The sequence below is a fragment of the Bos indicus x Bos taurus genome, chromosome 11 (assembly GCF_003369695.1).
Source record: "Bos indicus x Bos taurus breed Angus x Brahman F1 hybrid chromosome 11, Bos_hybrid_MaternalHap_v2.0, whole genome shotgun sequence".
In the NCBI taxonomy this organism is placed as follows: Eukaryota; Metazoa; Chordata; class Mammalia; order Artiodactyla; family Bovidae; genus Bos; species Bos indicus x Bos taurus.
Window position 1 is genome coordinate 13,260,630 of NC_040086.1, and position 71,699 is coordinate 13,332,328.

Genomic DNA, 71,699 nt, shown 5'->3' on the forward strand with positions numbered 1-71,699 from the left:
AATATAAAGACAGTTCCTAGAAAAAGCATAAATGGCCTAAAAACATTTATATATATGTATGTATTTTATAACCTCATTAGTGATTAAGGATATATACATTTAAATATTGTTAATATTTAATATTGTTGATATATTAATATATTAAATATTAATTAACAATATCAATGTTGTTAATATTTAATATCACAAATATTAAATTTATATTAGTAAAATATTAGTAAAGATAATAGTGACTATCAAATGGGAAATTTTTTAAAGATTAAAAATACATCATGTTATTATGATAGGGTAAATCTCAAACTGTATGTGGTAGCTACTGTCCATAGATGACCTCCAGCAACAGCAAAATTCCTCCTTTCTGCATAGTGTTCCTCACATCAAGAGGTGAAGTTAATTTTCTCTCCTATTGAATCTAGGCTGGACTGTGACTGCTTTTGTCAACAGAATGAGATGGAGATGATGTTCTAAACAAAAGCCTGAAAGAATGAGTAACTTCTGCTTCCTTTTGGGGAAATACTTCTTAGAACTCAGTTACTATGCTGAAAGAAACCCAGGCCACCTGGAGAAGGCTTGTGGAATAGAGCCAAGACACTTCAGCTGCCAGCCCCACCTGAGGCTTCATCAGTTACCAGCTATGTGACTAAGCATCTTCCAGCCTGTGATGATTTTGATCAGTAATGAACAGGACCCAATTACCATTCTACAATATGATTAACCAGATCAGTAATTTCTCTTTCTTAGGGAGGACAGTTGGGAAGGCCAGAAACTATTAGTAACCCTAGTCCATCAGTTGTTGAGGTGGGAAATTTATTTTGCTCATAGGCTTGGTCTCTGATAAACCCCCGAGTTAAACCCATGTGCTCAACAAATTACATCCTTGATGGGCCCAGTCTGTGACTGGGCTTTCAGATGGGCACCATGCCCTATGGCTCCATGTAGACTGAGGCCTGCTACCTGTTTCATACTCTCACCTCATTCTTTACTCTGGGGTGACCCGGCTATGTGGGACTTTGACCCACTTATAAAATAAACCACAACTTCCCATAAGTTGGCAAAAGGAGTACAACCTATCTGAAGGCCACTTAACTCATCTGGGCTTCCCTCTTGGCTCAGCTGGTAAAGAATCTGCCTGCAATGCTGGAGACCTGGGTTCGATCCCTGGGTTAGGAAGATGCCCTGGAGAAGGGAAAGGCTCCCCACTCCAGTATTCTGGCCTGGAGAATTCCATGAACTGTACAATCCATAGGGTTGCAAAGAGTCGGACATGACTGAGTGACTTTCACTTTACTTACTTCATCTACTGTGCATACGAGAGGACAACTAGTAAAGAACAAGTTGGAGCAGTTAGCTCACTTTCTACCCGTTAGATGCCACTAGTGTTTAAAAGGAAATCAAGATGCAGTACTCCTCCAAAGGATAAATAATGGTCCCTCAGTACATTCTACTGCCCTAATGCACTTGAATTCTCCCAGCTTCTAGATTAGGTAAATATTATCAAGAAGCTTGTGGATATCTGGTTTTTGTCCACCCAATATCCCTTTTTCTATTGGAGAACTTTCCCTTCCCCATCCTTAGTGGTTCTAGTAACATTACCCCAGTGCAAGGGTGGGAAGGTGACCTAGGCCTAGACGATTCTGCTGCTTCCTCCTACTGTCTTCAGTAGTCAGTCAAATGAGGGGGCATGGGACACAACTATAGCCAGTTGGAGTCCCTACATGAAATGTGCTAGGATCGTGGTTGGGGAGTAAGGCTCTGTCCTTTTCTGGAATTGATGTTATGAGAATTGTAAAGCCAAAAGCTGCATGGGTCCATCTTTCCTACGAGAGTTGGAGAACCTGCTTAACAATAGAGCTACCACAGAGAAGAACAGAGTGAAGACAGAGGAAAAGAAAAACAGGGCCTGATGACATTGTCTGAATAACTGGATCCAATGATACTTGATTCTAATAATAATCCTGAGGCTTTAATAAACCAACAAATTCCTTTTTTGCTTAAGGGAATTCCAAGTTGGGTTTCTGTCAGTTGTGTCTAAAGAATCTTAACTAGCAAAGGGCACTACCTTGATCCTTCCCTGATGTCTATATCCTGAATTCCATGAAATGGAGAATGCTAATTATTCACCGTTATCCAGACAAAATATATTCATCCTTCAGAAGTCTTGATCATCAGTGTTAGAAGGTAAGGAGGGTTGGGCAATTCTCTTAATATTTCATATTGTATATCTGAGAAAGTGGAGAAGGAAATGGCAACCCACTCTGATATTCTTGCCTGGAAAACCCCATGGACAGAGGAGTCTGACGGGTTCCAGTCCATAGGGTCAAGAAGAGTCGGACACAACTGAGCGACTAACACTAACTATCTGAGAAAGAGAGATGAAGGGCCTTCTGATAATTCGGTAACTATTAAATTCAAAATACATATTGAGTAGCTATTATATAATTAGCACTGTGCTTGCCATTATGTAAGAGTACAAGATAATCACTGCCATCAAATCTTGGTGACAAGATTTATGTATATGTGATACCTAAATAGCCATCCCAGGCTTAACACCATTTACAGGTCAAAATAAAATACACAGATAGCACGTACCACAAAAAATTGAGGAGTTTCAAGAGTTCCTGTTCAGGTGATGGAAAACCTCAAAGAGGAATCTTAGAAAGTATTAGCATACTGAAACAGTTAGGAAATGTGGGTCCTCTGGACAAAGGGGCAGGTAGAAACCGTGGAGACCCACAGTTTATTCTGGTCCTATTTGTATATCTTCTCTATGCCCCATAAAGTCTGAAACCTGTTGTTGCTCTTATTTATATTTCGGTCATTTCCACTCACTGTGTGTTCTTCAAAGACAAGAACCAGGTCACATTCACCAGTGAGTCCCCAGCACCAAGCTTGCAGAATAGAATAAATGGTCAGTAGGTGGGTGTTGAATGGAGGAATGAATGGATGAGGCAGCATCACCTAGATCTGAGCTCTTGGAGACCTACAGATCATGTTCTTACCTTCTTGCTATACTTCCTTCCTAACTTTCCTCTCTACCATATAAGAATGCTTAATACACATGTCGTTTGCCAGGATACAAGATGCATATAAGTGCTGGGGAAGTAACAAATTAGAGTCACTGTCCTACCTATTTCCCTAGCCCTGAAGTCCTGTCTCTGCCAAGGGCTCCCTGCCCAGGGCCAGAAGCTGCTTGCTGTCTTGCCAGCTTGCTATGCTGACAGCTCTAATTGCTAAATGAACAGTCTGTGTTTCTAGTGAGGGGAGGGATTCTCAAAAGAGTATTTGGGCTCCTGCAACACCAGGAAGGGAACACGATACTGTGCAATCAGAAACTACCACCTCAGCAGGAGAGGTCAACCCTGGATTTTCCATTACAGGAGGGGTAAATTTGGAACCTGGAAGCATTCTTGGAATTTTTGTTTTAAAGTATAGTGAAACCCTTCAATCATTGGGAATGTGGATGAGATTTGCGTTTAGAATGCCAGCTTCTATACAAACATAATGGTTTGCAAAAGATAAATTGGGTAGTAGTGGTGTTTGTGCGCTCTGCAAATGTATTCACAACATGAATCTTTAAAGTTCACCCATAAATAGATACTTGTTGAACATGTGCATGGGAGGTAGAGAAATCAAGAATTCTAAAACATGATCATTAAAAAGGTGGCAATATTATTGAGGAATAAATCAGGCAGTCACAACACATAATTAAAAACGCTAGACAAAAATGACAAGGTTCATTAAATAGATGCAAGCACTCAAGAGAAAAAAAAAGTAATCACTCTCAATGTCCTTAAAATAGATGAATTTGTAAATGAATATTTAGATCATTGAAATCAAGATAGACCTAAGAAACTGCTGTAGAAATTCAGAAATTATCTTATCATCCATCTCTAACTTCGTTTAGTCTGCAGTCTCTATGCTAAAGACCTTTTGCCAAATGGATGTCAACACTAATAATTGATAACATATTTTCATGCACATAGTCTTGATTTCTCATTAGGATAATCACTTATTACATAGTTGTATTTTAGTTTCTGATTGACCCATTCATAAAAGCTAATGTTTTAGCCTATTTTTAACTTTTATTAAGAAAAATATTTAAACAGAACAGTATAAAGACTAGTACACGGAACAGTCATATTCTCATCATTTAAGTCCAAAAATAGTCAACATTTTGTTGTATTGACTATATCAATGAGTACATGTGCCTGTATTGCTAAACTATTTCAGTTATTATTATCATGATAGCTTATCCTAAAATATTTCATCTTGCAGCTCTAAAAAATTAAGAATATTCTTCCTATTAACCACCATACCACCATTATGCCAACAGAATGAACAATCATTTCCTAATGCTAGCATCTAGTACAGCGTTGTATTTTCCCAACTATCCCAAATATATTCCACAGCTGTTTTAGCTTGTTTTTTAAATGATCGCTGAAATCATCATTACCATTAAATCACTACTACTAGTATCACTTGGATTCTTAATTACATTATATCCTCTCCTATCTTGTGTTAGGTTGACACCTAACACAAAAGAATTTAGAGTGTCTCAGCCCTCTTTACAAGTCCTGGCTACACTCTTTCCCCCATTTTTGGCTTTTGTTCCTCATTTTCCTTTCACCTGGCTTCCATCTTTTAAATTTTGTCTAATTTTTTTCACCTCTCAGCCCTGGCACCACTGCCCTCTTTGGTCTTGACTTTGGCTCTCTTCTGGGATGTTTTTGGACCCTGCTTCTGGATCTCTTTCTCTCAGCTCTTTAATTTTTTTGGCCAAATCAGTGCCAACATCAGCCAACTATGCCTTTGAGGTCTACTGGAGTCCCTATTGAGCGGGCTGGAACCCTTTTACATTTAGCTCACCTGAGTGGTGTGGATTTCAGGCTCCATGGAGGATCTGATGATCATAGTTCAGCCCATGCCAGTTGAACTATGGGCATTTGTTGAACTATACCCTGTCTTTGCCTTGTCTTCCATGGCCTCATTCCTGCTCCCATCTCTCCATCTGGCATCTTCAGATTGATGCTTCATTGATCCTTATGTTTGGTGCTGTGCTCCAGGTTCAACTATAAAAAGGGTTTTTCTGTATTCCAGTTGTACTTGGGCAGAGTCTTCCTTCTTAGGGTGGGTAGAGAAGGGCCAGATCAGGACCCACAGGTGTCCGGGGAAGTTAATGATTTGATGCTTCATTAAGTCGATGCTTAAGGAATATTTGTTCAGTGTTTCCTTAGAGAAGGAGTTACATGCGGTGTGGAGAGGCATGGAGAAGGACAATAGGTGTAGTATATGGCTACAGGTATCATATACCACTTTCACATTTGACCCAACAAAATAAAAGTTTGCAGTTAACTGGCCCCACTCTTCTTAAAAAATAACTGGAGAGATGAGAGGAGGCATATTGCTGAACTTGAAATGGAGGGAGGGCCAGAGAGAGAGGACAGTAACCTAGATCACTTCATTCCAGCTGCTCTTGGAAGCAGTGTATCCAAAGCCAGCACTTGGTCCCATGCTGCCCACACTATTTGAGTTCTTTGGCCCCTCTGGACAAGACCAACAACCAGAGCTTCTCCTGAAGGAAGCATGCCTGCTGTCCACCAGCATTGCTTGGGCCCATGGAACCCCAGCTCCCCCTGCCATTCAGTGTCAGAGATTCCAGATGTACACAGTCAACAGGAAAGCTGAGGAGCTGCCCCATTATCACCACCCTCCCTGGTACAAGTGCCCAGTTGAACATGTGCCCAGCCTGACTTTTTGCCAAGCAGCTGCATTCCCTCTGAAGCTGAAGCTCTGCTCACATGCCATGACACTCATTTCCAGGCAAGACACCAGTGATCTTTGTACAGACCTCTCACCAAGACCACCAAGGCTTCAACATAATTTATTATCCTCTCTGGGGGTCATTGATATTACTAATACTCAGTCATTCCTTTCCTACTCTAAAAGTACCACAAGTGACTAATTCAGAAGACAAGGTGATTTGTTAGGTCCCAGAAAGTTGCTCTGTAATCCACAGGCTGCAGACTTCATCTCTGCCCTGACCTTATCTCAGCCAGTCTGGTATTTTATAGCCTCTTTATTACAAAGTTCTGAGGGCAACTGTAACTCAGGGGGCTGCCAGGTCTGTTAACCTCAACTCTGTACCCATTTCTTACGGAAGAGAACCCCAGTGAAGGCCAAATGTTACCCCAGGCAATGGAATTCTAGCCTAAAATCAGATTTTAGTCATGGTTTCCTAAGGGCCCTGCATCTGAGGCTAAAACATGCATCCCATCACAGCCAGTAGCAGCTGCCACATGCAGGGTGTTCTGTTCACACTTGGCAGGCCACCTCTTTTTAATGTTCTGCATTTTCAAACCCATACACTCTAGACAACCAAAACTGCCAGGGAGCATGTGTTCAGGTTGATGTTCTGTTGCCATGCTTCTTGACTAGATTTCGCTAGCCCTGAATATAGTCTATGAAGTACAGAATCAAAAATGACATCCTGTGCATTACTGCTACGTGAGACTTCCATCCTGAAGTCAAGGGATGCATGGGAAGCATGAGGAATTGTTGCCTTCTCTCTAACTCCCAGTGCTTCCTTGCATGTTTCTGACCCAACCTCCTAGCATGGACATTTTCTATATTAGCCCCTATCTTTGCCTCCAAGGCCAATCTGTTAATATTCCTTCAGAATCATTTGACTTCTGACCTAGCCCCCAGTTCACCTCTCAGTTTAGAGGGGTGTGTCTTTGTCCACCTGAACACTGCTCACCACACACAGTGATGACCAAAGAGAACATCTCATTGAAAAGCTCAAAGGAAACCTACCATCGCCATCACTGTGGCTCTGTAAAGCTCCTTGTCCCTGCAGGATTTATGTTCAGCTCTCTAGTTAGAATACCCCTACTATATTTTCCATGTTCCCCTCCACTACCAACCTGCATAGTCACAACGCTTCACCTACTCTCATGTCCACTTGACCCGGAGTCTTCAAACCCATCAGATGAGCCTGTGGGTCAGAAATGAGCGAATAATAAAGATAAGAATTTCTCACTTTAATTCAGCTCCTTCCCTAGAAATTAACTGGCATCCTCAATTTTACTTCCAACCTGTTTTCATCCCAGCTCTCCTCAGCTCTTGATTCTTGACTTTGCCATCACTTTTCCTACCTTCTGTATCCACTGAATGAATTTGGTTTTCTGGCTTGATCCATCGACTTTATGAAAACGCCACCTTGTGCTCACTGCTCCGGTACATCGGCCATGATAGGTAAGGTCAGACTGGTAACAAACAATTCCAATGTCTCAAAGCCTTAATACAGTGAAATCTGTCACTTATTCTCTATGTGTGGTGTGAGGAGGCAGGGGGCTGTGCTCATTGTAGGTACTCAAATGACCCAAGCTGCTGGAGGCTCCATCTTAGCGCCTCAGCTCTCTTCCTACATGGTTGTGGTAGGAAGAAGGTGCGGCATATAATGTGCTTGCTCTTAAGACATCTGACCAGAAATAACACATACAGCTTCCACTCACATTTCATTGGAGAAAGCAAATCAGATGTCTGTGTCTAACTTTAAAGGGAAGGCAAAGTCTAATCTACCATGAACCTAGAAAAAAAATTATTGGAGTATTTTTAAATGATCTTAATGAGAGGCCCATTGGGCTATGGCCCATTCATTAGTCACCCCTGGCCAAGGCCCACCCCAGTGCCCCGGTCCCCTCTGTCTCTCTTTGTTCTTGGAAGAAACTTCCATTTTTTCACCTCTATTCACTCCTCCCATATTGGCTGTACGACTTGGCTCCTGCTCTCTGCATTGCCCCTAAGATGAACTCCCAGGTGTAGGATCCCTACTTTTACCTCTGATTCTGGTCTCTGCCTTTTGGCTTCAGCCCATATAGAAATCGGAAAGAATTTCTGTACCCACATGTCATGGCTGGAACCTACCAAAGCTAGATTAGTCCTTGTCTTCCCCCCTTTCTGACAGTGGAGGTTTAGATACTCAGAGGCTCAGACTTGCAGCTGGAGGACAAATACCAAAGCTGTGTCCAAGGAAGAGTGCCAAGGCTGAGCAACTCAGCCAAATCTAGTCACCATGGAAGGAGCCAGAGGCAAGAAACAGGATCCCGAGACAAGGTCAGGGAGCCGGGGAACATGAGAGTGAAGACCAGCAGGGTAGACGCTGCAAATAGAAACTCCGTAAACAAGGTCCCATATTCACACTTAGGGTTTTCTAATTAAATCTCTTTAATCAAAGTAATACCTGCACACATTTTACAAAATCAGTTGGTTTTCCAAGGCTTTCAATGAAAATTGCCAGTTCCATTCTCTACCATGGAGGCAAACTTTCAACTTTTTAGCCTTTTCTTTTGATATATGTATCTTCATATGTTAATAATTTGGTTATATATTCTTGAATTTTTTGTTTTAGTTTTAAGCTATCTGTTTAGTCTAGCTAGTGCCTTTCTGCTGTGAAATAAGGGAAATTAGCTCTCATATGCCCATATCTACTTTCCCACTCCCTGCCTTCCAGTGTTAATCCATATTCAGTGTTAACACGAGGCTGACTATGTAAATATTGCCACAGAGGCAACAGCATAATAAGAGTAAGAACTCTGGAGGCAGATTATCTGAATTTGAATCCTGCCTCCACCGCTAGCTGTGTGTGTTAGACTAAATAATATCTTCTCAAAGATGCCAATGCCCTAATTTCCAGAACCTGTGGCTAGTTTACTCTGCATGGTAAAAGAGACTTTGTAGATTGTGATTAAGTCAAGGATTTTGACTAATTATCCTGGGTTACCAGGTGGACCCAGTGTAATCATATGTCTTATTAAGAGGAAGGCAGAAGAGTCAGAGAGAGAAGATGTAAGGATGGGAGTAGAAGTCAGAAGGAGAGAAGATGCCTCACTGCTTACTTTAAAGATGGAGGAAGAGGCCGTGGGCCAGGGAACGTAGGTGGCCTCCAGAAGATGGAAAAAGCAAGGAAACGAACTCTCCCTTAGAGCCTCCAAATAGAACGCAGGCCTGCAGACATCTTGATTTTTGCTCATTGAAACCTATTTTGGACCTCAAGGCTCCAGAACTTCAAGATAATAAATGTATATCGCTTTAAACAATTAAGTTTGTGGTACTTTGTTAGAGTAACAAGAGGAAATGAATACACTGTGTGACCTTCAACAAGGTCCTTTTGCCAAAGATTTCTTATCTGCAAAATTACTTCCCTGATGGACCAGTGGTTAGGAATCCACCTACCATTTCAGGTGGCAGAGGTTCATTCCTTTGTACAGGAAGCCTCCACGTGCCACTGGACAACTAAGCTCATCCTCCACAAGGGAAGCCATCGCAGTGAGAAGCCCGCACACTGCGACTAGAGAGTAGCTCTTGCTCCCCACAACTAGAGAAAGCCTGCACATAGCAATGAAGATGCAGTGCAGTGACAAATGAATCAAATAATTTTTTAAAGCCAAGAGGTAAATTTCAATTAAAAAAAAATGAGCTACTAAGAGGATCGTGCATGCATGCTAAGTCACTTCAGTGGCATCCGACTCTTTGCAACCCCATGGACTGCAGCCCTCCAGGCTTCCCTGTCCATGGGACTCTCCAGGCAAGAATACTGGAGTGGTTTGCCATGCCCTGCTCTAGGGGATCTTCCCGACCCAGTGATTGAACCTGAGTCTCATGTCTCCTGCATTGCAGGTGGGTTCTTTACCACTGAGACACCTGCGAAGCCACTGTGAGGATTAAAGTTAATAAATGTAAAACAGTTGAAACAGTGCCTAACACACAGTAAGTGCTGTATGTGTATTTGCTATTATTGTTTGTAGCTAAGCCACCAAAAGTAGTATGATTTTGTGCCTTTTCTTTTTCTTGCACTTATTAGTCTGCATATTCATAGAAGACCCTCTTAGTCTTCTATGAATTTATCACTAACTCATCTGAAGCTATAAAACTGCTTGTTAGTACAGCCATACATATAGCTGACATATCCATTCAATTATTTTCTTTTACTGAGATACAGTTGTGTCCAGTGGTTAAGATTTTGCCTTCCAATGCAGGAAGTTTGGATTCAATCACTGTTGGGAAGCTAAGAGTCCACGTGCCTTGTGGACAAAAAACCAAAACATAATACAGAAACAATATTGTAACAAATTCAGTAAAGACATAAAAAAATTTTAAATAAACTAAAAAAGAAATGTGTTTTTGACAAGACCTATTTATTTAATCAGATAAAGCTTTAAAAAAAAAAAAGTGCTTAAAACAAGAGTAGACAATCCTGAAAGGACATATACCTTATAACCCAGGTTGGAAATACATGAAGGATTATGACTAGTGATTCTAGTTGTGCCCATAATGACCCTGGGGATGGTACCCCCTTCCCACTGTTCACATTATTCATGTCTCTGTTCAATGCTCCTTCTTCAAACAGCTCTTAAACTGTTAAACCTAAAACATCCATTCCCTTAACCTTGCTTTATTTTTCTTTGTAGTGCTTAGTCAAAGCATAGCATTTTATTATTTTTTAAAAAAAATTTTCATATTGGAGTATAATTGACTTACAATGTTGTATTAGTTTCAGGTGTACAATAAAGTGATTCACGTATATCTATTCTCTCTCAAATTTTTTTCAAATTCTTCTTAAAATTTTTCAAATTCTTTTCCCATTTAGGTTATTACAGAATATTGAGTAGAATTTCCTGTACAATACCATGTCTGAAAGATTGCAGAGTAGAAGAATGTACACTTACCTTCCCCTGTGAGAACACCGCTAAACAACCATTGACAGGATGATGTTGGAACCCACGAAAAAAAGATACCCCGTCCAAGGACAAAGGAGAAGCCGCAGTAAGATGGTAGGAGGGGTGCAATCATGTTTAAATCAAGCCCCATACCCACCAGAGACTCTTGGAGGGCACAAAGAAAAACCTTGTGTGCACCAAGACACAGGGAAAGGAGCATTGCAGCCCACAAAAGACTGAGCCAGACCTGCCTGTGAGTGTTTGAGGGTCTTCTGCAGAGGCCTGGGTCAGCACTGCAGTACATGAACACTGGCAGCAGCAGTCCTGGGAGGTGCGGCGTGTGGCATGAGTCCTCTTGAAGGAGGTCACCATTAGCCCCACCATAAAGCTTCCAGTCATCTGAGTTAAATTCACCCATTCCAGTCATTTTAGTTCACTGGTTCCTAAAATGTTGATGTTTACTCTTGCCATCTCCTGTTTGACCACTTCTAATTTACCTTGATTCATGGACCTAACATTCCAGGTTTCTATGCAGTATTGTTCTTTACAGCATCAGCCTTTACTTCCATCATCAGTCATGTCCACAACTAGATATTGTTTTTCCTTTGGCTCCATCTCTTCATTCTTCTGGAGTTATTTCTCCACTCTTCTCCAGTAGCATATTGGGCACCTACCGACCTGGGGAGTTCATCTTTCAGTGTCATATCTTTTTGCCTTTTCATACTGTTCATGGGGTTCTCAAGGCAAGAATACTGAAGTGGTTTGCCATTCCATTCTCCAGTGGACCACATTTTGTCAGAACTCTCCACCATGACCCGTCCGTCTTTGTTACTTTGCCAACAAAGGTCCATCTAGTCAAAGCTGTTTTTTACAGTAGTCATGTATGATGTGAGAGTTGGACTATAAAGAAAGATGAGCACTGAAGAATTGATGCTTTTGAACTGTGGTGTTGGAGAGGACTCTTGAGAGTCCCTTGGACTTCAAGGAGATCAAAACAGTCAATCCTAAAGGAAATCAGTCCTGAATATTCACTGGAAGGACTGATGCTGAAGCTGAAACTGCAATACTTTGGCCACCTGATGCAAAGAGCTGACTCCTTAGAAAAGACCCTGATGCTGGGAAAGAGTGAAAGCAGGAGGAGAAGGCAATAACAGAGGATGAGATGGTTGAATGGCATCACCAACTCTATGAACAGGAATTTGAGCAAGCTTCAGGAGTTGGTGATGGACAGGGAAGCCTAGCATGCTACAGTCCATGGGGTCACAGAGAGTTGGACACAACTGAGCAACTGAACTGAACTGAACTGAGAGCTGCTGGTAGGTGATCTACAAACTGGAGAACAATTATAGCAAAGAAGTTCTCGCACTGTTGTGAAAGTTCTAGGCCCCAAAACAGCCTTCCCAATATGGGAATCTTTGGCAAAGGGCCTGGGAATCCTCAGGGGATCTGACTTTGAAGGTCAGTGAGATTTGATTACAGAACTTCCACAGGACTGGGAAACAGAGACTCTTGGAGGGCACAAACAAAACCTTGTGTTCAACAGGACCCAGGAGAAAGGAGCAGTGACCCCACAAGAGACTGAGCCAGACTTGCCTGTGAGTGTTTGGGAGTCTCCAGCAGAGGCATGGGTCAACTGTGACTACCACAGGGTCAGGGGCTCTGGCAGCAGCAGTCCTGGGAGGCTCAGGGTGCTGGCCTAAGTCCTCCTGAAGGAGGTGGCCATTATCCCTACCATAGAGCCTATAGTCTACCATAGAGACTGCAAACTCTAGGACGGGGCTGCCTCAGGCCAAACTACAGGGAGTGAGCACAGCCCCACCCATCAGCAGATTAAAGTAGGTCATTGTTCATTATCTGTTTTATATATAATATTGTGTACATATTAATCCCCAACTCCTAATTTATCCCTCCATCCACCTTTCCCCTTTGGTAACCATTAGTTTTTTTATTTAGTATGTGAGTCTGTTTCTGTGTTGTAATTAAGTTTATTTTTTATCCTTTTTTTAGATTCCACATATATGTGATATCATATGATATGTCTTTCTCTGACTTATTTCAGTATAATCTCTAGGTCCATCCATGTTGATGCAAATAGCATTCTTTCCACTCCTTTTAATGGCTGAATAATATTCCATTGTATACATGTACCATATTTTCTTTATCCTTTCATCTGTTGATGGATATTTTGGTTGCTTCCATGTCCTGGCTATTGCAAATAGTGCTGCAGTGAACATTCAGACGCATATATCTTTTTGAATTACTGTTTTCTCCAGATATATACACCAGAGTGGGATTGCTGGTTCACCTGGCAGCTCTAGTTTTAGTTTTTTAAGGAACTTCCATATTGTTCTTTAGAGTGGGTGTACCAATCTACATTCCCACCAACAGTGTAGGAGGGTTCCTTTTTCTTCACACCTTCTCCAGCAATTTGTTTGTAAACTTTTTGGTGATGGCCATTCTGACTGAGCTGTTTTCTTATTTATTGTTACTTGTTTATTGTCAGTTTCCTCAGCTACAGAATAAGCACCCCGGATGCAGCTTCACTGTCTTGTCCATATCATACACTCAGAGCTTGGATTGGAGCTTGGATCATTATCAATCACCTACTTAGCCTCTACTTTATGTTATGTATACAGCTAACATGAGAGGTAGGGAGGAACAAAGATGTATAAAAACTTCCATAAAGAAATCCCACTCCCTGAAAGGATAAACTTCTAAGTCTTGGCAAGTAAAGACTGGACATCGTAAATCCAAGGGGATAGTAAGGTTTTATTTATTTTTTAAATATTCAGGAAGCTAGATTTGTCTCTGGACATATGGAAGAGTCCCTCTGCTTCCCTCCAGCCCCTCCAAAAAGCCCAAGTTCCCAAACTTTTTTCAACGGAGGGCTACATCAGGGTCCAGCCAGCCTTGCTCAAAGAACCTCTCGGTAATTGACAGCTGGGGAAATCCCAGGGAAGCCCGCCTCCATGCCCCGTTCCCCACTCCCCACCCCCACCTCCCCACGCTAGGCTGAGTGGCACAACCCGGTAGAAGTGGCTGCTGTTTTAGCCAATGGAAGGAAACGGGAGCAGGAGCCTGTGTAAACAAACCCAGAGATGCTGGGCCTTGGGCTCCTCCCCCACGTGGGGCCGGACGGATCCTTGGCCCAATGCCTTATCCGGGAAAAGCATAGCGTCCATTCAACCTATCAGAGCTGGTGCCTCTCGCAAGGAGACGCTCCACCGGGAGGGAAAGAACGAAGGGAGCGAAAAGACAGACATTAACACCAATCAGAAGCTGAAATTTCTGAGGGAGTGGGCGGGCACTGCTTCACATTTAGGCCAATAACCAGCACACGTGCCCTTCTAGGTGACTGAGCGGCATCCTCTTTTGCCCAATAGACAAATGGGGCGGTGCCCAGCAACCAATGGCTTGGGTTCGGGGGCGGGGTGAGAAGCCAGTGTGCAGTAAGAGGTAACCTGACTAGGGGTAGAGGCGCTCCCCCGGTTCTGTGGCTCACGCTTTGGTACTAGGGACCGAGACTGTTCTGGCGACGGCGACCTCTGCGGCGACGGCTGAGATTCTCGAAAGAGTAGAGGAGGACGGTCCGGAGGAGGGGCTTCTAGTTAACGCAGGTGGGCTCGCGCGCCGGGTTGCCGGAGAGAGAACCCACGGGAAGCGCCACTCTCCCGGCTCTGGGGGCCCCTACGCCTCCCTTTGCGCTGCCATCGGGGCTGTGAGGGACGGTGCCCGCCTGCCCGAGCTCCTGTGGGGACGGTAAGCCGGCAGGTCCCACATCGCGGCTCTCGACGAGAAGGGGGACCGCGGGGGTCAGCCCCTGCCCCTCGGGGGCGCTGGGCGGTCTGTGGTCCCTTTCTCCCCGCACCCGCGCGCTATTCTAACCCCGCCCTCAACTCCCCTGACCCCTGCCCCACCCCCCAGTCCCCTTCTAATAGTCGAACTGAAGTCTCTGGCTTGCGTGTCCCTTCAGTGCCCGAGTGCGTGCCACACTGCTAGGCAAACTGACCAGTGCTGCCTCCTGCCGTCCTTCTCGCGGAGATGGGAAGGTGGAGGAGCTGCGCATCTCGCCCCTCCCCCATTCGCGGACACCCCCCCCCCCCAGGCAACCACCACCCCCCCACCCCTACCCCGGCAACCACCACCTCCCCACCCCTCGCCTTATTTGCATTTCTTAAACACTCTCCGCTTCCCGCGTTATTCTAGCCTTCATTGTTGATACCTCTAGTGAGTTAGGGACCTTGGCCACTTCTCTTCATCCTTCCCTTCAGCGAGTCTGCCCTTTGATCCCTCCCACCCCCTAAATTTCGTCCTCATCTCTCATAGAAACTAACATTTGCCCCTACCAAGCAGCTGGAAGGTGAACCCAAGAGACGCGGAATATACAGTACGGAGAGCTTTTGAAGGTTGGGGACTTTAATCAGTTTTGTTAATGGTAGCTGCTTTTTGCCTTCCTGAAAATGGCACTTGATCATTATATCCTTTTTGGAATCTGTCCCATTATAGTTGTTTGGTGATCATTTTTGAAAACGCAAATGAGAAGGGTTTACTGGCAGCAAGAAAGTTTTAAATGTATTATTTTTTTTTATTTAAATAGAATTGGGTTATACTTGAAACAGCTTAACTGGAGTGTCGGAGAATTTGCAGTATAAGTAATGGCTTGACCACCCTACTTTGTCATAAAATATAGGACATATTTTAGCTGTATGGCACTGTGATTTGGATAATATAGCATTAATCTCTTTAAAAACAGCATTTTGTAAGGTATCACTTTCATAACGTATCAGTTTGGGTTTCATTAGTGGTGGTTCTAGCCATATGTTTCTAGATAAAGTACAAACTATGTTGTGCCTAAATAAAATATGCCAAGAATTTTTATGGGGAAAAAGTAACCTATCATATTCAGTTTTGACTGAGACTTCAGGGTTTTGAAAATATTAATTTGAATGTTGGACAGTGAGGATTTTGTTTGAGGGGATGGATGAAATTGAAGTATGTGGATGAGCCGGATGGGTCTTTTATCCTGTGTGCGTGGGGGAAGGGAGGAAGAAAGAAAATACAGGTGTCCAAAGCCTTGTAGATTCAAACCATGCTTCATTGCATGACTTTACACAAATTGAAGTTATTTTTCCTAGCTCTTAGTGGGGAAATGTAAGCAGTGAGTTCAACATGGTGCCTGCTGTGTTTTAGCCAGAATTTTACAAGCCTTTGTGAGAAATTCGTGTTGTTTTCCTTATTTGTGACATATGTCACAAATACCTTGTATTTTACTATGGTAAAACTGTATCTTATATATAGAGAAGTAAGTCTAATAGAATTAAAAGGAGTCTTTAATCTGAAGAGGCAGCATTGTCTAATGCTCAAACCATATGTTTGAGCCCTGTTAATATGGAAAATCACACTGAAAAGAGGAAAATCTTAAAACTGCTGTAATAAATGCCTAGATGTCTAGAACAACAGCAACAAAATTATGACAGAATTATTAGCAATCATCAAATAAAAGTCCTAGACAAATTACAAATCTATGAATTGGTTATTACACTATTGTGAGTTGGTATAAGGCTGCAGTTGAAAACCAAACTTTTTGTACCATCTTTTCAGATGTATTTGTGCTTAGTAATTACTCCTTTGCAAATTTAGAGCCATAACTATGATTTTTTCAGAGACCCTTGCCTTTAAGGAGCTCATAGTTTGGTGGAAGAGAGACCTGGAAACCAAGAATTAAATGCAGAGGGAGAGGTTCCATAGTGGAAGATGTGTACAGGGCATAGAGAAGCACTGTGGTACGGTGTTCTGGCCTCATGTCCCACTGCTGTGGACTTTCTGAAGTGCCTTTTCCCAAACTACCTGCTTATTTCACATACCTGGGCTTTTCTCTGTAGGTACTGTTCTCTCTTAAAAGACTTTTCCGTACCTTCTGTGCCTGGTGAGGTCCTACTTGAAAATCTTACTGAAGCCTCACACTGCCTCCTCTCCATTCAAATAATTGTTATCTGTATTTTTTGTTATCTCATTATAAATAATTACAGTTGATTCTCACTATTCATGAGAATATATAAAATCACACAGAGCACTAAATTAGTGAATACTGAACGATTGCTCCTAGGAAGTATGTTCATATCTCACATAGATTTTAATCTTTTCCTAAATACAACTCATTCTGGTAGATTCTATTTCTTTATTTTACAGAAGAGAAAATGAGGTACAGAAGTGTTAAGTGACTTGCCTGAGGCCAACCCCTAACAGGTGCCAGAGTTCAGAAACCCTGCCCACCCCCCTACCACTGCACTGCACTGCCCCCTACTGACCTGCGTCCTGTATCATCCCCACAAAAGCTGAAACTAAAAAGCAGAGCACTGCCTAGTTTGACCTTATCTGGGAACGTGCTCAGGAGTGACTCAAAATTTTTGCCACTCTGTGCATGTCCGTGAATGACTGCCAAAGCACCATCAGTGTTGATTTAGGGGTTACAAGTAAATTTTAGCCAAGTAGGCAGATTCGCAAATAGAGAAGGCAATGGCACCCCACTCCAGTACTCTTGCCTGGAAAATCCCATGGGCGGAGGAGCCTGGTGGGCTGGAGTCCGTGGGGTTGCGAAGAGTCGGACACGACTGAGTGACTTCACTTTCACTTTTCACTTTCATGCATTGGAGAAGGAAATGGCAACCCACTCCAGTGTTCTTGCCTGGAGAATCCCTGGGACGGGGGAGCCTGGTGGGCTGCCATCTATGGGGTTGCACAGAGTCGGACACGACTGAAGTGACTTAGCAGCAGCAAATTCGCAAATACAGGATCTACAAATAATGAGGATCCAGTGTACTTGCAAATGAGCCCTGGAATCTATTTCAGAGTAACCCTCCCTGCAACTCACTGTAGAATGTGCCTTTAACTGCTTTGAGAATTCATTCTCTTATTCATTTATTCAACAAATATTTATTAAGCACTTACTGTAAGCCAAGCACTGTTTTAGACTGTGGTGTGGTGCTGCCCTTGTAGATGCTCTATTTGAATAACAAAGACAGACAGCTAACAGTCTGGAGCTCAGGAGAGAGGTCTAGTTTGGAATTAGAGATTAATTTGACCAGGATAAAGCCCTGTGGGGCCCCTCCCATTTCACATCCTCTTAACATACTGATTTCCACTACATTTCTGTTCTACCCCATGCATATACTCTTCCTTTTGAGCCTCTCTACTTGTCATTAGTTGATTTTGAGGCTGTTTACTCATATAGCTGGTAGGATATTATAGAAGAATCAGATTGATCTGGTCTTTAATTTCTGCATTTGCCACCTACCACCTGAGTGACTTTGGTCAAGCTGTTGAACTTTTAAAGCCTGTTTCCTGATTTCAGAAGTGGTGATCTGATGTGCTAGGCCCTTGTTGGTAGAGCGGAAGAGACACACACATATTACTTTTGATGCTGAGGGTTTAAAGTAAACTAGAATGGAATATCATCTTAACCACCATATTGTCTGTTGGCCCTAGTGCTCTCAGAACCTTAGGATAGGTTTAGGATTTAAGCTCTGAAGACCTACTTTCCTTTGTTTTGTTCACTCAACATTTGTGTTTCCTAAGAGAGAGTATCTGATTGGATTGTTTTGTCACCTTCCAAAATGGAGGACTCCTATCCAGCAAAATTTTGAACCAAGCCATGTCCTAAGTGATCTTCCTCACGTTCAGCCTGTAGATTGTCTTTAGAGTTCTGAGTTTGGTCCAGGAGTTTATAGCCAAAGAAGTGGATTGGTTTCATGTATTATCTATGACACAGACTGAAGCATATACAGAAAGAACCCCTTGGTGACAATTTCTTCAGAAAACAACTGAGTATAGAGTGGTCCTTAGAGCTTCATGGACTTCTGTCCTATTCAAATACTTGTCTATTCAAATACTGTCCTATTCAAATCCCATGATCATAGACAGTGTTTAATAAAGCACCTAACAAAGTAATTGTTACATGTCAAATATTGCATAGATCTTCCTTTTGATGTTGCATTTGACATTATTATAGTGTGGTTATTTGCTTATATGGCTGGCTTCTTATATGACTATTCTCCATGAGGGAGGGTTAACATCTTCATCCTCTATCTTTGGCACTTAGTTCTGTGCCTGAGGCATGGTAATAAATGCACAAATGTCTGACTTAAGGAATTCCTTAACTCTTCCTGAAAGGATGGAAGGATAGGAAAGCTTCCCAGAGAAAATATTGTTTAAGCTGGTTCTTAAAGAATGAGTAGGAAGGTTTTCTAGATGAATAAAACCTTGAGACAGCATTCCAAATAGGGACTAGCAGTTGCAAAGACACAGAGATATAAAAAGATAATGAAGTTTATTATATACTCCTAGCAGATTAAAACAACAAACAAAAATCAAAATCATTGGGCTTGGTCGGGAGGCATGTCACAACTGAATTAACTTATGATCATAGCTGCTCAGTAACAGATGCAAATTTTAGGGAGAAAGTATAATATCCTCAGGTTGTTGGCAGAGTATCAACAGTTTAGAAATACAAATATTGACTTTGGGGAACTTTTACACTGTAGTGAATTCATCATGAAGGTCATTATGTGTATGCACTGTTCAAGGTACTGAAAATGTAATCAAACTTACTCTCAAGAGGCTAAAAAGCTAGCAAGGAGACAGATAAATGATTTATTGTGTAAGTGAGGTAATAGAGATGGGAATAAAGTGCTATCTGAACCAGGAGAAAGGAGTATTTCATAATATGAAACGCTGGAGGAAGATTTCTCAAGTGAGGTGGCTTTTGAGCTGTGCCTTGGTGGAGTGCACTAGACCAAAAATAGGGACTTTGTGAAGACAATTAGTGGTAGGAAAGATTTAAGAATTATCCCTTTTTGCTATATCTGTTTTGGGCATTCAGTTAATAGTTACATTTGTTCAGGCAGTGTCTGTGAGCATAAGAAGTGAATAATTATGTCATAGTAGAATTTTGTGTCAAAATAAACTGGGTTAAAGTTTTCTGAAATGCAGGGCATCTCTAAAGTCTTTATTATATTAACATCCTTAATGGCTCTCCAAAGTATTGTATTCAACCCACCCCCCACAGCATACCTAAACATCTTTTGGAACAGAATTATATGAGACAGAATTTGAGGAATGATGAATTAAAATGTATTTTTAACAAACCAAGATTTATCGGTAGTCTCCATGTCCACTGTAAAATAATGTATATTTCTATAATCTCATAGATAAGAAGGAGAGGAAGGAGAGACATTTGGAGAGAAAGAATACATTCTAGCCAAGTTATTATCATCTTGGTCAATATGTCCCAAATTTAATAAATAATTATTATATGATCATCTCCTCCCTTGAAAAGTATGGCTTGTTCATATTTTGAAGTTTTGTAAGGTGATCAGACACACCCTGGGAAGATACAGAACCAGAGCAGGAGTCAGTGGTGGAGGCAGAGGCAGAGGCCACCTTAGAGTGGTACTCTTCCACCTTGAGAGAATGCTGCTTTTATTTTGCATTCATTTTAGGCCATATTAGACATACATTTTGCCAGTAGGGCATTTTAAGAGCATACTGAAAATCCACACCCTTTTCTGAGTCTGGAATTTCAGGAGTTGATTGCCAGTGTTTTCTTTTCAATAAGATTTGATTATATGAGAATTAATTAATGACCTTGCTGTATAATTTTAATTCATTTGTCAAATTTTGATTATGATTAACTCCCAAGGTATTGTTAAAACTAAGAAAGCAATGATCACGCTTTTGATATGAATTTGAAGTCAGATCTATGTTTGAGATTTGTCTCTGCCAACTTTCTATCTGAATGACCTTGGGAAACAGCTGCCTCACCATCTGTAGCCTCTTTTTACACTTTTTTTCCTTTCCCATTTTGACAAAGTGAAAATACATAGGGGTAATATAATAATTAAATGATGCATATAAACACTTTATGAACTCTGAAGTGGTATACAAATAAAAGACAGACTGAATAAATGCATCCAGTTTAATTTTCATTAACATTTTTAGTCTTTAATTTTATATTATAAAAATAGTACTTATTCGCCACAGTAAAATTGAAAAGTATTGAGAGGCAAAAGCAGGGAAAAGCTACAAAGCACTTCATGAATCTACCATATTGAGACAATGGTTAACATTTTGATGGTTGTATACTTTCTATGCATATTTGTGCATATGCATTATTTAATAGTAACAGGTTTATCTTGGGTGTTTTGTTGGGGTCACTTTATTTTTCTAGGTCCCCTAAGAGTACATTTGCTTGGTTCAAGGAATTGTTGTCTTTTGCTACATATTGCTATGTATAATGAGAACAGGAGCTGACTTCTCAGCCTGGTGAAATGTGCCACCTTGCAGTAATCTAATATCCTGCACCACTTCAGAAGCATCATGAAAGACACATTCAGAAATGAACTTAATGTATTTACATAGTTATGCTTGGTATTGTTTGTAGTAGCATGAAAAGGATAACTCCAGTGTATCAACAGGAGCTAGTTAAGTAAACTTTGATACATCCAAAACCATGGAATATTGTATAGCTGTAAAAAGAATGAGGAAGAGAAAAACAAGGGTAGAATAAGAATATACATTGCTTATAATTTGCAAAAAGAAATTCTGAAATGATATATAAGAAACCAATGAAAGAAACAGAAGTAGGGATCAGATTTCACTATATATGCCTTTATATATGCATGCATGCTGAGCTGCTTCAGTTCTGTCTCTTTGCGACCCTGTGGACTATAGCCCACCAGGCTCCTCTGTCAATGGGATTCTCCAGGCAAGACTACTGCAGTGGGTTGCCATGCCCTCCTCCAGGGCACCTTCCTGACCTAGGGATCAAACCCATGTCTCTTATGTCTCCTTCATTGGCAGGCAGGTTCTTTATCACTACCACCTGGGAAGCCCATATATGTATATTATAAAATTTTTCTGAATCATATATTTGTATTACCTTTTCCAAAAAATGAGTGAAGAAATGAATGAATGAATGAAATGGAGTGAGGAGAAAAAGGGATCTGAGCTGCTGCCCATCTCTTTAGTATCAGGTGAATACATAGTATTAGTATAGTGGGAAAGATTAGAAGAGAGGCCCCAGGAAGGATTTGGCAGCTTTATTTTTCTTGTTTACTCAGTTTTGTATATTTAAAAAAATATTGAAACTGCCAAATGGCAGTCCCCATTGCTTCAATTGCTTTTTTTTCATATTCACTTGTATTTTTACATATGCATATGTATTATTTTTAATTGTGTTTACATTTCTAACATTTTTAAACTTACCTAATTGTTTTTTTTTTTTTCTGTGTCACTATAGGAGGACCTTTAAAAAAAACGAAGATAGGGCAGTTTTGTATAGTGCACATTCCCAAAGTGGTCTGAGCTACCTCAAGAGGCAGGAAATTTAAGCCCTCTAGTTTATATGGCACATACATACATTAGAAAAAATAAGAAAAAGAAAATAACATTTGCCCCTGATTATAAAACCACACTTTTAAGTAATAATTCAGAATGCAAAATAAAAGGAAAAAATCTTTAATTTTGCCACCAAAAACATTCTATTTTTTGCTTTTTAGATCTTTTTATGCATATAAACCTTTCCAAAAGTAGAATTATAATATCTGTTTTTCTTCAGTTGTTGAAATGCTTAGGTAGAGGTTTGTGTTTTTTTTCAATTTTTTAAATTTTAGACCACCCTTGCATTTCTGGGCTGAACCCTATTTGATCATAACTTTTTTGACTTGCTTTATTTTTAAATAATTTGCTTAATTTTATTTGATCCTGTTTTATTTGAAATTATATGTTTGTAGCATGGAAAATATTTTAAAAATATTGTCTCTGAAAGTATATTTAAGACATTCTTAACTTATAGAACACAAAGAGCATTAAATTTTCCAAATAACATGAATAAGGCTGAGTTCATCAAAAGGTATGTGAATATTGCTAGGGCTCCAACCTCATAACACATTTAAATTAATTTTCAGTGAAGTCTGCTAGTTTGAAAATTAACAAGTTTTTCACATACTGACTCACTATTCCCTGGTTGTTCAATCTAGAGCCCATGATATTTGTTAGTTAAAATATTTCTGGCATGCTTATGGAATTAGTTTTTTTTTTTTTAATGGAGTACAATTGCTTTAGAATGTTGTTTAGTTTCTCCTGTACAACAAAGGGAATCAGCTATACATACACATATATCCCCTCTTATTTGGGTTTCCTTCCCATTTAGGTCACCACAAAGCATTGAGTAGAGTTCCCTGGACCATACAGTAGGTTCTCATTAGTTATCTATTTCATACATGTGTATGCATGCTAAGTTGCTTCAGCCGAGTCCGACTCTGCGACCCTATGGACTGTAGCCCACCAGGCTCCTCTGTCCCTGGGATCCTCCAGGCTTGCAGTGGGCTGCCATGCCCTCCTCCAGGGGATCTTCCCAATTCAGGGATCAAACCTGCATCTCTTGAGTCTCCTGCATTGGCAGGCGAGTTCTGTACCAATAGCGCCACCGGGGAAGTGCACTTTATATATAGTAGTGTATATATGTCAGTCCCAATCTATCATTTTATCCCGCTCTCCTTCCGTCCTTGGTATCCATAAGTGAAAGTTGCTCAGTCATGTCCGACTCTTTGCGACCCCATGGACTATACAGTCCGTGGAATTCTCCAGGCCAGAATACTGGAGTGGATTGCCTGGTGGGCTGCCGTCTATGGGGTCGCACAGAGTCGGACGCGACTGAACTGACTTAGCAGCAGCAACAGCAGGCTGGGGCCTGGTAATTTGCATTTCTAACAAGTTCCCAGGTGATACTGATGCTGGTGGGCCAGGGACTAAATTTTGAGAACCATTGCTGTATCAGTTCAGTTGCTCAGTCGTGTCTGACTCTTTGCAACCCCATGAATCGCAGCACGCCAGGCCTCCCTGTCCATCACCAGCTCCCGGAGTTCACTCAGACTCACATCCATCGAGTCAGTGATGCCATCCAGCCATCTCATCCTCTGTCGTCCCCTTCTCCTCCTGCCTCCAATCCCTCCCAACATCAGAGTCTTTTCCAATGAGTCAAGTCCTTGCATGAGGTGGCCAAAGTACTGGAGTTTCAGCTTTAGCATCATTCCTTCCAAAGAAATCCCAGGGCTGATCTCCTTCAGAATGGACTGGTTGGATCTCCTTGCAGTCCAAGGGACTCTCAAGAGTCTTCTCCAACACCACAGTTCAAAAGCATCAATTCTTCAGCACTCAGCCTTTTTCACAGTCCAACTCTCACATCCATACATGACCACTGGAAAAACCATAGCCTTGACTAGACAGACCTTTGTTGGCAAAGTAATGTCTCTGCTTTTCAATATGCTATCTAGGTTGGTCATAACTTTCCTTCCAAGGAGTAAGCATCTTTTAATTTCATGGCTGCAGTCACCATCTGCAGTGATTTTGGAGCCCCCAAAAATGAAGTCCACTGTTTCCACTGTTTTCCCATCTATTTCCCATGAAGTGATGGGACCGGATGCCATGATCTTCGTTTTCTGAATGTTGAGCTTTAAGCCAACTTTTTCACTCTCCACTTTCACTTTCATCAAGAGGCTTTTTAGTTCCTCTTCACTTTTTGCCATAAGGGTGGTGTCATCTGCATATCTGAGGTTATTGATATTTCTCCCTGCAATCTTGATTCCAGCTTATGTTTCTTCCAGTCCAGCATTTCTCATGATGTACTCTGCATATAAGTTAAATAAGCAGGGTGAAAATGTACAGCCTTGACATACTCCTTTTCCTATTTGGAACCAGTCTGTTGCTCCATGTCCAGTTCTAACTGTTGCTTCCTGACCTGCATACAGATTTCTCAAGAGGCAGGTCAGGTGGTCTGGTATTCCCATCTCTTTCAGAATTTCCCACAGTTCATTGTGATCCACACAGTCAAAGGCTTTGGCATAGTCAATAAAGCAGAAATAGATGTTTTTCTGGAACTCTCTTGCTTTTTCCATGATCTAGCAGATGTTGGCAATTTGATCTCTGGTTCCTCTGCCTTTTCTAAAACCAGCTTGAACATCAGCAAGTTCACGGTTCACATATTGCTGAAGCCTGGCTTGGAGAATTTTGAGCATTACTTTACTAGCATGTGAGATGAGTGCAATTGTGCAGTAGTTTGAGCATTCTTTGGCATTGCCTTTCTTTGGGATTGGAATGAAAACTGACCTTTTCCAGTCCTGTGGCCACTGCTGAGTTTTCCAAATTTGCTGGTACATTGCTGTATACTAATTGTAAATTCTAGAAATCTGGTTCTAGAAGAAAGCTGAATTTAGTCTGGGAGTGTAACAAGTGAGGAGGTTAGGGAGCAGATCATGAAAGACTCAACTGCTTCTGCTAAGCACAGTGTCTGAGTTCAGGAAATGAGCAGTATATAGGGATATGACACAATTCTTGTTTCATGATTGGAAATCCTAGCCAAATATCAAGTGAGAAATTTTATTTCATTTGCAAAGCTTAGAGACCAGGGGATTCTGGTCAAATAGGATTAAGTGATTAATCCATAAGAATGGGGGTTATTTTTATGTCTCTTCTATATTCCCCACTTAACATTTAGCCTTGCTTTAGAAGGGCTGATGTTTGTTTTAACTGGGAAAGTGCTTTGAGTGCTTATTAAAATGAAAGTTTTGTGTGTTTTTAAAGATATCAGCTATATTTATTCTTAAAAATTTTTAAACAGTCATTTAAGAGAATAAGAAAAACTACTTTTGAAAAAGAAAACTCACTGGAATTATTTTATATGTTGGAGAATATCATCTGCTTCATAAATCATCAAGCATTTTATGGATTTTTTTTTAAAGTGGTTCGGTAATTGTTTGAGGTAATACTAGTAATTTTCATAATCTTTCTGAAGATAAAAAATGAAGGCCAAAATCATAGACCTGGCATAGAAGCTGGGTGCAGGAGACAGCTATGAAGGAATAGATAGATATATGCACACATCTACACACACACATACATACATATATAAAATATATATATATTTTTTAAATTACGGTTATTATTTTAGCTAAAGAGAAAGATACTTGTTCTGAATTTAGGCATCAACTCTGGAAGCCACACCTTTTCCTCAAGGAGTTTTGCTTCAACAGGTTTTTCTCACTTGTCTGCTACCTCGTTTCTGTTGTTCCACTGCTGACACCCTTAGCTGTCAAGTTGACCAGCTGGTCCCTCATTGACTGCTGGAGGAACAACTGGTATTACAGACAGTGGGTGGGACAGACTCCCTACTCGGAAACGTTCTTGTTTTCCTCCCACCCCCACAGAGGAGAATTAGGAGGAGGAAAAGGAGAGTAGAACTAGATCCTACAGGTCAGGCCAGTGCTTCTGAAGCTTGCTGCGCATCAGAAACAACCCACTGACTCTCTAATGTGCAGTATATTTGTGGGCCCCACCCAGAGACCTTCTGAATCTCGAGCTGATAGAATGCAGCCTGGGGGCTGCATTTTTAACAAGTTCCTGAAGAAATCTTGTGTAGCCAGATGGACTCTATGCCTCAGGCTACACCAGTGCTGGTCCTGGGTGAATTTTCACCAGCAGTGCTAAAGTAAAGGGCTTCCCAGCTTGCGCTAGTGGTAAAGAACCCACCTCCCAATGCAGGAGACAGAAATGAGGGTCCTGTCCCTGAGTCGGGAAGATCCCCTGAAGGAGGGCATGGCAACCCGCTAGAGTATTCTTGCCTGGAAAATCCCACAGACAGAGGAGCCTGGCGGGCTACAGTTCATGGGGTCGCAAAGAGATAGACATGACTGATGCAACTTAGCAGTCGGGCAGGTGGTAAAATAAAGTTAGGACTACATAGTGTTTTTTATAAAATTACATTTATTCAATACAAAGAATTAGGAGTTTTTGCCTTAAATTAAGGCCTTTTTATATTTTGTGGTGTTTAAAATATCCTTTTATAAAATTATGTTGATAAGGATGTTTTCTGGTCTTCCCTCATAGCTCAGTTGGTAAAGAATCCACCTGCAATGCAGGAGACCCTGGGTCGGGAAGATCTGCTGGAGAAGGGATAGGCTACCCACCCCAGTATTCTGGCCTGGAGAATTCCATGGACTATACAGTCCATGCGGAGAAGGCGATGGCACCCCACTCCAGTACTCTTGCCTGGAAAATCCCATGGACGGAGGAGCCTGGTAGGCTGCAGTCCATGGGGTTGCGAAGAGTCAGACACTACTGAGCAACTTCACTTTCACTTTTCACTTTCATGCATTGGAGAAGGAAATGGCAACCCACTCCAGTGTTCTTGCCTGGAGAATCCCAGGGATGGGGAAGCCTGGTGGGCTGCCATCTATGGGGTCGCACAGAGTCGGACACGACTGAAGCAGTTTAGAAGCAGTAACAGCAGTAGCAGCAGCAGCAGCATACAGTCCGTGGGGTCGCAAAGAGTCAGACACAACTGAGAGACTTTCACTTTCACTTTTCAAGGATGTTTTCTATCACCCTTATTTAGATAAAACAAATTATAATCTTATGTTGTCCTCGAAATACTTGTAAAAATTGATTGGTCTGTGAAATCCTAAAGATTGAGTATCTCTTATCTACTCATTCTTTTTAAGTCGCTTTTTAAATACTTTGAAATACAGGTTCATAGAGAGTCCTAAATTTTTGGCTAGATAAATTTTGGAATTCAGGATTTTTCAGATTTTAGAGATGCTTTCTCTGTATGTTATATAATGCCTCAGGGGTTTGGCATAGAACCCGTAGTCACATGCATTAATATTTCTGAGGAAAGCAAGAGTATTCACTCTCAGTAAGATAAATAAAGCCTATGTATAGCTTCACATCAGTTCAGGCCAAGTTCTACTGTCAACTGAGTTTTGACATGAAAGCATATGGACATTTTTTAGCTTTTAGAGCTTTCTGGATTTTGGAGTTGTGCATAGGAATAGGATGGACGTGTTTGGCGTCTGCTTTCTCAACCTCAAAGTGCCGGCAAGCTTCAAATTAAATGGAGCTGAGTGTGTTTATGGTAGGGAATAATTTATTCTGATTTAACACACTAGTGTGTGATGTGACCTCATTTGTATTTTCCTTCCAAAGACTAGTCCTTTTGTTGAGGGGCATTTTTCTTCAGCCTGGTTCCCCCAACTCCCATTTGCAATCTTTGAGAAAAATCAGTTTTACATCCGAGCCATCTGGAACTAAAGTGAGAAGTGTAAGAGTGTAGAGCAGTGGCTAAGAGTGTGGGCTTTGGGCACAGAAAGACTTAAGTTTAAGCCCCGATTCTGGCACTCACTAGATTGCGCCTTACTTTAAAACAAATCTCTGAATGTTGGAGATTTCCTCTGAAAAACTAGACCATCTACCTCAACAGGATTGCTGTGGAGATTGAGAGAGAATGTTAGTGAAGTACTTAGCAGAGCTTTTGTTTTATTCTCATCTTTTCCTGCTGGTATTTGGGTAGATTATGTGCTTCCCTCTGTGTAACTGGATTTTCGTGTGGTACCCTCTCCTTCCCTTAGAGGTTCTGAGTTGCTACACTTTCCCAATTCATGACCCGCTTCTGTTCCATTCTTGTGTCTTAGACATCAAATCCTGCCTCATCAGTGATTTCCACACCAAAAAATCCACAAACTCCTAAGCTTTATATGGAGCTAGTAGTTTCACCAAAAATGGAGTGTCTTAGGGTAGAGTCCACATTATGCAGAATGAGGCCTTTCACTGTCTGAAATGTACCACTCATTTTTTTCATCTTTACCTTACTCCAGCACTGTGTTCCCACTAACCAGGGAAATCTTTTGCTTTCTCCCATGAAGCAATTCTCTTACTCTGGTCTCTCAAGGCTCACCTTCTACAGCAAACTAATTTTAAAGGAGTTTCTCCCACCCTAAATGGTACCTTTCCTAAAAAGATTTCTAGTGAATACAGTTTTCTTAACCTGATTACACGTGCATTTCAACTGCTTAGCTCCTTTTTCCCTTCTATGATGTGGAAAACGATTCTTTTTTTCTAGAAATATATCAAATAAAATGAGTATGTGGTCCTTTTTGGTGATATTTGTTGAGATTCATGTTATGGATTTCTTCCAGTTTAGATAATCCTCTCTAGTAAGAATCTGCAGCTAGTGAAGAGAATGTTATAGCCACCTGGTATTATTAAATGCTAAAATAGTAAACAAGAATATGTAAAATATTTTCAAAGAATAGAATTAGGACATTTTTTTTCCCCCTCAAGAGTAAGTTAACCTGTAAAAACAGATTCCTGAGTGATACTGTCGCTCACTGGCTGTAGGGAATAATTGTTAATACTCAGTGAAGAATGCTTAGCCCATGTCCAGGCCCCTGAAAGCATGGGCTTCCCTTCCTAAGACGTGGAATTTAGAATATAGCATTCTAGAAATGGTACTTTGTCAACAGATTGTTTATTAAAGACTTGATGGGCACATAAAACATGCTAGAAAATGTAAAGGGGCTTCCCTGGTGGCTCAAGAGGGTAAAGAATCTGCCTGCCATGCAGGAGACGTAGGTTCGATCCCTGGGTCGGGAAGATCCCAGGGAGACCAGCATAGCAACCCACTCCAGTATTCTTGCCTGGAGAATCCCATGGACAGAGGGGCCTGGCAGGCTACAGTCCATGGGGTCGCAAAGAGTCAGACACAACTGAGTGACTAACACACATACAGAAAGTGTAAAAGACTTGATTATTGCCCTCAGGAAACTTCTGAGATTATAAATAGACCATTCCCAAAATAAATAACGAATAATTATCACTGGCTACTACTACTAAGTCACTTCAGTCGTGTCCGACTCTGTGCGACCCCATAGACGGCAGCCCACCAGGCTCCCCCGTCCCTGGGATTCTCCAGGCAAGAGCACTGGAGTGGGTTGCCATTTCCTTCTCCAATGCATGAAAGTGAAAAGTGAAAGTGAAGTCACTCAGTTGTGTCCAACTCTTAGCGACCCCATGGACTGCAGCCTACCAGGCTCCTCCATCCATGAGATTTTCCAGGCAAGAGTACTGGAGTGGGGTGCCATTGCCTTCTCCGAATTATCACTGGAGTATATGTATGATCAGTTGTAAAATAGGGATGGAGGTGGGGGAGACCTTAGGCAGAGATTGTATTTAGGCTTCTATAGTGGCATTTCTCGGAGAAGGCAATTGGCACCCCACTCCAGTATTCTTGCCTGGAAAATCCCATGGACAAAGGAGCCTGGTAGGCTGCAGCCCATGGGGTTGCAAAGAGTTAGACACGACTGAGCGACTTCACTTTCACTTTTCACTTTCATGCATTGGAGAAGGAAATGGCAACCCACTCCAGTGTTCTAGCCTGGAGAATGCCAGGGACAGGGGAGCCTGGTGGGCTGCCGTCTATGGGGTCGCACAGAGTCAGACACTACTGAAGTGACCTAGCAGCAGCAGCAGCAGCAGCAGCGTTTCTAATACTATTATACATTTATACATTTTAAAAGCAAGTTATACTGCTATCATATCAGTCTAAGACATTTAGAAGCCTTGGTTATTCAGAAAAGTTACATATTTCATATGCAATAATTTGCCTATAGGAATATTTTGGTTAATGTTATCTATTAAAGATTTCAGTTTGTAATATCTTCCCTGTTAGTAGCACTTAATACCTTGTATTTAGTAGCATTTAATGCTGTATTTGGAGATGTCAAAGTCCCCAACTACTGCTTGATGTTATTCTGGGAGGACAGACAATTAATGGACTTTTCCTGGGGATCCAGAACATGCTATTGACCGTAATCAAGTGTTGATTCTGCCTTTGGAAGTGGATTTAAATGCTGTATAGAGAATATTTGATATCTGTTCTGTATATTTCCAGTAGAATAATTGTAATATCACAGAACATCCTAGGCATTGTTTATAAAGGTTTGTGAGTTGTTGCTGCTGCTGCTGCTAAGTCGCTTCAGTTGTGTCCGACTCTGTGTGACCCCATAGACGGCAGCGCACCAGGCTCCCCCATCCCTGGAATTCTCCAGGCAAGAACACTGGAGTGGGTTTTGTGAGTTGTTAGTTAGATTTAAAGTGTAATAATCAGATAAGTACATAAGGCAATTAATTAATTAGTGAAATACTTGGTAGTTAAGGCTTCTCAGATCAAAGAATTTATTATACTTGGCCATTAATTTGTTTTTTAGCTTCGCCTTGCAGCGTGCAGGATCATAGTCCCCAAACAGGGATTAAACCTCTGTCCTCCACAGTGGAAGTGTGGAGTCGTACCACTGGAAACCAGGAATTTTTTTTTAATTAAAAAAAATTTTTTTGCAAAGAGCATTCACAAAGTTGATGTTTTGTAAAACACCAATTTGAGAACTGCTGATGTGTAAGAATTAGGGAAATTGAGATTTGTTCTATTTCACATAGTGTTTGCCACTGTCTTAGAGGAATTGTTCTTAGTCTTTAGTCTTTCTGTATATCAGAATCACCTATAGCAGTTAATAGGCAAAAATACAATGTTGGGGGACTTCCCTGGTGGGCCAGTGGTTAAGAAGCTACCTTTCAATGCAGGGGACGCAGGTGTGATCCCTGGCAAGAGAGCTAAGATCCCACTTGCCACAGCTAAGATTCAGTGCAGCCAAAAATAAAGAAATGAATATTTACCAAGAAAAAATACATATATGTATATATACAAATGTCGGGCCTTGGCTCAGGCCCAGCAAACTATAGCAAGCATATTAACATTCTCTTGGGAAGTTCTTTCCTTGCATCCAATGAAAGATAACTGATGGAGCATTTGTGTATTGAAGTCAATATAGGAAAGCCTACCAGTGTGATTACTTACTTGTTTTCTGTTAAAGGCCATGCAGCTTCTTTGAGAACAAATGAAACGGAAATAGAGGGGACAAGGTCATTCTAATTCAAGATTGACCTAAAACTTGTTTTAAAATCTCTGTACACATACCTTACATGTCCTCCCTACCCTCCCCACCTCAAAAAAGTTGAACCACTCATTTGTCTCCTTTATACCTCGATCTTCCACCAGATGATGGAGAAAAGTTGATGGGTTTATATACTTAGTAAAACTTTGTAAACAAGGAGCCAGATAAATTAGTGCAAAATATAACATCCTACCTTGTGAAAGGGAAATCAAAGTGGAGTCTGTTTTGCTAAGAGAGCTCTTTAAAATGGAGCTGGGAGTCCATTAGTTTGTTTTGTTGTTATTGTTGTTGTTCTTGAGAGGCCATTAGTGAAGTGACATCTCAGCCTGAATGGAATCGGACTTTTTGACCTGATGAAGTCATCCAGAACACCTGCTAGAAACTCAGAATACTTATGGAACCCCTACCCTAAAATAACAGTAACAGTCTATCTACTTACCGGACCTCTACCCTGTAACAACGTAGCCTTAAGGACAAATATTTTCCTATTTGTGTCAGAGTCAAGCACAATTCTCACCAGTGATTTTTATTCTTCAGTTTATTAATGTGGTGTGCCACATTGAGTGATTTGCAGATATTGAACAACCCTGTATCCTTGGGGTAAGTCCCACTTGATCTTGGTGTGTGTGCGTGCATGCTTAGTCACTTAATTGTGTCTGACTCTTTGCAACCCTTTGGACAGTAGCCTACCAGGCTCCTCTGTCCATGGGGTTTTTCAGGCAAGAATACTGGAGTGGCTGCCATTTTCTTCTCCAGGGGATATTCCACACCCAGGGATTGAACCCACATCTCCTGTGTCTCCTGCATTGCAGGCAGATTCTTATCCCACTGAGTCATCAGGGAAGCATCCCTTTAAACTGTTGTTGGATTCCATTTGCTAATGTTTCATTGAGGATTTTTGCCACTATGTTTATCATGATACTGGCATATAATTTTATTATTTTGTTGTATCTTTGTCGAGTTTAGGTATCAGGGTGATGCTGATTGATAGAATGAGTTTGGAAGCATTTCTTATTCTGCAAATTTTTGGAATGGTTTGAGAAAGAATGGTGTTAACTCTTCTCCAGGTGTTTGGTAGAATTCACCTGTGAAGCCATCTGGTTCTACACACTGTTTCTTGGGCATTGTTGTTGTTACCGATTTAATTTCAGTACTGCTTATTAATCTGTTCATATTTTTCATTTCTTCCTTGTTCAATCTTGGGATATTGTATATCTCTAGGAATTTGTCCTTTTCTTTTAGTTGGACCATTTTATTTGCATATAGTTGCTTATATTAATCTCTAATGAGCCTTTATATTTCCATGTTGTTGGTAATAACTTCTTTTCATTTCTGATTTCATTTATTTGGGCCCTCTCTCTTTTTTTCTTAATGTGTCTGGCTAATGGTATCAATTTTATTTGTCTTTTCAAAAAACCAATTCTTAGTTTCATTCACGTTTTCTCTTCTTTCAGTGTCTATTTCATTTATTTCTACTCTAATGTTTATGATATCTTTCCTTCTACTAACTTTGGGCTTTGTTCTTTTTCTAGTTTGTTTAGTGTGAGTTTGCTGCTGCTGCTGCTGCTGCTAAGTCACTTCAGTCATGTCCAACTCTGTGCGACCCCATAGACGGCAGCCCACCAGGCTTCCCGTCCCTGGGATTCTCTAGGCAAGAATACTGGAGTGGGTTGCCATTTCCTTCTCCAGTGCATGAAAGTGAAAGTGAAAGTGAAGTCGCTCAGTCGTGTTTAGGTTGTTTATTTTAGATTTTTCTTATTTTCTGAAATTGGTTTATATCACCATAAACTTACCTGCTCAGACCCATAGATTTTGGATCGTTGTGTTTTTGTTTTTATTTGTCTCCAGGTATTTTTTAAATTTCTTCTCTGGTTTCTTAAGTGATCCATTGGTTGTTTAATAGCATATTGTTTATCCTCTACAAGTTTCGGACTCTTTTATTGACTATGATGGCTACTCTGTTTCTTCTAAGGAATTCCTGCCCACAGTAGTAGATATAATGGTCATCTGAATTAAATCCACCTATTCCACTCCATCTTAGTTCACTGATTCCTAGAATGTTGATGTTCACTCTTATCATCTCCTGTTTGACCACTTCCAATTTGCCTTGATTCATGGACCTAACATTCCAGGTTCCTATGCAATATTGCTCTTTACAGCATCGAACCTTGCTTCTATCACCAGTCCCATCCACAGCTGGGTGTTGTTTTTGGTTTGGCTCCATCCCTTCATTCTTTCTGGAGTCATTTCTCCACTGATCTCCAGTAGCATGTTGGGCACCTACTGACCTGGGGAGTTCATCTTTCAGTATCCTGTCTTTTTGCCTTTCGTACTGTTCATGGGGTTCTCAAGGCAAGAATACTGAAGTGGTTTGCCATTCCCTTCTCCAGTGGACCACATTCTGTCAGACCTCTCCACCATAACCCGTCTGTCTTGGGTGGTCCCACACAGCATGGCTTAGTTTTATTGAGTTAGACAATAAAACTGTGGTCCATGTGATCAGATTGGCTAGTTTTCTGTGATTATGGTTTCCGTCTGTCTGCCCTCTGATGCCCTCTCTCAGTGCCTACCATCTTATTTAGGTTTCTCTTACCTTGGACGTGGGGTATCTCTTCATGGCTGCTCCAGCAAAGCACGATCTCTGTTTGTTTCCAAGGCAAACCATTCAATATCACGGCAATCCAAGTCTATGCCCCAACCAGTAACGCTGAAGAAGCTGAAGTTGAACAGTTCTATAAAGACCTACAAACCTTCAGAACTAACACCCCAAAATGATGTCCTTTCCATTATAGGGGACTGGAATGCAAAAGTAGGAAGTCAAGAAACACCTGGAGTAACAGGCAAATTTGGCCTTGAAGTACAGAATGAAGCAGGGCAAAGGCTAACAGAGCTCTGCCAAGAGAACGCACTGGTCATAGCAAACACCCTCTTCCAACAACACAAGAGAAGACTCTACACACGGACATCACCAGATGGTCAACACCGAAATCAGATTGATTATATTCTTTGCAGCCAAAAATGGAGAAGCTCTATACAGTCAGCAAAAACAAGACCAGGAGCTGACTGTGGCTCAGATCATGACGGCCTTATTGCCAAATTCAGACTGAAATTGAAGAAAGTGGAGGAAACCACTAGACCATTCAGGTATGACCTAAATCAAATCCCTTATGACTATACAGTGGAAGTGAGAAATAGATTTAAGGGACTAGATCTGATAGACAGAGTGCCTGATGAACTATGGACAGAGGTTCGTGACATTGTACAGGAAACAGGAATCAAGACCATTCCCAAGAAAAAGAAATGCAAAAAAGCAAAATGGCTGTCTGACGAGGGCTTACAAATAGCTGTGAAAAGAAGGGAAGCAAAAAGCAAAGGAGAAAATGAAAGATATACCCATCTGAATGCAGAGTTCCAAAGAGTAGCAAGGAGAGATAAGAAAGCCTTCCTCAGCGATCAGGGCAAAGAAATAGAGGAAAACAACAGAATGGGAAAGACTTAGAGATCTCTTCAAGAAAATTAGAGATACCAAGGGAGCATTTCATGCAAAGATGGGCTCAATAATGGACAAAAATGGTATAGACCTAACAGAAGCAGAAGATATTAAGAAGAGATGGCAAGAATACACAGAAGAACTGTACAAAAAGATCTTCACAACCCAGATAATCATGATGGTGTGATCACTCACCTAGAGCCAGACATCCTGGAATATGAAGTCAAGTGGGCCTTAGAAAGCATCACTATGAACAGAGCTAGTGGAGGTGATGGAATTCTAGTTGAGCTATTTCAAATCCTGAAAGACGATGCTGTGAAAGTGCTGCACTCAATATGCCAGCAAATATGGAAAACTCGGCAGTGGCCACAGGACTGGAAAAGGTCAGTTTTCATTCCAATCCCAAAGAAAGGCAATGTCAAAGAATGCTCAAACTACTGCACAATTGCACTCATCTCACATGCTAGTAAAGTAATGCTCAAAATTCTCCAAGCCCTTCAGCAGTACGTGAACCGTGAACTTCCAGGTGTTCATGCTGGTTTAAGAAAAGGCAGAGGAACCAGAGATCAAATTGCCAACATCCGCTGGCTCATCGAAAAAGCAAGAGAGTTCCAGAAAAACATCTATTTCTGCTTTATTGACTATGCCAAAGCCTTTGACTGTGTGGATCACAATGAACTGTGGAAAATTCTGAAAGAGATGGGAATACCAGACCACCTGGCCTGCCTCTTGAGAAATCTGTATGCAGGTCAGGAAGCAACAGTTAGAACTGGACATGGAACAACAGACTGGTTCCAAATAGGAAAAGGAGTACGTCAAGGCTGTATATTGTCACCCTGCTTATTTAACTTATATGCAGAGTACATCATGAGAAATGCTGGACTGGAAGAAACACAAGCTGGAATCAAGATTTCCAGAGAAATATCAATAACCTCAGATATGCAGATGACACCACCCTTATGGCAGAAAGTGAAAAAGAACTAAAGAACCCCTTGATGGAAGTGAAAGAGGAGAGTGAAAAAGTTGGCTTAAGGCTCAACATTCAGAAAACTAAGATCATGGCAACCAGTCCCATCACTTCATGGCAAATAGATGGGGAAACAGTAGAAACAGTGGACTTTATTTTTCTGGGCTCCAAAATCACTGCAGATGGTGATTGCAGCCATGAAATTAAAAGACACTTACTGCTTGGAAGGAAAGTTATGACCAACCTAGATAGCATATTAAAAAGCAGAGACATCACTTTGTCAACAAAGGTCTGTCTAGTCAAGGCTATGGTTTTTCCAGTGGTCATGTATGGATGTGAGAGTTGGACTATAAAGAAAGCTGAGCGCAGAAGAATTGATGCTTTTGAACTGTGGTGTTGGAGAAGACTCTTGAGAGTCCCTTGGACTGCAAGGAGATCCAACCAGTCCATCCTAAAGGAGATCAGTCCTGGGTGTTCATTGGAAGGACTGATATTGAAGCTGAAACTCCAATACTTTGGCCACCTGATGTGAAAAGCTGACTCATCTGAAAAGACCCTGATGCTGGGAAAGATTGAGGGCAGGAGGAGAAGGGGACGACAGAGGATGAGATGGTTGGATGGCATCACCGACTCAATGGACATGGGTTTGGGTGGACTCTGGGAGTTGGTGATGGACAGGGAGGCCTGGTGTGCTGTGGTTCATGGGGTTGCAAAGAGTTAGACACGATTGAGCGACTGAACTGAACTGCACTGCACTACATGTTTATATTTTTGCAGTGTTTTTCTTATAGTTAATATTCTGGTCACATAGCATTCTGGTTGAAAACATACTTGATAGGATTTCAATATTCTTAATTTTACTAAGGCTTAGCTGTAATCTATCCTGAAGATATCCTGCTCCCTGTGTATTTGAAAAGAATGTATTCTACTGCTTTTGGATGGAGTGTTCTATATATATCTGTTAAGTCCATCTGATCTAATGTGTCATTTAAGGCTAGTGTTTCCTTATTGATTTACTCTCTGGGTGATCTGTTCATTGATGTAAATGAGGTGATTAAGTCTTCTACAATGATTTCATTACTGTTGATTTCTCCCTTTATGTCTTTATTTATGTTATGTTAGTATTTGCTTTGTATATGTATGTCCTCCTATGTTGGGTGCATATGCATTTACAGTTGTTACGGTTTCCTTTTGGATTAATCCCTTAATCATTATGTAATATCCTTCTTTGTCTCTTGTAACAGTCTTTGTTTCAAATCCTATTTTTTCAGTACAGATATTGCTATCCTGGCTTTCTTTTGATTTCCATTTGCATGGAGTATCTTGTTCCATCCCTTTACTTTCAGTCTGTATGTTGCTTTAGGTATGAAGTAAATCTCTTGTAGGCAGTATATGTATGTGTGAAAGTGAAGTCACTCAGTCATGTCTGAGTCTTTGTGACCCCATGGACTGTAGCCTACTAGGCTCCTCTGTCTGTGGGATTTTTCAGGCAAGAGAAGTGGAGTGGGTTCCCATTTCTTTCTTCAGGGGATCTTCCCAACCTAGAGATTGAACCTGGGTCTCACCCATTGCAGGCAGACACTTTACCGTCTGAACCACCAGGGAAGCCCATATATATAACCCTGGTCTCCCACATTGCGGGCAGATTCTTTACCATCTGAGCCACAAGGGAAGCCCAAGAATACTGGAGTGGGTAGCCAGCCCTTCTCCAGAAGATCTTCCCAACCCAGGAATCCAAACTGGGTTTCCTGCATTGCAGATGGATTCTTTACCAACTGAGCTATTTTGGAAGCCTGTAGGTCTTGTTTTTATAGTCCATTCAGCCACTCTTTGTCTTTTGATTGGAGTCTTTAGTCTCTTTACATTAAAGTAATTATTGATAGATATGTATTTATTGCCATTTTATTGTTTGTATTTGTAGTTCCTTTTTTTTCTTTTATTTTGCTTTTGTTCTCTTCTCTTGTGTGGGCTTCCCTGTTGGCTCAGCTGGTAAAGAATCCACCTGCAATGCTGAAGACCTGGGTTCGATCCCTGGGTTGGGAAGATTCCCTGGAGAAGGGAAAGGCTACCCACTCCAGTATTCTGGCCTGGAGAATTCCTGGGACTGTATATAGTCCATGGGGTCACAAAGAGTCAGAGGTAACTGAGCAACTTTTACTTTCACTTGTGATTTAATGACTGTTTTAGTGTTGCATTTGAATTTTTTCTCTTTCTTATGTGTGTATCTATTATAGATTTTGGGTTCATGGTTACAGTGAGGTTTATTTATAGCAATATGTTTATTTATTTTAAGTTGCCAATCTCTTAATTTCAAGCACATATTAACAACTCTGCATTTTTATTCCCTTCTCCTCATGATTACTCTTTTTGTCATCATGTTTTACCATTTTGTTTTGTGACTCCTTTAATTGAAGATATAGATGATTTTACTAGTTTTATCCTTTAACCTTCCTACTAACTCTGTATATAGTTAAATTTACTACCTTTAGTGTATATTTGACTTTACCAGTGAGCTTTTTTCTTTCCTAGTTTTCAGACTTCTAGTTGTGGCCATTTCTTTTTTGCTTAGAGAAGTCCCTTGAACATTTCTTGTAAAGCTGGTTTGATAGTGCTGAAATCTTTTAGCTTTTGCTTCTTTTAAAACTTCTGAGGACTTCCCTGGTGGTACACTGCAAAGGAATCTGCCTACCAATGCAGGGGACCATGGGTTTGATCTCTGGTCCAGGAAGATTCCACATGCCGCAGAGCAACTAAGCCCATGTGCCACAACTGCTGAGCCTGTGCTCTGGAGCCTGTGAGCCACGTTTACTGAGCCCCCATGCTGCAACTGCTGAAGCCTGTGTGCATAGAGCCTGTGCTCCACAACAGCAATGAGACGGCTTCCCAGCTGGTGCTAGTGGTAAAAAAAAAAAAAAAAAAAGCTCACCTGCCAGTGCAAGAGACTTCAGAGATGCGGGTTCAGTCCCTGAGTTGGGAAGATCCCCTGGAGGAGGAAATGGCAACACACTCCAATATTCTTGCCTGGAGAATCCCTTGTACAGAGGAGCCTGGCAGGGCTACAGTCCATAGCATCCCCAAAGAGTCAGACACAACTGAAGCGACTTAGCACAGATGCACTGCGATGAGAAACCCGTGCACTACAACAGAGAGTAGACCCTGCTTGCCCCGACTAGAGGAAGCCCACATTTAACGGTGAAGACCCAGTGCAACCAAAAGTAAATACATTTGAAAAAAGTTTTCATCTCTTCGTCAAATCTGAATGAAAGCCTTCCCAGGTGGAGTATCCTTGGCTATAGGTTTTTCCCTTTTATCTCTTTAATTATATTGTGCCAGTCCTTTCTGGCCTTTAGAGTTTCTGCTGAAAATTCAGCTGACAGCCTTATGGGCGTTACCATATATGTAAGTCATTGCTTTTCCCTTGCTGCTTTTAATATTTTATCTTCATCTTTAATTTTTGCCATTTTAATTACAGTGTGTCTTGGTGTGGCCCCCTTTGAATTGATCCTGCTTGGCACTCTGTTTCCTGGACCTGGCTGTCTGTTTCCTTTATAGGTTAGGAAAGTTTTCAACTATTATGTATTCAAATATGTTCTCTGCCCCACTCATCAGGCAACTTTTAACAACCTTATGCCCTTTTGTCTTTATGACTCTTTGTTTTCCTTGCAACACTCTTTTTCAGTTCAGTTCAGTCGCATAGTCATGTCCGATTCTTTGTGACCCCATGACTGCAGCACACCAGGCTTCTCTATTACCAACTCCCCAGAGCTTGCTCAAATTCATGTCCATCGGGTCGGTGATGGCATCCAGCCATCTCATCCTGTCATCCTCATCTCCTCCTGTCTTCAATCTTTCCCAGCATCAAGGTCTTTTCAGATGAGTCAGTTCTTCACATCAGGTGGCCAAAGTATTGCAGTTTCAGCTTCAGCATCAGTCCTTCAGATGAATATTCAGGGTTGATTTCCTTTAGGATTGACTGGTTTGATCTCCTTGAAGTCCAAGAGACTCTCAAGAGTCTTCTCCAACACCACAGTTCAAAAGCATCAGTTCTTCAGCGCTCAGCTTTCCTTATAGTCCGACTCTCACATCCATACATGACTACTGGAAAAACCATAGCTTTGAGTAGATGAACCTTTGTCGGCAAAGTAATGTCTCTGCTTTTTAATATGCTGTCTAGGTTGGTCATAGCTTTTCTTCCAAGGAGCAAGCATCTTTTAATTTCATGGCTGCAGTCACCATCTTCAATGATTTTGGAGTCCAAGAAAATAAAATCTCTCACTGTTTCCCCTCTTTTGGGGTTACCCAAATCTGTGGTTCCTGAATTCCAATTCTTAAGATCCCAAATAAACTCATTTCTTATTTGCAGCCTCCTGCGTTGTTTTTGGGTGACAGCATATATTTAAAATTTATAAAATTACTTTCTATAGTGCTTGCTGCTGCTTCTGCTGCTGCTGAGTCGCTTCAGTCGTGTCCGACTCTGTGCAACCCCATAGACGGCAGCCCATCAGGCTCCACCGTCGCTGGGATTCTCCAGGCAAGAGCACTGGAGTGGGTTGCCATTTCCTTCTCCAATGCATGAAAGTGAAAAGTGAAAGTGAAGTCGCTCAGTCGTGTCCGACTCTTAGCGACCCCATGGACTGCAACCTACCAGGCTCCTCCATCCATGGGATTTTCCAGGCAAGAGTATTGGAGTGGGGTGCCATTGCCTTCTATAGTGCTTATGTAGCTTTTAAATGTGTGTATATGTTATATGTACACACACATATAATAGAAAAATTAGAAGAGAAAACAGAAGCAAAGTTCTAGAGTTAGAGTTTGGTAGGTTTATCCAGCATCTGTTGGGACAGGGAGACTTAACATTCCTGCCCCAGGGAAGTGAAAATCTGCCATAGAGTTAGAGTGTTTCATGGAGTAAGGCTTTGTAATGGATTAAATGTCTCTCCCAATGCGCTTCCCTTGCTCTGACTTTATGCTCATCATCCATTCTTAATTCGTAATTCTCTTTTACTATAATTAACTGTTACTGATTAAGAATCCTAGGCATTTAGATTTTGAATCATTGGAATGTATTAACTATTCAAAAGAATAAACAAGTAAGTATCTCTTCCTACCTTCCCCTAGCCTGTACTATCAGCTTGTCCTTCTTTCTCCTGTATTTCTAGCCTCTCCCTCTCCACTAGACTCCTTCTATGAACATTTAAACATGTTCTGGGCTCTCCACTCCTTAAAAGTAAAGTTTCCAGGGACCTTCCATCCCTCTAGTTCCTGTTCATTCCTCTTCCTTTCCTTGGCACCTGGCCCCTTGAAAGAGTTTTGATTACTTCCTGTCACCTGCAATTCATATCTCATCCATTTTACTTTCTCCCTCATCTCTGTTTAAGGATCCTGCTTTCATTGTTGTCATAAGAGATCTCCATGGTCCTAAATTCTGTAGACACTTCTCAGCCTTCCTTTTGACCTTGCATCCCTGGTGGCTCAGCTGGTAAAGAATCCGCCTGCAATGCGGGAGAACTGGGTTCTATCCCTGGGTTGGGAAGATCCCTTGGAGAAGGGAATGGCTACCCATTTCAGTATTCTGGCGTGGAGAATTCCATGAACTGTGTATAGTCAGTCCATGGGGTCACAAAGAGTCAGACACGACTGAGTGACTTTCCCTTTCACTGAGCGACTTTCACTTTTCACTTCAGCCTTCAACATACCTGCCTTACTGGGTGTATCAGTCCTCTGTGTCTAATGTGGCTGCTGCTGCTAAGTCACTTCAGTCATGTCTGACTCTGTGCAACCCCATAGACGGCAGCCCACCAGGCTCCCCCGTCCCCGGGATACTCCAGGCAAGAACACTGGAATGGGTTGCCATTTCCTTCTCCAATGCGTGAAAGTGAAAAGTGAAAGTGAAGTCGCTCAGTCATGTCCGACTCTTCTCGACCCCATGGACTGCAGCCTACCAGGCTCCTCCGTCCATGGGATTTTCCAGTCAAGAGTACTGGAGTGGGGTGCCATTGCCTTCTCCCGTCTAATGTGGCCAGTTACCACAAACTAGAGGCTTAAAACAACATGAATTTTTTCTCTTACCATCTGGAGGCTAGAAGTCAAAAATTAAAAGTCAAGAAAAAAAAATCAGGTTGGACTGTCTCTCTCTGGAGTCTGCAGGGGAGAATCTGTTCTTTGCATGTTCAACTTGTGGTGCCTGTAGGCGTTCCTTGACTTGTGGCCCCACCACTCCAATCTCTGCCTCCCCAGTCACATTGCCGCCTTTTCTTCGTGTCAAATCTGCTTTTCTCTTACAAGACACTTACCATTGGATTTAGGGCCTCCTGGGATAATGCAGGATGATCTACTTATCTCAAGGTCCTTAATTTAGTTACAAAGACCGGTGTTCTAAATAATGTAGTCTTCACAGATTCTCGGGATGAGAATCTGAACATATCTTTTTGGGGGCTACCTTTCAACTCACTATAAGTGAAGGGTTCTGTCTTCCCTTGATTTCTGTGATGTCACACTCTTCTAGTTTCCTTCTCAGTCTCCTCTTCTATCTCCTTGTCTTATCTGACTTTGCCCTCTCTCCCTAGGCAATATTCTAGGCCCATGACTTCGGTTACCATGTAGGTAGACGACTATTCCAAATTTCTATATTTAGTCATACCTCTCCTATTGATGCATACGAACAACCTACTTATGTCACCATTTGAGTGTTTCAGAGGTTTTACACATTTAATGTGTCCAGTATAGAACTCATCACCCTTTGTACCTCGAATCCCCATCCCCACCCAAGAAAACTCTGCCCTTTCCATGGAGTTCCCTAGCTCAGCGAGTGACATTGCTCCTCCCCCAGTTGTTTGTGCCAGAGTCATCCCTGATATCTGCCTCGCCTTGTCTCCCCGCATCCAGTTCCTCCCCAGAAAAGCCTAAAATAGCTTTGGAATCTACTCTCTTCTTACTGCCATTGTTCTAGTTTAAGCAGCTACCTTTTGTTTTTCATCTGGGTTAGTGCATTAGCTACCTTACTGGTCCCCCATTATCCTCTCTCAGTCTCTCCAATCCATTTTCCATATGGCAGCCTGAATAACCTCAAAATATGAATTGAGTCATGTCACTGTGCTGCCGAGAACCGTTTTCAGTGGCTTTCATTGCTTTTCGGATGATCTCCAAAATTCTTCATGTAGCCTCTGATGTCTTAGATGATCAGGTCCATCTGCCTCTGCAACCTCATCTCTCTTCCTTGGCCGTTCTCCGACTGGTTCTCCTTTGACTCTTAAACTATATGCGTACGTACCTTCTTATAGTTCTTGAGAGTTCCCTCCTGCCTCTGAATCTTTGCACATGGTTTTCCCTCTCTTCCTTCCTGCTAGCTAACAAATTTTTCAGGTATCAATCTAAGTGTTGCTTGTTCAGGGAAACCCTTCCTAGCCATCCCCCACTCCTGAACTAGATTGGGTCTTCCTGTCTTGTAATAGTCCCTTTTTCCTCTCCTTTTAATTTAATACTAATTATTCTTAACTATTTGCTTATCTCTCTCCTGAGAGAATGTAAACACCGTCAGTGAAACAACTGTGTACCTTGTGAAAATAGCTGTCAAGCACAGGGCTGAGGGTAGACACACAGATTCTAGTGAGTGAGCGCATCTAATGACCTGAGTTATTAAGATGTAACTGGGAAAGACCAAAGCCTGAATCTAGTGGCAACATGTTTGAAGTAAAATAACATGTAAAACTGTTACCCACAATGTTTAATTTTTCAAATGGTATTCACTAGACTGAATTGTGATGCTGGAGAATTTAGAGTCCCCTGGACTGCAAGGGGATCAAACAGTCAATCCTAAAGGAAATCAACCCTGAATATTCATTAGAAGGATTGATGATGAAGCTAAAGCTCCAATCCTTTGGCCACCTGATATGAAGAGCTGGCTCATTGGAAAAGACCCTGATGCTGGGAAAGATTGAAGGCAGGAGGAGAAGGGGGCGGCAGAGGATGATATGGTTAGATAGCATTACCAACTCAGTGGACATGAATTTGAACAAACTCTAGGAGATAATGAAGGACAGAGGAGACTGGCTTGCTGTAGTCCATGGTGTCAAAAGAGTCAGACACGACTTAACGACTGAACAACAACCACCAGACTGAATGAAGTTAACAAAACTATAGAAACATAATAGTAGAGACTAGTTTTAATATAAACTACTCAATAGACTTTTTCCCAATAATTGAGTCAATAGTTCCAAGTATTCTTGACAGTCAAGTTGTTATCCTGGGCATAATCTAGTTTTAGCTTCTGAAAAAAAAATCTCATCTAGGTTCAAAAAAAATAGCCAAGTTTTGGATTGGAAAAATTGTTGGATCTGAAAGTTGTGGTTTTTCAAAGTGTTGAACTGATGAAGTATGTATTCTGGAAATATCCTAGGTATATTAAAAGTCTTGAAGTTCTTTGTGGTTGGGAACCAAGACCTCTATTTCAAGCCAAGTATCTTAAACACAAACTCTTGACCGAGGTAAAGTGCTAAATCATATGCTTGGCAGGAGCTTAGCATTTCTGTTTTGACTACATGCTTTACCATCTTCAGCCAAATGACAATCATTATTTTCTATTTTCAGCATGTTTGCCACACATATAAGAGGGAAAGTGAGATGGAGTCGGGGAATGAGTTTCAAATAGTTCTTAGATTTCTTTCTTTTTTTTTTTTTTTAAGTTGTGATCTGTATATTTTTTTTAATTTAATTTAATTTTTAAACTTTACAATATTGTATTGGTTTTGCCAAATATTGAAATGAATCCGCCACAGGTATACATGTGTTCCCCATCCTGAACCCTCCTCCCTCCTCCCTTCCCATACCATCCCTCTGGGTCGTCCCAGTGCACCAGCCCCAAGCATCCAGTATCGTGCATCGAACCTAGACTGGCGACTCGTTTCATATATGATATTATACGTATTTCAATGCCATTCTCCCAAATCATCCCACCCTTTCCCTCTCCCACAGAGTCCAAAAGACTGTTCTATACATCAGTGTCTCTTTTGCTGTCTCGTATACAGGGTTATTGTTACCATCTTTCTAAATTCCATATATATGCATTAGTATACTGTATTGGGACGTGAGTCTGAGTGAACTCCAGGAGTTGGTGAGGGACAGGGAGGCCTGGCGTGCTGCGATTCATGGGGTCGCAAAGAGTCGGACACGACTGAGCAACTGATCTGATCTGATCTGATCTGATACTGTATTGGTATTTTTCTTTCTGGCTTACTTCACTCTGTATAATAGGCTCCAGTTTCATTCACCTCATTGGAACTGATTCAAATGTATTCTTTTTAATGGCTGAGTAATATTCCATTGTGTATATGTACCATAGCTTTCTTATCCATTCATCTGCTGATGGACATCTAGGTTGCTTCCATGTCCTGGCTATTATAAACAGTGCTGCAATGAACATTGGGGTACACGTGTCTCTTTCAATTCTGGTTTCCTCAGTGTGTATGCCCAGCAGTGGGATTGCTGGATCATAAGGCCGTTCTATTTCCACTTTTTTAAAGAATCTCCACACTGTTCTCCATAGTGGCTGTACTAGTTTGCATTCCCACCAACAGTGTAAGAGGGTTCCCTTTTCTCCACACCCTCTCCAGCATTTATTGCTTGTAGACTTTTGGATCGCAGCCATTCCGACTGGCGTGAAATGGTACCTCATTGTGGTTTTGATTTGCATTTCTCTGATAATGAGTGATGTTGAGCATCTTTTCATGTGTTTGTTAGCCATCTGTATGTCTTCTTTGGAGAAATGTCTATTTAGTTCTTTGGCCCATTTTTTGATTGGGTCGTTTATTTTTCTGGAATTGAGCTGCAGGAGTTGCTTGTATATTTTTGAGATTAGTTGTTTGTCAGTTGCTTCATTTGCTATTATTTTCTCCCATTCTGAAGGCTGCCTTTTCACCTTGCTAATAGTTTCGTTTGTTGTGCAGAAGTTTAACAAGTGGTGCTGGGAAAACTGGTCAACCACTTGTAAAAGAATGAAACTAGAGCACTTTCTAACACCATACACAAAAATAAACTCAAAATGGATTAAAGATCTAAACGTAAGACCAGAAACTATAAAACTCCTAGAGGAGAACATAGGCAAAACACTCTCCGACATACATCACAGCAGGATCCTCTATGACCCACCTCCCAGAATATTGGAAATAAAAGCAAAAATAAACAAATGGGACCTAATTAAACTTAAAAGCTTCTGCACAAATAGTTCTTAGATTTCTTAATGCAGTTTAGATACAGACCAGACATCAACTCCTTTATGTGCTATTGAGGTCTAGTTCTTGAAGAACTCCTCAAACAATGACCCGCTTCAGACTACACGTTTGTCTTCTTAATAGATGAGTGGCAACTGGTGGTTTGTATGGCAGAGCTAGATGTCCGTGTTTACTGAATACCTGTGTTATTTATTTATTATTATATAAGAACTTACCCCAAAGTTTAGCAGGCTAAAACAATAAACATTTAGTATCACAGTTCCTATGGGTCAGCCCAGCTGGGTGCCCCCACCTCAGGATCTCATAAAGTTCAAGTGGTTGACTGGAATGGCTGTCTCATCTGAGGACTTAATGGTGGGAAGATGACCTTCGAAACTTGCATGCTTGTTAACAAGACTGAGTAACTGGGAATTCCCTGGCGGCCCAGTGGTTAGGACTTGGCTTTTTCACTGCTGGGGTCCTCAAATTCAATCCCTTGTTGGGGAACTAAGATTCCACAAGCCAAGCAGAGCTGCCAAAAAACAACAACAAAAAAATTGAATTCCTAGTCACATGGCCCTCTCCATAGTGTAGCTGACAACATAGCAGCCATTCTGATTTGTGGTCCCACTTTTGTAACCAAGCATTTTCCCCATCTCTGGAAGCTTTGGGGACATTTTATTTGTCTCCATTAGACTAGAATTTCACAGTGATGTGACTTGGTGTGGGAGGATCAAAGTCATGAACATGAAATATCAAAATAAGATGGTTAGAGAAACACTGTGCTTTTGGAAGGCAAGCATGATGGATGGTGAGCTGGAGAGGAGCTGGAAACAGAGAATGTTACATGCAACTTTGGAAACAGGACAGTCAAGGAAGTTACAGGCGATGGTCCCATCTTACCTGCTGTCTTCCCCAAGTTGGATGGCATTTCCCACGTGTCTTACCTAGGATTTACCATTCTTCAGCAAAACCTCCCCATGCTCACCCCATTGCTAATGTCAAGAGGCATATTAAACACCAGGTGTCACTGTCACACAGTGGGCCCACAAACCAGTGTTGTTATTGAACCAACCCAGCAACTCAGTTTGCTTAACCGCTGAACCAGTATCTTCTTTGGTCTTTAGCACTGTCTGGGTGTTTTTTTTTTTAAAGTGAGGTTGGACAGAATATGTACCTTAAGTTATAGCATAAATATGAAATTTCTTTATAAATTGTTAAGCACTATACAAATTAAGCTCTTGGGTTGCTGCTGTTTAGAGAAACCAAACTTCCCAATTGTTTGGAAAAGGTGGAATGGTATAAAATACAAATCAACACTATGTAACCTACTATGGGGAGAACAATTTTTCTAGTATTGACTGTCCCAATCACAGTGATTTTTACTTTTCTAAAGTGTTTGTGTTAAAAATTTAAAAAAAAACTTTACAAAATGTTTACGTTATATTAGATAATATCCCCATGTTGAGTTTGTGGTAATTTTTCCATTCCCTTTCTCATGAACAGGTATATCCTGCAATGTATTCTCTGTGCTCTGCCTTTCTCTTGAATTAGGATTATTCTGTTCTTTCTTCCTCTGCTTTCCTTTTCTCCTGATGGCCATGGGCACTCAGGATTTATTTTGGTGGAAAATGGAGCTCTGATTCTCTGCTGGTGACTTACATAATGTGGGGAGAAATCACTGTGTTGATAGTAAGTGAAGTGAAGTGAAGGTCGCTTAGTCATGTCCGACTGTTTGTGACCCTATGGACTATACAGTCCATGGAATTCTCCAGGCCAGCATACTGGAGTGGGTAGCCTTTCCCTTCTCCAGGGGCTCTTCCCAACCCAGGGATTGAACCCAGGTCTCCCACATTGCAGGCGGATTCTTTACCAGCTGAGCCACCAGGGAAGCCCAAGAATACTGGGGTAGGTACCCTGTGCCTTCTCCAGGGGGTGTTCCTGACCCAGAGATCAAACTGGGGTCTCCTGCACTGCAGGCAGATTCTTTACCAACTGAGCTATGAGAATAGTAAGCAACTGCCAAATGAATCTTTGGAAAGTGCTGTGTAATCTGCTATCCATCAAGGTTCAAGACCTGTTAAGTCTCTGATTAGGAATACCTATTTACTCAGTTGCCCTGATGTTCAGAACATACTTGCTTCTATCATTGTTATGCTGAAAATGGAAGTGGTAAAAATAAAAACTGGTTTCCCCCCTTTTATAGCCTTATGGGATTATTATTCTGGAGCGGTATTTGAAATAATCATTGATTTCTTTTGTCTCTGTCTAAAATATATTAAATGATATATTTCATACTAGGTGCCCTAATTAAACCAAGAGTGAATTACATGGGTTCTGTCTTAAATTCTCTTTGAACTATCGATGAATTATTTTTCCATCTTTTTTATACAGTTTTATTTACTGGGTCTCCATTGCTGCGCACTGGCCTTTTCTCTAGTTGGGGTATGCAGGGCTTCGTACTGCTGCTTCTCTTGTTGGGAGCACGGGCTCTCGGGCACGTGGGCTCGGCAGGTGTGGTTCCCAGGCTCTAGACCACAGGCTCAGTAGTTGCAGCGCATGGGCTTGGTTACTCCACAGCACGTTGGATCTTCCCAGAGCAGGGATCGAAGTGTCCCCTGCACTGGTAGGTGGATTCTTTACCACTGAGCCACCAGGGAAGCCCATGTTCTTATTACTCTTCATAATTGTATTTAGTCTTTTAAAATTATATTTTCTAATGTTCATAACAGGTTTGCAAATTGAAAAGCCTTCAGTAACTTTTAGTGTATCCAGAAGCAGAGAAGAACTTTTTCATGAATGTTACCAAGACAGAAATAAGTGAAAAATAATGTATTAAAACTTAAAGATGCCCCAGGGAGCGCTGGGGAGAGGACTGAGCTGAGATTGAAAGGAGACAGGCTAGAAAGGGAAAATTGCCTAAGCACGATGATCCATGGGTATTTATGAAGTTCCTAATATTGAGGAAGATTACAAAATATAAAAACTTTTCATCTTGTGTTTCAGGAGTTGAGAACCTAATTAAGAGAAAAATTATACATATGAAACAGAATAGTTAAGTAGTATTAACACCATGTGCATTACCTACAAGAGCTTAGGGGAGGTACTATAGAGCATAAAGAGTACAATGTTTTGTTTTGGTTTTTTAATTTTTATTTATTTTTGGCTGTGCTGGGTCTTCATTGCTGTGCCCAGGCTTTCACTAGTTGCAGCGACTGGGGCTACGCTTTAGTTTCGGTACAAGGGCCTCTCACTGCAGCTTATCTTGTTGCAGAGCACAAGCTCTAGGCGCTTGGGCTCAGTAGCTGTGGTGCGGGGGCTTAGTTGGTCCATAGCATGTGGGATCTTCCTGAACCAGGGGTCATGCCTGTGTCCCCTGCATTGGCTGGCAGATTCTTCACCACTGGACCACCAGGAAAGTCCGACAACTGTTTGTGAAGAATGGTTAAATTTTAAATAAATAAATACATACATTTAAATAAATAAATACATTCCAAATGATAGCAAGCATACCAAAATGAATTTGGAAGCCAAAAGAATACTCGAGTGCAGATGAACAGGCACTTACATAATACCAGCGGGAATTTAAATGCTATGGCAGCTTGGCAGTAAATCACAAGCCTTAAACAAACATTCTTTCTATATGGCAGTTCTATTTTTAGGAATTATCTTAAGAAAATCATTAGAGAAAATGAACACAAGAAGTTCATCCCACCTTTATAATACAGAAATGTTGGAAACACACCAATTGACAGAATGTCTATATTAATATGGAAATGAGAAAGAGCAAATGATGGAGCATCATGCTCTTACCATAAGAATGGGTGCTTGGGGAATGGGTGTGTGTATATGTGTCTGTATGTACATAGGGGAAGTCAGCAAGCTTATATCCACCACATTGTGAATCATTTTTAACTCTATATAGTTAGACAGCTGATGACCTTACTTTTTTCCATTTTGCTTTCCAATGTGATAAACATGTATTATTTTTTGAAATAGGTTTTAAAGAAAAACAGAGCTTAATAAGAATCAGAATAGGGACTTCCCTGGTAGTCCAGTGGCTAAGCTTCTGTGCTTCCAGTGGAGGGGGCCTGGGTTCAATCCCTGGTCAAGGAACTAGATCTCACATGCTGCAGCTGAGAGCTCACATGCTGAAACTAAAGATCCTGCGTGCCACAGCTAAGACTCAGCACAAGCAAAAATAAATAAATAAATAAAAAAGAGAAGAAAACAAAAGAAAAAAAATCAGAATAAGGGTCAACTGTTTACAATGTTTATTAAGAATGTATTTTTTTCTACCTATTTAAATGTTAGGGAAGCTATGATCTTGGTTAGGTTCTAGAACTTACAGAAATTTGACTTGAAAAGGTCCCCTCCCACCCAGCACCCATCCCACTTGCCTGCTGCTGCTGCTGCTGCTAAGTCACTTCGGTCGTGTCTGACTCTGTGTGACTCCATGGACGGCAGCCCACCAGGCTCCCCCGTCCCTGGGATTCTCCAGGCAAGAACACTGGAGTGGGTTGCCATTTCCTTCTCCAGTGCATGAAAGTAAAAAGTGAAAGTGAAGTCGCTCAGTCGTGTCCTACTCTTAGCGACCCCATGGACTGCAGCCCACCAGGCTCCTCCATGCATGGGATTTTCCAGGCAAGAGTACCGTAGTGGGGTGCCATTGCCTTCTCCATCCCACTTGCCTATAAAGGCTAACTGAGCTGAGATGTTTTTTCTTTTAACTCTTAAAGAATTGTGCATCTGTATAGGTAACTAGTTACAGACTAGCATTTTCTGTTTATCTGTAGTTAATAACTTGATTTAGAACATCAGAAGCATCTGGAAGAATCTTTTCATGTCCTTGATCCGTGTATCATTTTATCCTTTCTTTTGCTCCTGTGTAGGTTCTGTCATGATGAATGGATCCAGTGTGGCGAATACATCACCCAGTGTAAAATCCAAAGAGGACCAGGTGTTAAATGGGCATGATGAGAAGGAAAACCCATTTGCAGAGTACATGTGGATGGAGAATGAAGAGGATTTCAACAGACAGGTAAAGAAGTGAAAGGCTAATGATACATGTAGTTCAACAGCTATATTTTACCATCAGTCTGTCAAAAGAGAAATGTATTCATTGGCTTTAGAATAACTTGAAAATACGTAGATGCTTGGTCAGGGCTGACCAAAAAGCAACTTCAGTTGCTAAGAGACCAAATTGAAGATACCTTGGAGGACAATATTGAAATTTTTCTATCATGCTAATTAAAAGAGGATCCAATGCCATGGTGTTCTGATGTAGGCTCCTGGGAAACAGCAGACCAGCCTGGCATGCCCCAAGTAGGAACTCAGGGACTGGCAGAATGCAAGTCTGAGATAGAGAGTGTATTTGGTGGGGAAAGGCTAGATTGCTTCCACAAAGATCCAGCAGTAACCAATTGTCTTATATCTCTGTGGTTTTAACAGCCCCAGGTCAGCACTCCAGGTAGACAGGTGACTCTGCAACCACTTGATGCCTTCCATCATGATGCCCTGCCACTCCCAGGGCATTTGGCAACTGTAGGATAACTGGAAGTCAAGCCATAGGAAGGGGAGAGAGCCAAATGTTAAGGCAAAGGGTCTCCTTTTAACCAAATGATGCCAGAGTGCTCACATCCCTTCTTGGGGACATTATGTGATTATAGTTACATGGCCACATCCAGCATGGGAGACAGGAGATTCGATTTTAACTGAACAACTGGTGCTTTGGGGAGATGGAAATGAGTTTAGGAAAGAGCCAGGAGTTTCCACCTCTGTGGCTCACTGTGGTATGATCTGTGTGAACAGTTCATAGACCATGCTTCCTATGACACCCCTGGGCCCAGGTGACTGCTTTTGTGGCTTGTGCCTGTGAATAAGGGTAGACTTAATATGGAAGAGCATGTTGTTATGCTCTCAGGGAGAGTTAGGGCAGATCCTGAGCAGTCATGTTAAATCTTGTAGTTTGGAAATATTTTCAGTTGTTATTTTAAGTACTTTGTAACTAATTTACTTGAGATTAAAAAAATAAAAAGTATAGTTAATTGTAATGTTGAAATCGTATGTTTAAGTCTTGCTACAAGTGACTTTTCCTTTGGATTCAACTAAATTGGCTAGTTTGGGTGATTGTTTTTGCTTGACCAGCCCTCTGGTGGCGGCATACGAGCTGTGAATCAGTCACCAGGCAGCCTGCAGGAAGGGGATGGCCAAACATGAAGCGGGAGGCCTGTGAAAATCACACTAATCTCCAGAGTGAAGCATACTCTTTACCAAGAATTAACAGGGTCTACAAAGAAGTATAAAATATCCTTGCTATGTATAAGACACTCTTTTTCAGAAATATGCAAGTTGTTTAAATATTTGTATTATTTCTTCTTGTTTTGAAAGAATTTTCTACTGGTATGCCAGAACGTGTTCTTTATATCTTTCTAAGGTTCTGAAAGTATTTTTCTCCCGAAGGGGCTTTATTACTAGAAAAGTGGGCCAGAAGCTGGGAGTTGGTTTTGGTTTAATCTCCACTGTCCAGGTAGTAGTCTAGATACATAGTTCCTGAACCCTTTTCATACTTGTAAAATGGGAAATTTAAGAGCTGCCTCTCAATAAGATTGAAAAAAAAAATGTCAAGCTTTAAAGTGATTTTCTGTTAAGTGCCATATGAGTGAAAAATATCTGTGTCATGTATTAGATCTGTGAAGACTGGAATTTCTGCTATTTGGACTATTTCCTGTCTTATTTTTTATGGAATTTGATTGAAAATACTAAAAGTTATATTTTTTTCTAGCCTTTCATTAGAAGCATCGTAATTCTTCGTAGATCTCATACAAGATCATTCTTAGTTGCAAAGTAATAACCTCTGAAAGAAAGAGGTAGAAAAAAACTAGAAAGTTTGAGTCCCACTGGAACAGTTAAGTCTGAGCTCTTCTGCTTTGCTTGCCAGGTGGAGGAGGAGCTGCAGGAGCAAGAATTCTTGGACCGCTGCTTTCAGGAGATGTTGGACGAGGAAGACCAAGACTGGTTTATTCCATCACGAGACCTGCCTCAGGCCATGGGACAGTTGCAACAACAGTTAAATGGACTGTCCGTCAGTGATGGTCGTGATTCTGAAGATATTTTGGTAAGAGCATACGTAGTTCCACATGTGACATAGTGAAAAGAATATAGGATTTGGAGCCACGTCTCTCTTTTTGGCCCAACAACCTTGGGCAAGCTTTGGCGCCCTCTGAGTCACTGTTTCTTCCCTCACCACCTGGGCATTAACAGGGGGTGCATTGAAGACGCACTGCACCTCTTAAAGCACTGTGGAAATGTGATTGCTGCAGCATCACCAACTTTCATTTTCTCCAGTGGGATTTTCAAAACAGAATTGGGATTAAGGATAAAAATTTGAACATGGAAGACGTTTGGTTTCAAATTATCATTTGCTGTTGTCCTTTTCTTTTACTGTCCCTCAAATCTGTATTTATAGTTTTGAATGATTCTGTTATAAAAACTGGAAGGAATATACTTCTAAGAGACTGTTTTCCACTTATAATTAGAAGACCAGATAAATGAATTCCCTGCCTTCCATGTTTACTTAATGTCAGAATTCCATAAGTGACATTGTTCGTGCACAGTTCATGTCTGAATGATTTTGCCTGGCAGTTTGCTGAGGTTTTAGATCAAGATCATGTGAATCAAGAGAGTAGATAACCAAAGAGAGGATAGACAAAAATAATATAGGGATTGTGGTAACCAACCTAGTTTGATGGAGTACTCTGATTTTCATTGAGTTAAGGTACTTATGAACTAAAAAATTATTTTTTGAGTCCAGGTTAACAAGCCTCTAATGAAAGCATCATGAAGGGAACAGGAGTCTAAAGCAGGGAGGAGAAAATGAGATTAGCAGGGGCTGAGTCCATCAGGAGCCACTGAGAACAGTCCAGGAATAACTGCCTGAGTTGCAAGGAATTCTGTTTTTTTCTCTCCTTTGGGCTGAGAGGAAGATACTGCTAATAACAGAAGCAAGGAGAAAATAAATTTTAAAGTGCTAAAGTGCAGCTTGTCTTGGGATTTATTATCTCTTGGTTCTTATTTCAGAGCAAAAGTAACCTGAATCCGGATGCCAAGGAATTTATACCAGGAGTGAAGTACTGAGCTGACAGAAAGCTTTGAGGAGGACTTGTGTGTCCCCACATCTGGGGACAGTGCTGCACAAGAAGGCGGAGCTGAAGAGGGGGGTGGGATGGGCAGGGGGTGCGCAGCGGGGAAGGGAACAGTGGTTCAACTTGACACTGTGACTAGAGTAACTGATGTGCTCAGTCTTTCTCTACAAGCCTCTGAGTATTTCTCTTTTGTTCTACTGACTTTCATTTGAAGCAATTTCCTATTATTTTTATTAGCTTTCGATTTAGGGAAATTGCAGTCTTTCCTCATGCCCTCATCAAGAATGTTCTGCTGTGTGTGTTTAAAAGAATAAGCTGACCAAGAAAATCTGGGTGTTTACAAATGCCCTACCCACCCTGCTGTCTACTTACCAAGGGCAATGAACACCTGGAGCACTACATATTCAATCTGTTGCGCTGGATGGGAAGAGGGACAGTTGGAAGAAGCAGGTTTTGTAAACCAGAGTACTCAGCTCCCCAACCCCTGGGGGTTTCCTGCAATGTGCTGGGATTACCACTGGCCTGCTGAGCCCGTGTCTCCTTGCCTGAACCCTATTCAAGAAAACACAGGCTTAACAGTACTGGTTTACCAGTACTTTAGATGGTTGATAAACCGACTTTCATCAGCCATCTTTTGGAGGACTGGGATGGTGGTGTCACTTGAGTCATTGATTTACTGTTGACCTACTCTTAAGCCTCTGTTTATGGCTGCCATCAGACTCATTATTTACAAGGCATAAGAGTTCTAGGGTGGATTTGCCACCTCGTCTCTCATGGTGTCTAATCCCCTGTCTCCTTTCTGCCCTGAACTCTATTCTGTTTTTAAGAAGAGACTGTTACCAAAGGTGTGTGAGAGGCATGCGGTGCTGGCCATCAGCTTCAGTCTGGAGAGATCATCCTTGAATCCTGATAGTTATCATCTTAAATTTATTTTGACAGTTTTTCCTAGCCCTGTGAAGACTTGGTCCACCTGTATCTTCCTTTCCTTAGAAAGATTGTGTACTTTTATAAGTCCATGTATTTTTCAGAACACTAGCAAGAAGCTCCATTCACAGTTTGATGCTTCTCCCCACCTTACAGAATTATGCAAAAGAACTCCAGAAAAGCCTAGGAGAGTGAGTCCCGCTTGACCCTGTGACTGTGTGACGCACCGGGACAGTTTCAGCAGTTATAAAGTTTTGCTGTTTCCACACACCCAGCTTTTTGAGTTTTCTGGGTTGAACTTTCTGGGTATATTCTTTTCCTGCCCACAGGTCACAGGTGTTTTGGTTATTGTTGTTGTTGATACTCATAAGGAACTAAATTGGGCACCAGGATATGCCTTTGTGTGCTGGAGAGGTTGGTGGCAGAGTCAGGTCTTAAAAAGAGCGTGTCTGGTCCTGGCCATTCTCCCAGGATGGGCAAGGACTGGCAGGGGCCTGAGGAGAACAGTGGCCCGTCTGTATGACCGCCACTGTCTTGTATGACAAGCGTGTCAGGAAAAGATCATGGAACTTGAATAAAGTCTGTAAATTCAGTATGTGTTTATGGGACAGAGGTTGGAAGGAAAGGAGTAGGGTCTGGAAAACTTAAGAATTTCTCCTTTCTCTTACGAGGTCCCTTGCTGACTTTTCTAACAGCCACAGGTTAATGTCAGATTGAAAATATGAACCCATATTTCCAGATGGGCTCCTGAATTCACAAAGCCTCTACCTTGACAGAATGGAACTCTTTTAACTTGTGTTCAGGGAGGGCTACAAATAAAGAAACGTCTTAATTCCAGCTTCAGCTTTCAGCTGGAATGGTTGCCTCTGATAAGGCAAGGACCTTGGAAGTGTAGAAACAAAGGTCTCTTTCTTCCAGGACTGCTGTTCCTCCTTCAATCTGCATTAACTTGTCCAAGCTCGGAATTCTAAAGGCTGCTCAAAGTGTGTTGGGATTGCAGCAGGAGCCGTTTTCTAGACCATGGTGTCTCCATCACGGAGAGAACCTCGGATTCTTTCTTATGTGGCTCCTGGTCTAGGAAGTCCTTCAGGGATCTGCATCAAGGGTCCTCATCCTGACGAAGGCGTGCCCTTCTGACACCTAGGCTAAGCTGTTAGGTGTGGTCCAAGTGGCTTGCTTCCCCTTCTGCTGTGGGTTTCATCTTAGATGTCAGCATGGTTTCACAAGGCGTATTTGGTCAGGACTAAGAAAGCTTCCTGCCAGATAAGCAGTGGAACCTGAGGACTGGCCTTTCCAGTCCTGTTGAGACACAGTGTGCTGACCCCGGGATCAGGAAGCGGCTAGCAGGGTGACCACCTTTTTAATGTGTGTGTTTGTGCTTCTAGTGGTTCCCCTTCATTCTGACTTTTCTCCATCTATTTTATGTTGCGAGGTGGGAGCACTGTCGTCACCCAGACCACGGGTCCAGCTGTAGTCCGTTTGCCACCTCCTTAGCAGGAAACGCATGTGGGTCTTCCTGGGTCTTCAGTGAAGAAAGGCTGGACTCAGACTTTTCCTCATAGGAGAGATTACGGATGCAAGCCAGACTAGATACCATTACCTTTTCAGGATGAGGCTGGTATTATTTTAAGTGATGATTTTGATGTTGAATTTAAGCCACTATTCTTTTTTTGGCACCTGGAAGTTTAAGTATAGAAACAGAACATGTATTTTTAACAATTGCTAATTCTGACTAGTCCCAGTCTTATTTTATTAGTGATTGATTTTGTGGTTATTGGACTCTTAAACTCCAAAACGAAAAGTATTTTATCTCTTGCTCTTCAAGGAGAAAAAAACAAAAGAAATGCCTTTTAGTTTCTCTAGCCCTTTGAACTGCAACAGAGAATTTGATGGACATAGCCTAGGCCTGAGCAGCTGCAGCTTTGGGTCTTTGGGCCAGTTTCTGACTGCAGCAGTTGATTTTAGGGTATTACATAAGGTCAAACCCCTAAAAATTGTAAGGAAAAGGCTGGACCTTTGCAGCACCTTTAGTTTCCAAAGTCAAAACAGCTTGGGTCTCTCTTATTAAAGTTACAATGCTAATTATGACTTTAAAGTGTTTTTAGAGGTAATCAGCATTTTTCAAATTGTGTATTACTATAATGGCAAAGTTCTGTCTTGCGTTGGGAGATGCTGGGAGGTAAGGTCAGTCAAACACTTTGACCTCAGAGTGTAAATTCATGTATGTCAGGGAGGAAAGTTGTGTGAAGAAGTAGCCAAAGGAAACTGCATTAGTGCTGCTGCAAAGCCAGTATGTAAACACCAGGAGCCCAGGACTCTACACTGCTGAGATGGGAGGGGGCACGTGTTCTTCGCTAAGGGTCCTGGCATCACGTTTAATGGTGTTGTTTGATTTGGATTATGTTGATGTATGAGCTCAGCCAGAGACCTGACAGTTTTGACCAAGATTTGGAGAGCATTTGGGAAAGACTGTATATCCCTGGCCACTCTCTTCCGGAGTAGATGTAGAGCTCATGAGTTTGGGAAGTGGGTGGAGAGCAGGAGGACTGACTGAGGTCTGGTGAGCATCAGGAGTGTTGGTTTTCCCCTCCCTTTGCCCACAGTCACCTGTGTGAACCATGTGAATCGTTTCCCCTCTCATTGCCCACACAGATTGTTAGTTCTCCTGGTCCCCGTGTGGTACAGTGTACTTTCTGCAGCCACTGCCCTGCTGCCTTGCAGATTTCATCCACAGGCTTGGTTAGTCACAATTTAGTAAAGTTTTTTCCCCTCTGTTTTTAATCTTCTATTTCTCCCATCTTGAAGCTGCCATTAGTGACAAAGGACGGAGGAATAGGAGGCTGACCCAGGGACACATTCAGGCTTCCTACACAGCCTCTGTACCTGGCTCACTACATCCTGTGTTCACACTACTTGTGTGTATGTGCTAAGTCACCTCAGTTGTGTCCGACTCTTTGCAGTCCTATGGACTATAGCCCACCAGGCTCCTCTGTCTATGGGATTTGCCAGGCAAGAATACTGGAGTGGGTTGCCATTTCCTCCTCCAGGGGATCTTCCCAGCCTAGGATCGGACCCAAGTCTCTTTACCACACTAGCTCCACCTGGTCTCACTGCCCAATCCTCCATAGCTATCCACAGTCCAGATTTTGCTGGGGGAGGTGGGGTGTCATACACTGGGACAGCTAACTACACTGATCTCTACAGGGTGTTACAGGTTCATCACCACACCCCCAGGGGACAGAAGAGAACTCTACAAAGGAACAGATGCACCATCTTCAAAGAAAAAGGCCCTTTATGTTTTGTTAAGAGGAGTCTCATTTATGAGGTCTGCTGAGCTTTCTTTCCCAGTCCTACCTTACTGGCTCCCTTTTAATATTGTAAATAGTAAGGAAAATGTTTTCACTCTGTAACTCAACACTAATTGAGAATCCTCTCTTGTTGATTGTGGGCCTTCGGAAATGTTTAATGCTTGTTGGGTGGTTTGCAAGACAGGGACTTTTTTTTTTTTAACACCTTTATTGAGGCATGTTATCATAAAGTTTGTCTATTTCAAGTGTACAAGTCAGTGATTTTAATAACTTCCTGAGTGGAACAGACATACAATTCTGTTTTAGAACCTTTGCATCCCCCTTAATAAGATCCTTCATGTCTATTTACATGGTACCCACGGTACTTGCCTAGCTCTAGGCAACCACTAATCTATTACTATAAATTTGCCTTTTCTGGACATAATCTCAATGGAATCATACAATCTGGTCTCTTGTATCTGGCTTTCTTCATTTAGTGTATTTTTGAGGTTAATCCATGACATATAATTTATGTTACTGGTTTGTTCTTTACTGCTAAATAATATTCCATTGATGGATATACCACATTTTGTCAGCAGGGAGTCTTACTAAACTTGGATTTCAACCTCTTGGGGTCCAAATGGAACCCTGAGAACACAGGACTCATGGGGGAGCTGCTGTGCATGTCAAAGGAACTGCGTGTCAGAACCAGCTCCGTCAGCAGCAGCTCCACAAGGAGCCTGAACTGCTGCAGAAATTTTTACAATTTTGCATCTTATTTTTTGTATGAAACTTTCATGCCGTCTATGTCAGCACAGATAATTAACAGCATCTGATAATTAACAAGTTCATGAGCATGTGTTTGAGTGGAAAGAAATGAAACCATCAATACCGCGTTGGATATTTTTTTCTCCTCAGCTAGACAGAGAAATCTCTGAACTTTCTAAACAATGTTATTTCCATTACAAAGCTGAACATGTGTTATGATCACGCCGCCTTTGTTGGATCGAGTTAGAAGAGGACAGCCAGCAGAGGAGGCCAAGAGGAGAACGGGAGTGAACTCTGTGGTGCATCCCAGCGGGTCTGTGCACGGCCCACGGGTCTGCTGCTGTGGGCGGTGAAGTGCTGACGGTGCCAGGGCAGCTCAGCACCTCCAGCAGGCCCGGGCCTGGACTTTGGACCTTTTCCCCTATTTCTCAGGTGTTTAAAAGCTGTTTCTGTTCCTTCTTTTCCTATGTATACATTACATGGTAGTTGTTAGTACTTCTTTGTGGGAGGGGCAGAGCTTTAAAATTGAAGAAAATAATTTTCATAAAAATATCAAAAATGGAAAAAAGTTACTTTTTAAAAAATTTGCTATACAAAGTGGCAGCTGTTGAAAATCTCTCTCATTAAAATGAGAATAAAATGCATTTGCTGGCAGTCGTACTGTTTTTCCTTCAGTGGGGTCATTATATTAGAGGAGGATATGTGTATGTGATTTTTGTCTCAATATGAATCAGTTTTAGTCGCACAATCTTCCACTCTAAAATGTGTTACAAAGTATTAAAAGCATTGTCTTGGAAGTTAGACCTGAGTGAATCCCATCTCCATCACTTCGTGCCTCTGGCCTGAACGTGTTTATCTGTCAAGGTATAACACCTTCTTTCTGGGGCTGTTGTGAAAATTTGACCAAATTTAATTTCAAATACAGCCTGGCATATGATCAGCACTTAATACATGGTAGTAATATTGGCAATACTGTGAGTACCTTTGAACAGAGGCGGTAACAGGAAATCCTTGAGCTTGAAGGATAGCTGTTATTTTTCCTGTTCCTGGGCAAAACTTACTCCTCTCTAGAATAAACAAGTAAAGGGATTCTATATTTGCCTTTCAACTACTGAACAAGGTAGCTCAGAGGTTAAAGCACCTGCCCGCAACGCAGGAGACCTGGGTTCGATCTCCAGGGGTTGGGAAGATCCCCTGGAGAAGGAAATGACAACCCACTCCAGTGTTCTTGCCTAGAGAATCCCATGGATGGAGGAGCCTGGTGGGCTACAGTCCATGGGGTCGCAAAAAGCTGGACACGACTGAGCGACTTCACTTTCACTTTTCACTTTACTGAACGAGTCCGAGAGCCTGCTAGGTACCTGGCATTGTTCTAGGCACCAGGGCTGCTGACGTTAATAAGCAGGCGTCATTCCTGCTCTTGTGGAGGTTAGTTACTGTTTACACCTCGCTTGAACCTCCCATTGATTCTCTGAGAGGCTTTATTTTATATGGTAGAAAGATCAGGGGATCACACCCTAGCCCATGGGTTTTGAGTGCTTTTGCCTCCTTCTTACAATCAGGTTTCTAAAAATCTGAGCTGACTTGCCTATTTACAGCTTTTTGAGATACTGCAGTCATGTCTATACAGGGCCTGAACGATTCACAGCCTTTAAGATGTGCATTGTTCAGAACTTTCATTCAAAATTTTCATTAAACTAAGTACAGATACTGTAAACAGTACAGTCCATACATTTTCACCAAACTTTGTTGGTATAAGGGTATCATTCCCTTTTAATCTTTATATTAAAAACCTTCAGAGCACTCATCACAGTTGGTCGACATTTCAGTGAACGCTTGCTGACAGGGTGGCGCATATGAGGCCATGCTGTCCACGAGGTAACACAGGTAGAGTGAGGCAATGCTGGCCTCTTCAAGTGCGGTTTTTGTTCCCAGCTGTCTTGCTTGGCTGTTGAGCTCAGATGAATACATGCATTCCCAGTGGCTTGGCAGTATGGAATTCCATTAATTTATCCTATGTTATTAGGGAAGGAGATTATAAATTTAAAGGAGAATCTCATTAAAAATCACTTACGACTTAACGACCTTCTGTACAACCTCTGTGTTACAGAGCCTGACTGGAGAATAAGCTACCCCATCACATCTCCTTTGGCCAAATGAAACAGGAACACATCTGACCTTGTACACTTTAGTGCTGCGTTTTTTTCAACTAGTATTTAGTGAGCACTCACGAGTTGGCCGGTTCAATCACTTCATGGCAAATAGATGGGGAAACAGTGGCTGACTTTATTTTTCTGGGCTCCAAAATCACTGCAGATGGTGATTGCAGCCATGAAATTAAAAGACGCTTACTCCTTGGAAGCAAAGTTATGACCAACCTAGACAGCATATTAAAAGGCAGAGACATTACTTTGTCAACAAAGGTCCGTCTAGTCAAGGCTATGGTTTTCCAGTGGTCGTGTATGGATGTAAGAGTTGGACTGTGAAGAAAGCTGAGCGTCAAAAAACTGATGCTTTTGAACTGTGGTGTTGGTCTTGAGAGTCCCTTGAACTGCAAGGAGATCCAACCAGTCCATCCTAAAGGAGATCAATCCTGGGTGTTCATTGGAAGGACTGATGTTGAAGCTGAAACTCCAATACTTTGGCCACCTGATGCAGAGCTGACTCATCTGAAAAGACCCTGATGCTGGGAAAGATTGAGGGCAGGAGGAGAAGGGAAGAACAGAAGATGAGATGGTTGGATGGCATCACTGACTCAGTGGACATGAATCTGAGTGAACTCCGGGAATTGGTGATGGACAGGGAGGCCTGGCGTGCTGTGGTTCATGGGGTTGGAAAGAGTCGGGCACGACTGAGTGACTGAACATGAAAGTGAAGTCGCTCAGTCGTGTCTTTTTGCAACCCCATGGACTGTAGCCTACCAGGCTCCTCAGTCCATGGAATTTTCCAGCCAAGAGTACTGGAGTGGGTTGCCTTTTCCTTCTCCAGGGGATCTTCCCAACCCAGGGGTCGAACCCAGTTCTCCCGCATTACAGGCAGACGCTTTACCATCTGAGCCACCAGGTTGGCACTAAAGTCAATCAAGCTGTGCTCCTCACTGTGCTCTAAGACCTCCACTGTTCAACTGGAATAGTAGAGCCCTGACAATGGTATGAAGTGATGGCTGTTTCCTGAAGAACGTAAGTATGTCTTATTTAAATTCTTCACCAATAGTTTCAGATTCTAAATCCAAAATCCAGTGAGGTAACAATTCTCCCAGATTAGAACTGTCTGTTGTCCCCTAAATCCTACTGGAACTATCAAGAGAGGCTATGATATGTCTAAGGTTATTCCTGGTGATATTCCCCATGGAGAACATTTTGTTCCACTAAACATGGTCAGGCAAGGGTTTTTACCCAGTTTGACAGGAGAAAATTGAGATCACAGGTTAATTAGCAGCCACATGTCATGAGTATCTAGCATGAGGGGTGGGGGCAGCACACAAATGGATTATCTAACCGTGTGGTGAGCAGACTGCAGACCACAGGTCAAGCACCTGAGCATGGGACTTTAAACCCCAAGCTAAACCATTTCAGAGCCCTCTGGGATACCTGCTGGCAAGTAAGCTGAGGATGTACACAGCAAATGTGCTTGGTAACAATCCAGCTGGGGAGTGGTTAAAGTGCATTTATTTTCTTCTATATGTGTTTCTTTTTTTACAAAAAAAAAAAGGAAAAGGAGAAAAAGCCTCCTGCCTTCCAGCACCCACTGTCCACTGGGCTTGCTCAGAGAGGGTACAGCCAGGGCCGGTGCCCTAGGAGAAGGTATAGGAGTAGAAGGCAATGGCACTGGCGCTGTAGTCCATGGGGAGGAGGTGCCCGATGTGCTTGGCCCCAAGGCTGGCCGCACCCAGGGCGGAGGAGTGTCGAAGCTTCAACAGGGTGAAGCCTGAGAAGGAGTTCTGAGCCTGGATCTCTCTGCCTTGGGTCAGCGCCAAAAGGAAACCTGGAGGAAAAAATGCAGAGGAGGTAAGAGACCAGGAACAAGGTGGGGACAGAGGGAGGCAAAGAAGAGGGCCAGGCTCAGAGGCCTCCTGAGGGGACCCACGCGCCAAACCCCTCACAGGTGGTACAGCAGGCAGCAGAGGCCCAGGGATGGCTGTGGGAGACTGGAGCCCACGGCCCCCCCGCCACCTGGGGGTTCCATCAGGTCCTAGAGCTACTGCAGTGTTATGAAAACCACACAGCCACTTAACAAGCTGCGAAGTAGAAGGCACACTTCTGCCCTTCGAGGTAGGATTATAATGACTGGGCTGTCATGACGTGCTGGTCAGAAGCTCCGACTTCAAGTTAGATCTGTCTTTAATTTTTAAAAGGCGGGGCTTATTTAGTAAATCCTTTGGAAAAGAACTTTTTTTAAGAGTTCGAGGAAGCTGGATGGGACAGTGAAAAAAGGCTCCCTGGAAGAGTGAAGGTTGAGGGTCTTGGCCTGAGACATCAGTAGCCTGCCCAGGCCTCGGGGCCCAGGTCCCAAATCCTCCCCGAGGCAGGCAGTTTGCCCAGGCCACCCGCTTTCCAGCCCCATCCCTTGCCCTTGCCCATCCCCACAGGGCCCCCCAGCCTATGCTCACCTTCCTTCAGCAGCTCCCAGCTCTTCCACACAGAGCCCACGCACAGGATGGGAAGGCCCATCTCTCCCTGGAATAAGACCTGGCGGAAAGCAGAAATGGAAATTGGGGGTGACCAAGCCTTGCCAGTGCCAGAGGGGGCAGTTTTTTAGGACCACCCCAACCTACCCTAGACACTCTCCCTCTAGCCAAGAGCCAGAAGGTGGACTCAAGGAAAAGGAAAATAGACTCATAAAGGCAAGGGAAAGAAGGGAAAGGAATAATGGGTTAAGGACCAATAGAGAGCAAAGAAAGAGAAGGGAGGGGAAGGGACAGAAGCAGGACTGAACGAGACGCAACAGCACAGACCCCACAACCAGCCAATCTGTTATATATACAAACACCACGGGACGAGCCTCGAAGGGCAGGCACCGAACCAAACCATTTTTTTGGTTACAGACTTCCCACAGAATTTTCCTCATACCCTATGTTACTTTAGAGTTGTATCCAGTTTACACAGAGTTTGATGAGACAACCTCATCCTAACAGGAAAGAGCCAGATCTGGGTCAGCAGCTTCCCAACCTCCGATTCCCCCTCAACTCACCGGGTCAATCTCAGGCAACACTGCCACCACATGTCTGCCTAGCATCTCCCCCGCCTTCCTGAAGATGCAACGGGAAAGGGGGTCTCCCTGCTGAGCGCCTGGGTGGGGAGGAGGAAACACAGCGGGTGAGCACCGAGGGGGTTGCCGCCTTGTTAGCTTTCTCTGCAACAGGGCAGCCACTGGGGGAGAGCCGACAGCTAGCAGAGGGCTCAGTCAGGAGTCGGGGCTCGCCTGCTGACTGGTGGTAAGTCACTCCCCCCGCCCCCACCAGGGACTTCCACCCCAGAATAGTGTCCTGCACAGACGTGGCTCACTCCAGGCACTCAAGAAAGGGCGCCCCCCTGGGCAAAACACTGGTGCCTGGTCTGTACTCTAACTTCACTGAGTCATTCAGTCTGTCCCTGCGGGTCTGTCAGCTCTGGGAAGCCAGAACCTGAACAGCTGTCGGGGTACTACTGTCGGGGCCCCCCACCCACCTCCAACAGTCTGCTGTTGGTCAGCCCAGCCCCTTCCTGGCTCTGCTCTGAAAGGGCCTCAGGCCAGCAGGATCTAAGGGGGCCCTACAATGCCCTGAGGCTGCAGGAATCAGCCTCAGGGAAATGAAGGGAGTGTGGACTGTACAGTGGAGAAAAAGCAATGTGCAGACACACGAGACCTCGCTCAACCTCTCCTGATACCCAACCAAATATGCCTAACCTCTCTGTGATCCCCTAGTCCTCTGGGTATCACGGATAAAAAAGAAAGTTATAGATTTGCCCAAAGGATAACTGCTTCACCAATGTCTCAGATACAGACACACAGCTGCACAAGCCCTGACAGCTGTCAGGAAGAGAAACAGGCAACATAAAACAACTGGCCACACAACCTGAGCGTCCTTCTGCTTCCACCCTGTGCCCACCAGTACCAAGGCCCATGGTGGCAGAAAACTAAGGCCGCTTGGTCAAAGGGAAACTGACTTCCAATCCCCAGCTGAATCCTACTCCATCCTCCAAATAGGGAGGTCTCTGCAGAACAAAATCAGATAAAACCCTGCCCCATCTCCAGTACCTTCTGCAACTTTCCGGCAAAACCCAGCAAACCTGGATTTATCAAAGTCCCTATACAGGTGGGTGAGGATTCCTAGCCGATCTGGCACCTGGGAGACAGGGAGGGCACAAGACGGTCAGCAGAGGCAGAGGAAAATTCCCAGCCTGCCCACGCAGCTGGCCTTCCTGCTGTCTCTACTGTTATAAGAGCTGAAGTAACATTCGTTTAAGCTTGAGAGAGTACAAGGATCGGAGATGTGTCGTTTGAGAGAAGTTCTCTGTTTTCCCCAGCATGGCATCTACTGCTCTTTAGGGGTCGCTTGAACACGACGCAGAGCGGCCTGGTCTCACCAGAGAGTGCTCTGTAGTTTCTTCAGGTGCTGACGACTACTGCTCACCACACCTCTCCCTTAAATGGCACAGGGTAGATCAAAAAGAAACGGATTTGTTTTCCCCACACGTATTTCACCACAGGTTCGTCTTCTATCACAACAAACTTACACACCCGTGACGCCTTTGAAGGTCCCAAAGAATGAGGGACTCCCTAGACAACATTACTAAAACGGAAGGTGGGGGCGCTAAAATTTGATCATGTTAAGCATGTTACACACCCTCGGTCAATTAATCTTTGTTAACGACTTAATGACTAAAGGATAAGAGAGGGAGGAGCAGACATATTAGTGGAGTTCAGAACCAATCTGCTGAGTCAGGTCAGACCCCTGCCTGCTCATAGGGCCCTCAGCCAGAGAGATGCCTATCAAATAAACGGATTTCCCTTCTCCTCTCCCCACCTCCACCTCTAGTGCAGCTGTTTCCTAACCCACTGCAAACGAGCACAGCCCAGCCAAGGGCAGTCAATCCCTGCCACCCTGGGTGGGAGGCTGTACCTTCCCAAGAACTCTCCCTGCCCACCTCTTTAATAGGCTCTCCTCCCTGACCACACAGGCCAGAGGTGGCTCACGGTCCAGCAGACCTGATCAGACCGAATCTGCTGCCCCTGGGTCTGTGTACACTGGCTCCCAATCTCACCCTGCACCTCTCCTTCCAGCCTAAAATGGCATCTGCCTTCACCTCCCCACAGAGTCTAGCTTCCCAAGGATGAAGTCTAGCTTGGCCCCACTCCTCATGCCTGACACCCTCGGGGAAAGCAGCACCCACCTCATTCTGAATCCTGTCCCCACTGACGACTTCTCCATCCTCCAGCTCTGACCCACAGTTCACCCCAACTTCCCCGGCCCACCCAGTCCCTCTCCAGAATCCACTCCTGCTCCATCTCCCGCTGTCCTATCCACACAGCATGTTTACTGGGTACAAGTACCTGGAAATAGTTGAACATGGCCTGTTTGACATAGCCAATGTCATGAGGAGCCGCCTCGAGGTTGTCGATGGAGTCAAACACTATTTTCACTGCTTGATGTGCAATCCAGTAGGCTGCAGAGAGCAGAGAGGACTAAGAAGACAGGACAATCTCCCCAAGTTCACAGGGAAGGACGCTCAGACCTAGACAGGGTTGGGTATTACAGAGAATTCGGTGCCCCGATTCCCAGTCTGGAGTCCTCTAATTAAACTGTATCTGATCCATATAAGGGAGAGCTGGAGCGGGGGACAGAACAGGTGAAGCTGTGTCACTTCTGCTCCCATCCCCAAATAAAGACCGGGTCAGCCAGCTGCCTCTCAAACCACTGTTGTCAATGCCAGGAACTAGACCATAACGGCCTTCATGAACACATACACCTGCTACCTATAATGAGGTGACGGTGGAAGGAGTTTCTATACCCCTTTCCCGCTAGCAGACTAGCATGCATCTCGTGACATCCATGGCCTTAACCTTCAGAGTGTCAGTTCCCTCCAAAGGACTCCAAAGGTCAACACAGGTAAGCAACAGCTGTTATGCTGAGGCATGACTCTGAGTCCAGGGTGCAAGTTACTGCTGAAGAGCAGGGCCTGCCACTAACCCAGCATTTGCATCTCGACGATCTTAGTCATTACCCTGTGCTCAGATTCAGGCGCTGTCCCCCCAAGAGCCCCCAGAGGTCTTCAGGCTGAGGGGAGAGGAAGATGGGGAGCCGCAGGGAGGGAAGGTCCAGGACCCTGGGACAGGCCCAGTCGGCGGGAGCTCACCTGAGCCCTCATCTCCCATCATGTGGCCCCAGCCACCACAGCCGCTCTCAGAGCCGTCGGGGTTGATGAGCCTGCAGTTGGAACCTGTCCCAGAGATGAGCACGACCCCACCTGGAAAGGGCACAGGAGGCTCAGCGTGGCTGACTCTGCACAGAGCTCACAGCTTCCAACTGAGGAAAGGACGGACAGAAACCAGCCCCAAGCAAAGGGATCACCACCCAGCTCTGGGGAGAAAACCCAGCCCAGCTAGTTTCCCACCTGAAGGCGGAGGGCCTGGGTCTCAAAAGAACTCCAGTCACATAGAGACCTTCTCCAAAGAGGAATCGGAGTCTGTCTCTGTGCCCAGCCAGACTTCAAGTGACTACCTGCTTTACTGAGTCCCTGCCATGTGCCAGGTGTTGTGTGAGACCCTGTTCACACAGTGCTACTCATTCAAGACTCTAAACTACCTTAAGAATACAATTATCCCCATTTTCTAGATGAGGAAATTGAAATTCAGAGTGTTCTGTAACTTCTCCAAGATGGTACAGCTGGCAAAACAGGCCATCTCATGATCCCATAGCTTTTACATTCCCAACAGAGTTCCTCCCAGTCTTTTCAGCACTGGCTTCTGTCCCCAGCCAGCTTCATCACTGCACGGCCCATTCCTCCTCTGCAGTGGGCTCCTGCGTTTGACTCCTGTCTCACTTCCTATGAAGATACCCTTCCTGCCCTCCCTCCTCTGCCCAGTCCTTGCTCTAGGCAAGCTTCTGCTAATGAAAGGAGTCGGGGCCGTGGTGGAGGCTGCTCCCCAGACATTTGCAAGTCAAGTTCTGCCAGCTAAACCTAAGGGGCTTCCCCAAGAAAACCGGTTCTCAACCTCACCCCTCCCTCCACCTCCTCACCATCCGGCGTAGCTGTGGCGATGGAGCCGGCGGCATCGGTGGTGATTAAGTAGCTTTCACTCAGGTAGGGAAATCGGTCCCTCAGCTCCTCCATCAGCATCCTCACCGCGTCCTCCTGATCCCCACCGCTCAGGGATAGGCCCTAGGCCACGCGGGAGGTGAGCGAGCAAGCAGAGGCCCAGACCCAGCTCCTTTCTCAGCCCCCTCCCGTCCTGATGACTGCCCCTGCTTGCTACAGCTGGGCCTTCCCTTTTCATGCAGCCCAGTCCTCCTTCCACCCCACACAGCGCCTCAGCAGAAGGGACTGAACATGGACAAGAGATTCAACACCGCCAGGTTTGGAGCTGGGAAGGACAACAGCGCCCTTAGAAAAAACGGGCAGAAGAGCAAGCGGAGGAGAGAGGAGCTTGGTTTGGAATGCATGGCGTTTGGCCATGCCTGCAGGACATCTCACGAACACGTCCAGGGAGAAGCCAGAGCTACAGTGACCTGAAAGTAAGCTCTGAGCCAGGAATATTAACTAACATGTAATCAGCGCTCATGCATCAGGCTCTGTGCGAACCACTTTGGGATGTATCATGTCATTTTACTTTCCCAGCAACTGAGGTAGCTACTGTTATCTGCATTTCCCAAATGAGGAAACTGAGGCTTACAGAAGATAAGTAATGTGCTGAGGGTCACCCAGATGTTGAGTGACAAAGCTGGGATTCAAACCAAGGCCTTAAGGCTCTCCAAAGCCCTTTGCTCTTCCAATCCTGTGGCTTGTAGGTGACAATGCAGCCACAAGAATGTACGTCTTTCCCTCTGCAGTCACCAGACTCCTCAAGTTCAAACTCACTGTCTAGGCCTTGCTGTGACCTAATTCCCAAGCGCTACCCAGACTCACCAAGCCTCGGAGAGGAACCAAAGGATCCACCCCTGCTTTCCGTTTGGCCCTGTTCACCATCTCGTTGATCCTCTCCACGCACTTGTCTGTCCCGATCAGCTGGCCCCAGTCAAGGGAAGGAGGCGTTACAAAGGCGTGCACGACCTGTGTTGCCCCAAAGGCTGCTAAGTGAGCCCCCAGCCACCACCTTAACAGGAATTACAGAGAATAAAACCACAATCAAGCCTACTGGTCCCCTCAGTGTGGCCTTTACCCAGTGGTTTGTGCTGAGTCCATCCGCTTCTGCCAGGATCTGCCCATCCTCTGAGAGTAAAAGGACCTTGGATCGTGTGCCTCCCCTACAGAACACAAGGGGGCACTCAGTCTTAATTCGGAAAAACCTGCAGATACAGCAAACCCTGTGCAGTCCTTGTCACAGGCAGAGCCCAGTGTGAGGGAGATAGCTTCAGCAAACCCAGTTACCACTCCCAAACTTTCTTCTGTGGCTGGGTGATTGCTATGCTCTTGGACTTCCGAAATGCAGTTTCCATTCAACTTCCCTTGGGAGCATCCTACTTATCCTTCAAGACCCTTTGCCCTTGAAACCTCTGATGTGTGGCCAGCCAGCCACCAGAGCTCCATTAGTTCAGCCGTGTCAGTGTTCCCCACCCCACCCACCCCGGACTCCTCTGTATTAAAAGCGTGTTAAGCTGTTTTCCTGTCTGCCTCTCACTAGACTACAAGGTCCATGGGGTCAAGCTCTGGATCATTTCTTTACCCTCACGCTTGGCACAGGTAGATAAAAGGAACAGCATGTCTCTCTACTTCTCTCACAATAGCTAAAGGTTGCCTTTAGCAGGCAATGGCACCCCACTCCAGTACTCTTGCCTGGAAAATCCCACGGACGGAGGAGCCTGGTAGGCAGCAATCCATGGGGTCGCACAGAGTCGGGCAGGACTGAGCGACTTCACTTTCACTTTTCACTTTCATGCATTGGAGAAGAAAATGGCAACCCACTCCAGTGTTCTTGCCTGGAGAATCCCAGGGATGGGGAAGCCTGGTGGGCTGCTGTCTATGGGGTCGCACAGAGTCGGACACGACTGAAGTGACTTAGCAGCAGCAGCCTTTAGCAGATTCAGCTGCCAAGGTCTTTAAGTCACCCTTGTAAGAGACACTGACCAGATGGGAGGGAGAGTTAATACCTGCTTAAGCAACTAAATGGTCAAATGCTGGGACATGGTAGTTTGGAGGGAGGTCTGTGGTGGTGTGATGTATGTTTCTTCATTGATCAGTACTTTTAAGACTATCAGAAGAGGACACTGAAGACCTGCTGATCAAATTCAAAGATGACAAGGTTTCAAGGGGTAGTTAATGCATGAGGTGGCACACTGTCCCCAAAGAACTTCTTAACAAACTGGTAAAAAGGTTTATACGTTACACATGAATACGACCAGGGTGAATACAAACTTCTGTACTTAGTTTAAAAAACTGCGATAGATATAGGGCAGGAGAGATTGATCATAATCATGCACGTGAAAGAAAAGACTCTGGGGTCCATGTGTCTGCAGTGAGATGTGACTGCTATAGAAGTAGTCCAAGCTCAGATTAAAAAATGCTCTAGCTCAGACAACAGCCACTCTCTACTCTGATCTGACACACCCAGATTCATAGAATGTTGTCACTGGCAGGGAATTTTAGCGATCATTCTGTTCATTGCTCTTCTCACTTCACACATGTGGTAACTGAAGCCCAGACAGGGCAAAAGTCTCGCCCATGGTGATACCGAGGAGAAAAGTAACTACAAAAAGTCTGGCAGACAAGCTTCCCAGCAGGAACTATGCAAGAACAAGAGGGCTGGATCTAGTGTGAGGCTTAAGTGCCAATAAGAATGGGAAGGATTAAAAAAAAGAAAAGAATGGAGGGGTTTCAGACATCAGGACAAGCTAGCAGCTGTCCTGCTAGCCCCAGCTTCAGGTCGTGTGTGTGTGTGTCTGTGTGTCCCCGCGTCTGACTCTTTGCAACCCTACGGACTGTAGCCCACCAGGCTCCTCGGTCCATGGGGTTCTCCAAGCAAGATTACTGGAGTGGACTGCCATTTCCTCCTCCAAGGGATCTTCCCAACTTAGGAATGCAATGCGTCTCCCGCAACGGCAAGCGGATTCTTCACCACTGCGCCACCTGTGATGTCCCTTAGATGCCAGATACCTTCTGGCAAAGCTCACTGTTCCGGATTCCACCACACTCCCGCTCCCCACCCCGAGTCCAGCAACTTCA

The 71,699-nt window shown here is 43.1% G+C and overlaps 2 protein-coding genes across 3 annotated transcripts in view; one reads left to right on the top strand and one right to left on the bottom strand.

The window, feature by feature from the left end:
• The first annotated feature begins 14,126 nt into the window (after positions 1-14,126).
• On the top strand, positions 14,127-59,994 carry PAIP2B (poly(A) binding protein interacting protein 2B). Its single transcript, XM_027554938.1, has 4 exons — positions 14,127-14,335; positions 51,110-51,258; positions 53,158-53,334; positions 54,297-59,994. The coding sequence occupies exons 2-4, from the start codon at positions 51,118-51,120 to the stop codon at positions 54,351-54,353; spliced, it is 375 nt and encodes a 124-aa protein (XP_027410739.1). The 5' UTR covers positions 14,127-14,335; positions 51,110-51,117; the 3' UTR covers positions 54,354-59,994.
• Positions 59,995-62,965: 2,971 nt separating this feature from the next.
• The window catches only part of NAGK (N-acetylglucosamine kinase), a 10,278-nt gene continuing 1,544 nt past the window's right edge, over positions 62,966-71,699 (bottom strand). Inside the window, exons 2-10 of one of the 2 annotated variants that reach the window (XM_027554939.1) lie at positions 69,700-69,784; positions 69,447-69,545; positions 68,561-68,702; positions 67,677-67,787; positions 66,874-66,986; positions 65,578-65,665; positions 64,531-64,628; positions 63,950-64,028; positions 62,966-63,324 (exon numbers count right to left, since the gene is read on the bottom strand). In XM_027554939.1, the coding sequence (XP_027410740.1) occupies positions 63,134-63,324; positions 63,950-64,028; positions 64,531-64,628; positions 65,578-65,665; positions 66,874-66,986; positions 67,677-67,787; positions 68,561-68,702; positions 69,447-69,545; positions 69,700-69,784 (1,006 nt within the window). In that variant the 3' untranslated portion in view covers positions 62,966-63,133. The remainder of the gene's footprint in view (positions 63,325-63,949; positions 64,029-64,530; positions 64,629-65,577; positions 65,666-66,873; positions 66,987-67,676; positions 67,788-68,560; positions 68,703-69,446; positions 69,546-69,699; positions 69,785-71,699) is intronic. The other variant, XM_027554940.1, reaches the window with a different exon arrangement.

Coding starts and splice junctions, on each gene's coding strand:
- PAIP2B (XM_027554938.1), top strand. CDS start 51,118: ATGATGAATGGATCCAGTGTGGCGAATACATCACCCAGTGTAAAATCC. Junction 51,259..53,157: donor AAGAGGATTTCAACAGACAG/GTAAAGAAGTGA, acceptor TTTGCTTGCCAG/GTGGAGGAGGAGCTGCAGGA. Junction 53,335..54,296: donor GTGATTCTGAAGATATTTTG/GTAAGAGCATAC, acceptor TTCTTATTTCAG/AGCAAAAGTAACCTGAATCC.